The sequence below is a fragment of the Benincasa hispida genome, chromosome 4 (assembly GCF_009727055.1).
Source record: "Benincasa hispida cultivar B227 chromosome 4, ASM972705v1, whole genome shotgun sequence".
Taxonomy (NCBI): domain Eukaryota; kingdom Viridiplantae; phylum Streptophyta; class Magnoliopsida; order Cucurbitales; family Cucurbitaceae; genus Benincasa; species Benincasa hispida.
Window position 1 is genome coordinate 44,409,613 of NC_052352.1, and position 72,089 is coordinate 44,481,701.

General features: G+C 32.4%; 5 protein-coding genes across 6 annotated transcripts in view; 3 read left to right on the forward strand and 2 right to left on the reverse strand.

Annotated features, from left to right (window-relative positions):
* LOC120075558 (RNA-binding protein 2-like) overlaps positions 1-3,650 on the forward strand; it is a 39,447-nt gene extending 35,797 nt beyond the window's left edge. For both annotated transcript variants that reach the window (XM_039029047.1, XM_039029048.1), the window contains exons 8-10: positions 2,254-2,451; positions 2,902-2,971; positions 3,600-3,650. In XM_039029047.1, the coding sequence (XP_038884975.1) occupies positions 2,254-2,451; positions 2,902-2,971; positions 3,600-3,643 (312 nt within the window). In that variant the 3' untranslated portion in view covers positions 3,644-3,650. The remainder of the gene's footprint in view (positions 1-2,253; positions 2,452-2,901; positions 2,972-3,599) is intronic.
* Positions 3,651-13,947: 10,297 nt separating this feature from the next.
* LOC120075793 (protein MITOFERRINLIKE 1, chloroplastic) lies at positions 13,948-16,845 on the forward strand. Its single transcript, XM_039029467.1, has 2 exons — positions 13,948-15,319; positions 16,458-16,845. The coding sequence occupies exon 1, from the start codon at positions 14,118-14,120 to the stop codon at positions 15,300-15,302; it is 1,185 nt and encodes a 394-aa protein (XP_038885395.1). The 5' UTR covers positions 13,948-14,117; the 3' UTR covers positions 15,303-15,319; positions 16,458-16,845.
* Positions 16,458-20,675, forward strand: LOC120075792 (L-type lectin-domain containing receptor kinase S.6). Its single transcript, XM_039029466.1, has 2 exons — positions 16,458-16,538; positions 18,127-20,675. The coding sequence occupies exon 2, from the start codon at positions 18,259-18,261 to the stop codon at positions 20,341-20,343; it is 2,085 nt and encodes a 694-aa protein (XP_038885394.1). The 5' UTR covers positions 16,458-16,538; positions 18,127-18,258; the 3' UTR covers positions 20,344-20,675.
* A 10,388-nt stretch (positions 20,676-31,063) lies between these two features.
* On the reverse strand, positions 31,064-31,717 carry LOC120076216 (extensin-like). The gene has a single exon (XM_039029981.1). The coding sequence runs from the start codon at positions 31,715-31,717 to the stop codon at positions 31,064-31,066; it is 654 nt and encodes a 217-aa protein (XP_038885909.1).
* Positions 31,718-34,014: 2,297 nt separating this feature from the next.
* LOC120076217 (protein MKS1-like) lies at positions 34,015-34,521 on the reverse strand. The gene has a single exon (XM_039029982.1). The coding sequence runs from the start codon at positions 34,519-34,521 to the stop codon at positions 34,015-34,017; it is 507 nt and encodes a 168-aa protein (XP_038885910.1).
* Positions 34,522-72,089: the final 37,568 nt, after the last annotated feature.

Below are 72,089 nucleotides of genomic sequence, written 5' to 3' on the forward strand. Positions count from 1 at the left end.
TTGGTAACACTATCAGATGTGGCCCACTTAGTAGTTGTTACAATGAGTTGTAAAATGCTACAAACGAAGTGATCCTGTTTCATTCATATGGTGACATGAGAAGTGGGGGTGTCTTGTGCAATGATTTTGCGTAAGATCGGACCAAGAAATAAGTCACTCTTATTTTATAACATTGTTTACTGTTTAAGACTGACTATTTCATAACGATGACCTAGGTAACTTAACCTTAATCCTGAGCTAACTATAAACTTCTGTTTATTCGAGATTATCCTTAGATTTTCATAGGTGAGGGTTAATTCAACAATGTCGACTCAATAAACCTCCAATTTCATGGGTAAGACCAGGTAGATAGCTGGGGACATAGGGTGTAAGATGGAATTTACTCCTACCCGCTTTCAGAGATAGTAGAGAGGTTGTTCCCTTAAGTACTGATTCTGGGTCTTGAACAAGAGGCCTCACCCTTTCATTGGCCCGAAAGGAATTTTGTTTGTTGATTGATTAAAAAACAAATTGTTCATTAGAGGAACAGTGGAACTTAAGGAACAAGAGGTAATCTTGAGGGTAAAACAGTCTTTTAACCCAACTGTTGTTACGAACAACTTGTAAAGGCTTAACTTATTAATAATGGTTATATCAAGTGGACACAATATATCTACAGTGAGGGGAGTGCAACTACTGGACTTTAGTGGAGTGACCCGATAGTTAACAAATGAGAGTTAATTCGATGTAAAGAGTTCAGCCAATTGATCTCGGATCGTTGAAGCCCATGATCTATAGGTCCATTAGGTCCCCCTACTAGCTCACAAACGGACACTACAAGAATTTTAACCTTTAATGTCGGTTGGAAAAAGTGAAATCAGATATATAATATCGGTTTTTTTTTAAAAAAAAAAAACGGATTTTTAATGTCGGTTTTAAATCGACATTGTAGGTACACCTTTAATGTCGGTTTAAAATTGACACTAAAGATCTGATTTTTTTTTTAAAAAAAAAAAAAAAAAAAAAAAACAAAATCGATATTCTTCCCCCCATCCCCCATTTTTTCATTTCCCTCTTCACTCTCCCTACCATTTTCTTTTTCCTTTAATTCTCAGTCTTTCACTCACCCACAACCCACATGAAACCCCCAAGGTCTCCGTCGTCGACTCTTTATCTACGGCGTCCTCTCGTCCTCTCTATCTCCGTCGTCGACTCCTTCCAATGTGAAGCCCCAGGTCTCTATCGCCGACTCTCTATCTCCGACGTCCTCTCTATCTTTAAATCTGGATTCTGTTCGCGATCCGTCACCTTTGAGATCTTAGGGGTCTAAGAAGGTTGTTTGGGGGAGTGTTGTATGAAATCTTACTCAGCTCTATCCTGGAAGTCAGTTGCCGAAAAAGCTCGTTTCCAACATTTGTAAGGCATTACGGTTCATTGCCTCTCAAGTTTAGACTCTGATTATTAATGTGTTATTGTTAGTTTAGAGTTGTGTGAACTGAAGATGCTCAGGTTGCACAGGAGCATTTTGGATATATAAATAGAAAGAAAGAGCGCCAAGAGAAAATGTTCAAGTTGCACAGGAACCGGTAAGTAAAATCAGGGGAGAAATTTGATTTCAAGTTCTCCAACTTCAAAGTAACCCAGATATTTAATTTTAATTTTAGTTTTAATTTTAACGTTCTTTGTTCCGTTCTGGAGTGTGAATCATGAATATATATTTTCGTTCTTTGTTCTACTACTAATATTATATTTAGTAAAGGGTCTAAGTTTATTTGACTTCCCCTAATTTTTTGGGATTATCAATATACTTCGTGTGATATCTAGAGATGCCCCCTAGTTTTATGAAGTAAAATGGAAGAAAAGAGGAAAAAGTTGGAGGAAGAAGGAATGAGATTAAATGAAGATTCAATGAAATGTTTTATGGGTTGTGAATTTAGGGGTTGCAATTTTGTTATTAAATTTAGATATTTTGATTGAATTAATGGATTGAGAATTAGGATGAAGAGGAATGAAAGTTACTGATTTAGTCAACACAATTTATTTGTCTTTATTGTTGCCTTGGATTGGAACTTAGCCTTGAAATTGCGTTATTATTATGGTGATAACTCATAAGTGGACTTGGTCAGGGAGTTACCAGTTAGTCACTATTGATTGTTGTTTACTATAATATTCAATCCTGTCCCTCCATCTTTTTCCTGATTTATATGGAGATGTATATTTGTTTTACTTGATTTCACCATAAAGATTTTCTTTTTGGTACTTGTATGAAAACAGGTACCTAAAGGTTGGGACAAACTATTTGTATCTATCATCTCAGAACAAATTGGGAAGAGGATCGTCAGGTCAAGCAAAATATCAGTTCGTAATGGAAGTTGCCAGTGGACTGAGTCTCCATCAGAATCCATTTGGGTTTCACAAGATGAAGTTTCTAAGGAGTTTGAAGATAGTAGTTTCAAGCTTGTTGTGGCCATGGTACTGTTGTTTGTCCTTATTAGAGTCTATTTGAGTTTCACAAACATAATTCCTCATGTCAGACCTATGTTGTTTTCATGATTATCCTTTGTTTAGGAGTTGCTACTCTGTAAGTTGGCTTTTTACATTTCTGACCAACACTTTGCTATCACATTCTTTTTTAGATTTGTGTCTATTTTATCCCTAATTTTTCAAAAGTATATAATAGGTCATTGAAATTTTAATCTTGTATTTAATAGGTCCCTAAACTTTAAAAATGTCTAATAGATTCTTGAATATTCAATTTTGTATCTAATGAGTTCATGACATATTTGAAACTTTTGTAATAATTGATCCACATATATAATATTGAACTTTTATGTCTACCCTAGACTTTTAATGGTGTATCTAGTAGGCCTATGATTTTTTCTACCCTAAACTTTTAATGATGTTGTTTGTGTATTTTTTTAGGTGTTTGGAAGAGGTGGGAAGGAGATGGATTTCTTGCAACAACAAGGGATTCACGTAAAAATTGTTCTTGGTAAGTGCATTTTTGAATGCTTGCAGTTTTAAGCACAGTTTCTAAGTGTTTTCAAGTGACTAATGATATGGAAATTCCTGTTTGAGAAGATATAGTGTGCTTATTTCTCTTTAGACCATATTGGATTAGAATGGAACACCCGTTTATGACTCATGGGTATTATTTATTTGTAGTTTAGATTTGATTCAAGGTGATTGAGTTTGTAGGTTACACTATGGTAGTTTATGGGTTATTCATATACTATAATAGTTTTTGTGACAACTTTTGAGATTTGAAGTACATTGTGAGCTAAATTTTCTTATTGATTTATGTGTTCTTGAATATTCATTTTTTGGGAATTCTAATAGTTCTGTTGAGAACAAGTGGTTGTGAAATATTTTTGGGAGTACGTTTCTTTGAACAGGTTCAAGGTAAATTTTTGGTTTTGTTGTGGTAGCATCGTTATGCTGTCGAAAATTTTCCATCGTCTTTGTATCTCATATCTAGGTAACCAAGCTTCTCTTCTTCAAGATCTTGAAAAAGAAGATTCTCTCATTCATTCAACTATTGAGTTTTCTTGTTTTGTAGGTGCAACAAATGAGTAAAGATTTGGTATCACAACCTCTTTATGTTTTTTTTTTTCTTTTAGGGAACTTTAGATCCAACACATTCACTACAAGAATTTTGCCTTGAATGTACCATTTATGCACATTCCCAATAAACACGGTTAGTTGAATATGAATTCTGATCACATTTTCACTTTCAATCCTTTGTCTTAAACCTTTTTTGTTTGTGATCCTTTGAACAACAATGGTCAGACAAAGATGCCTATAACCAGACACTGCTGAAGCTGGGGGAGGGGGGTTTGTTCAAGAAGAATTATGAAGAGATCCATACTTACCAAGTGGAGAGAAACAGTAAACTCATAATGTTTTTATTACTTGTAATTTGTGTTTTTAAGGCCTAAATTATTGTACGGCCTTTTAAATTATAATTTTATAGTAGAATTTACGGATTAAATGTAATAGATTTATAATCCATACATGAATAATATGTCATAGCCACAACGTTCGATGATGATGTGTCATGTTATACTTTTTGATCGAAAAAATGGATTCGACAATAGAATTTTAAAAAAATGACAATAATTGATAAAATGGACAGATTTTGGGCTTCAATGTTGGTTTAAAGGGCTTCATTTGATTCTTGGGCTTCAATTGCAACCGACATTAAAGGGCTTTAATGTCGGTTGCAAATCTCATTAAAGGGCTTTAATGTTGGTTTCAACCGACATTAAAAACAATGTTATTAAAGCCCTTTAATATCGGTTTAAAACTGACACTAAAGACAACCGACATTAAAGAGATTTAATAACACTATTTAATGTCGGTTTAAAACTGACATTATAGCCCAAAATTCTTCTAGTGGAAATTAGTCTTAGAATAGCGTGATAAGTTAATTTGAATCGTTCAAATTTGAGTTAAGGGAATTAATAATTATATGTGAAATAATTACACGTTTAATTATGGAACTAAACGAAATCAGATAATCAATTAATATTTAAATATTAATTTCATGAATAAGGATTCATGGTGGTAGAATTGGTATTAAATTAATTTAATATTTGATATTAAATTAATAGAATTAATTAAATTATTTAATTAGTTATTAATTATTAATTTTATTAGAACAATTAGTTATTGTATTAATTTTTGTAAAATTAATAAAATTTTAGTTTTAGTTAAAAATCTAAAATTGAAAATCAGGTTTATTTTGAAAACTAGTTTTAAAATGAAAAAAAGAAAAAAGAAATTGAAAATTGAAAAAAATCTCAAATGTGAGCTTTTCCCACTTTCAAGCACATATCTTATTCACCAAATCCCACTACAAATTCGAAGGTGGAGCTGGCCATTGTAGGTACAATATGATTGCATGTTTTCATGGTACAAAAACTGAAGCTTCAAGGCTAAGAAAAGCTCATGTAAAACTATTGAATTCTCTAAAATTCTCAGGTCGAAGAAGATGTCTTCAACAGTGTGAAAACCAGTGACTTTTCTCCTTAATTCCCTTAATTCCAGCTTATTTTGAGTCCCACAACTTAATATAAGGCTCCTAGATGATAGTAGGGAAGCTCTAGTGGTGGTTCACGTCCAGAAGAAGGGAGAATTGCAGCTGAATTTTGAGTTTGAAGTAGATCTTCAAAGGTATGTTTGAAACCTTATTGTTATTTGATGAACATGCTTAATTTAAAGCTAAAATTAATGAGTTAGAACATTTTTTTATCCTGTTTTCTTTTGCTGTGTATTTCTCTAAACCAACAGTAAAGTGCTACAAATGATCTGATCTTGATCATTCATGTAGAGATATGTGAGCGGGGATATTCTATACAAAGGAGTTTTTATAATATTGGTCCACGAAATGTTTAGTCTCATTATATAACACCATTCATAATAGAGACTTATATTTCACCGAGATGACCATAGGTAACATGACCCGAGTCTTGAGTGAGTTGTGAACTCCTGCCTATGAAGGTTGTCATTTGATTTGTATAGATGAGAGTGGACAGATCACCGAGTCAATAAGCCTACCATTTTGGGAATTCGTCTGATTGGAGAGCTAAGAACACAACTATACAAGAAGAAATTCACTCCTTCCCCAACGTCGGTGTAAGTAGATAAATTGCTCCTTTAAGGTCTGATTTCAGGGCTTGAACAATGTGACACCACAACCTCTCCTGGCCCGAGAGGGGTTCGATCATAGTTTGACTATGATTTTTTATTCATTAGAGGGATCAGTGGTACTTAAGGAGTTAAATGTAACTATAGGAGTAAAATGGTAATTTTGGCCCAACTGTACTTATGAGCAATTTGTGAAGGGTCATCGTACTAGTGACTGATTATATCCAATGGACACGTAGTGCGAAGAGTGCAGCTGTTGGTCTTTAGTGAAGTGCCTAACGGATGGTGAATAATTTAATTAAAAATTTTAATTAATTAATCATGTATCGTTGGAGCTTCAAGTTACAGGTCCATGAAGTCCCCTCAGTAGCTCAACGGGAATTAATGAGAATCAGTTTTTGGATTAATTTGAATTGTTCAAATTAATTGAGGAAATTAATTATATATGATATAATCAATTTAATTTTGATTATATATGATATAATTACTATAATGTATTTGATACATTATAATATTAAGTTATATTTGAATATGATTCAAATATTAATCATATGAATTTGATTCATACAAATAAATTTAACATAAATAGGATTTATATTAAAAATCATTGGCGAGAGAGAATTGAAACTATAGATTATATTGTATTTGATACAATATAGAAACTATATGTTATATGTTATATTAAATATAACATATAGTTTAATATATATTATATGATAAAGTAATTATCATATATTTTATATATTAAATGATTTATTAAATAAATAATTTTTTTTTTCAATTTTGAGAGTTAATTGTAACTCCATCCCCTCTTTCTCTCAATTACGTGATAATGAGTGGTTAGTTTTTTATTTCTTTTTCCTTTTATGTGAAGACACATGAATGACAGTGAAGAAAAAATACAAAATATATATATATATATATATGTGAGATCCCCTTCTTCCTCCTCTCTTCTACTCTCTCTAAAAATCCCTCTCATCCAAAATAGTTAGAGCCTACGACTCATGGATTCTCATCCCAGAAAATACAGAGGTAACCATTGTGATAGTGCCAGGAATTTTTATCGAAGATTAGTCTTCAAAGGTAAGGGTTTCAAACCTTAATTTATTCTTCTATTTGTGTTTTTTTTTGCATGCTACAGATTCCGTTTTTTAAATGCATAATTTTTGTTCTTCTCTGAATTTTGTAAATTTTGAAAATTGGGATGATCTAAGTCTGCTCAAGGACCTTTAACCGGATTCTTTCACGATCATTTCCTTCTCTTGCTGAACAATGTACTCTGTTGGACTAACTTCTGGTTGGTCACGTTTCATCTGGAGATGCTTTTATAAGGAGACTAGGCTTGGCTTCAGCAGGTCGTGGTTTCTCCGACTTTTCCTCAAGGGCAGAAGCCTTACCCTTGCGCATAAGAATATTTTGAGCTTCCATTGCTCTACGCTTTGCAACAGGAACATATTCAACATAATTATCTTCTTCTTCCAAGCTCTTTTCGTCCTTCATTTGTACATCCATCATAGAATCGTCTCTCTGCGCCCAAAAATTATCAAAACACAATCTGAAATCCAATCCAACTTCGAAACTAACCCTACAAACCATCAGATTTCATGTTACATGCATATAATAACTTCAATTAACCAAACGTCAAAGCCCAAATGTAGAAACCAATTACAAACAAGAAAAAGCCTCTTAAATTAGATTCATCAATGATGTATTCCAATTAGGGACTCCGAAATATAACCCCATTTCAGTTCGAACCACCCGGAGACGGATTTAGAGACAAATAGACGAAGAGCTTCATTGACAGATAAATCAATAATAAGAATCCACGAAGATTATCAAAAGGGAAAATAAGCTAAAACTTAACGAATGTTTTACACGGGGAGAAGATCAGTTCTCTTGTTCTTCGTTGTCAGGATTCGAAAAAGAACCAAATGGAGAAAGTGATATGGATGATCAAGACCAAAGAAAAGTATCGAGACACAGAAGGAACTTGATCGGGAAGGGTCTCCGTCGAGAAAACCGGTGGCCGCCCTAGTCGAAGGAAACAAGCTACACAATTTTGGGGGGTCTTCAGAAGTTCTGACTATCACACTGTCCACCAGGAGGCGGTGGGCTATTCGTATAGATTTTTTTTTTTCTTTTTCTTTATAAAATAAAAATAAAGTTAAAATAACATTTTTTTTATCCTAAATTTTGAATTTTATTTCATTCTCTCACTTTTAATTGTTGAATTTCGGCATATATACTTTTAATAAATCTGTTACTTTTTTATTACTTTTATTATTAAAAAAAGACGTGTTTGGTTGGTTATTCCAATTATGTTTTGTGTTTCAAGCAAGTATGTATTTAATTAACAATTAAAATTATGTTTTTAAAAATTCTTTTCAAATTCTGTTAGCAAAACGGTTTAAATTTTGAAAACAACAAATTTTATTTATATATATATATATATATATATATATATATATATTAAATAAAGATACAAATGTTTAAAATATTGTGTGTCAATATTATAAACTCAAATCAGTTTTTTAAAATTAAAAATAAGTATAAATTATAACACTAAAATAAAAATTATACAAAAAAATTACTTAAAACCTATTTATAAATAAAATAATAATAATTTTTTGTCAATTAATAAAATAATTACAAAAGTTTTATTATTTATAAATATAATATTAAATACATTTTAAATAATTATTTAAAGTATAATATAATTTTTGAAAATAACTATCAATATTTAATAAAAATCGATTAAAAAATTAACTTAAAGAAACTATACTTTAGATTTATTGAAAGTAAAACAAACTAAAGTTTAAGAATTACAAATACATGAATCAATGATATTTTAATATGGCTTATTTTTGTATATAGCAAATGATAAACTCATTTACAAATATAGTGAAATGAAAAAAAAAATCCTCAACCCATTGAAATGGGCAAAATGGTCAACTTATATATATAACATACATTAAAAGATTTAAAAAATAATAATAATAACTTGTTGAAAACAAAAGATAAAGAAAAATAATAAAACAATTATATTATCAAATATAAATAATTCTCAATATAAAATTAAGAACAACAATAAAATTGTTTTTACCTTTCTAATGTTGCTCAAATTTTATATGTAATACTATTTTTTACTCGAACCATTTCATATAAAATGATGTCAATTCAAATCGATCTCAATTGTATTATTATGTAAATATTGTGTTGTTGTAAAATACTATTGTGAAAAAAGTTATATAATAGAAAATTCTATTAAATTTCAAATATAGTAAAAATAAACATTCAAAATTAAAATATTATAGAAAACATGCATATTGCAAAATTTAAAATTTACAACTTTAAAATATGCCTAATTAAATTTAAAAATTAAAATAATATATAATTTATTAGTGAGAGAGCGAGATTAGTGAGAGCGACGCTAAGAGTGAGCGAGACAGAAATAACGTGAAGTTGAGTTCATTTTTCATGAAGTTCATCTCGTAAAGTTACTTCATGAGACGAACTTCACAAGATGAAAGACAAATGATGTGAAGTTAACATGTTTATACCTCGTTATGACTCGTTGTGGAATTTTCTTGCTCACTCTTAGTGTCACTCTCATGAATCTCGCTCTCAAGGGTAAAATTGTAACATTTAGAAATTTATGGACTAAATTAAAACAAAACTCAAAACCTAAGAACTAAATGTATAAAATTTTGAAATTTAAAAACCTAATAGAAACTATAGTCAAAACCTATCGACCAAAAAGGTATTATTTTTTTAAAAAAATAACGGAAAAAAACAGCACTCATTTTATTTGAATGAAATTTGTATTTTGAATGGCTTTGAGAATTGATTTTACACCTCAATTTTTTCTTCTTTTTTTTAAAAAAAGGGAAAATATTGAGGGGTGGAAGGGGGATAAGTTTACCTCAATTTTTGGGTTCATGTGTTACTAAGGACATATTCGAGTGTGACTTTAAAATTGTCAAAATCACTTCTAATTTTGATAATTTTAAAATCACTCGAAAAGATAATTTTAATCATCATAATTAATTTAGTTTTCAATTTTAAACTTTTAAATACAATTTTCATATAATCAAAATTAATTTTAAATAATTAAAAACATGTTTCTGGGTGATTTTGAAAATGACAAAAGTCATTTTAGCCATTTTGAAATCACTCTCAAACATGTCCTAAGAAAAATAGGCCCAATTCAACAAAAATATTAAATATTTTAAAAATAAGAGAAACTATTTATATAAAATATCAAAATTTAATCAAGTCTATCATTGATATTATGTGATAGTTGTTAATAGAAGTTTATCCGTGTCTATCGATATTTCTTCTGTTATTTCCGTAAATAATTTGATTTTTTTTTTTTTATGTGTGAAAATTTTTCTAAAATAAGGCTACAACTAAATTTTAATTACCACTTACCAACTTTTCATTTAATATTTAACATGCCTACTTTTTTTTCCTTCCTTTTTCCTTTTCCTTCTTTAAATTTTTTTTTGGAAAAAGTCCAGCAAAGATTTATCTCTTTGCTAAAGATAAGGTTTTATGCTTAAATGTCTTTATTTTGAAACCACTGATTATGATTCTAATGTAAAATCTAGTTGTCATTGATTATTGTTATTATTATTTTTTACTTTAATAAAAGAGACAAATAAATATGAAATATTTAAACTTATATCTAATATCATTATAGGACATTTTATACTCATTTAGTTTTTCGTTTTTGTTTTTGAAAATTAAACTTATTTCTTTCTCATTTCTTACAATGATTTGCATTTTTCTTAATATAAATGTTGAAATGCCTTGAATCTGTTTGTTGACGCTTCGAACAATAAGTACAGGGGTCTCGCTGAAAACATTCTCCCTAATAATATTGTTCTCCCTCTGCCCGTGGACGTAGCTAACACACCGTTAGTGAACCACGCATATCTGTGTGTTGATCTTCTCTATCTCTACGTTCCTTTCTGTGTTCTTTAATTGTTGATTGCGTAACAATAATGGTTGAATTTTTAGTTAAATTTCAAAAGCAAATATAAGCTTTTAACAATTTATTTTTTTTTAGTTTTCAAATTTTGATTTAGTTTTTTAAACCATTGATAAAAATTTAGATAACAAATAAAGAAATTTGAAGCTAGTGTCTGTAGGCTTAACTTTAAAAAACTAAAACTCAAAACCAAATCGTTATCAAATAGGACAGTTTTTTTTTTTTTTTTTCAGTTTTTATATTTTAATTTGTATAGTCATATCATTAATAATGCATAATAGTATTTTATAGGTAGGGTTGTGCCCTTGAATTGATAGGTTCTTTCCTAACAAACCTACTAATATTGATTTTATGTTTATTTTGTAGGTGTGGTTGTGCCCTTGGCATTGACAGTTATTTCCTAACAAACCTTCTAAGCTTACCTAAATGTGAATTAGGTTCATTAATCAATGAAATATTTATAAAAAAAAGTTCTACCTTGTTAATGAAAATAATATTTAAATTTAATTAATAACTTGGCATTGTAAATTTTGATCAATTTGACATCACAATGCATTAAAAAAAAAAAGGAAAATATCAATTTGTACAACTAAATTTTTGGTTTGTATCAATTAAATCTCTCAACTAATAATTATATTAATTTATTCTTAAAATTTCACGAGTTTATCAATTTATACTATCAATTATTTGGGAAAATAATGTGTGAGACTTATAATTTTATCGATAAAATAAATCAATTTTAACTCTCAATTAAGATTTCATTTGAAATCGTGTATGCACCAATTCAAACCGTCCATATTATTAACTAACATTTGAAAAAAAAAATCTTAATAAGAGATAAATTGATTCACTATGATCATTTAGGAGTTTAACTAAAACAATTACAAGTCTTACACAATATCTTTTTTAACGGTACTTGAAGGATGGTATAACTTGATGAAAGTTTAAAGTTTAAATTGATAAAATTATTAGTTGCCATTTTTTATCAATATAATCTCAAAATTTAGCGATAGAAATCGATAAGGGCCTTTTATGCATGAAGAAGGAAAATTTTATATTTCATTAAATTTCATTAATAATGGGAGTGTTCATATTGGAGGTCGATCGAGGTCGGTGTCTATTCTGGTTCACCTTATGGTCTCTACGGTTCGTGCTTGTGCTACTTCTCGGCGGATTGACCTTCTTGGTCTTATCTAGTGTGTGTACGGATGTTTTTTCTTTTTGAACTTCACGGTGTTCTCTGTTTTGTTGTAGCCTCTAGTTTGTGGGGTTTGGGTTATTTTCTCTGTCTTTCACCTTGGGTTCTTATCATGTTGGCTTTGTTTTGGTCCCAGTGAATCCCTTTGTTATATAATAATATCTCCAATTCTAAAAAAAAAAATATTGAATATTAAAGTATTGAGTTAGATTTCCATATTTTCATACTTTTTCTTCTTAATTAGTCATTAGAGTTTCAATCTCTCATACTTTAAGCATTATCAAATTTAGTGCCTACTTCATTATACCACTATAAATATGAGGTGTGTAAATTTTTATAAACTCACCATTCACAATTGAGAATAAAACTGCTCTCTCTTTTACTCTTTCCATTTCTTTTGTGTTTTTATTGTTCTTTTTAATATTTTAATTTCATAACACATTAGTTTTTAATCATCTATACTATATTAAAGGTCCATATAAAGTAAGGGTATTAAAAAAATTCGATGACCCAAAAAACCGATCAACCCAACCCAATCCTACCATTTGGGTTGGGTTGGATTCAAATAAATGAAAACTTTATGAATTAGATTGGTTCATAGATTCACCTAAAATAACCTAAACTAATTTGGACTTATTATTGACTTTAATATATATATAAACGACAATTATATATATCTATTTTAGTTTGATTTAATCTCATTATTTTTTGGATAATTTATTCTCCTAAAAATAATTTTTTTAATACTTTGGCATTCAATTTTTCATTATATAAATTGGAATTGAAATATTAATCTTAATTCAATATATGAAATAATTAAATTAAATTTTTACGTATTAACGTTTTCGATTAACCTAAACCAACCCAATCCAACCCAAATGTTTCATAGTTGGATTGGGTTGATTTCATTTTTTAATAAATAGTTATTTGAGTTGAAGAAATATATAACCCAAACAATTGAGTTGAGTTTAAAAAGTTTTTAATCTAAACCTAACTCACGAACACCCTTAGTATATCAGGAGAACTTTACCCTTCTCATTATAAAAGGCTAAATTATATAAAATACCCATAAACTTTGTACTATGTGTCAAAAATATCTTAAACTTTCAAAAGTTTTAAAAATATCTTTAAACTTTCAAAATGAGTTAAAAAAATAGCCTTACCATTAGTTTTGGAACGCTTTAGTGTTTTGTATAAAAAAAATATCATTAAATTTTCAAAAATTAACAAAAACTCTTAAACTTAAAAAAGAAAAAAAAAGTTTTAAAAAATATCAATATCACTGTTAAGGAACAGAAAATGTTAATACTACACTTCTCTATCTTCCATCTTTTTTTTCTCCCCTTCCTTTTTCAATACTCTCTTACTCCACTTTTTGTTAACCCTTTGACATTTATTTATTAAAACAAACAAATAAATAAAACTACACATTTTAGTTAAGTTACGTGAACTATAACAAGAAGAAAGAGAGTAAAGAAAATACCAAGGGATTGTAGAATTTAAATATTTTAAAAAGTTGTACTTTAGTAATCGAGTGCATGTTAATAGTCAATTACATTTTTTTTATTTGACTATTTATAGTTTTGATATGTTGGGAGATTTTGGTTTTGGAATTTCGGGAGATTTTATGTTTTATTTTAAATTTGGAATTTTTATTTTGGTTGTGGAACAAATTGGTATAAGTTAAAAATTAAAAAATTAAGAAAAAAACGAGACAATTTATATGGAAAAAAAATTGAAAATATCTATTTAATTTGTTTTTCCATAATGAAAATATCAATATAATTTGTTTTAAAATTAGTTATACTCTTTTCGTACTTAAAAAATGGTTGTTTTTGAACTTAACAAAACTTCAAATAAATTAATCATCATATTAATATAAGATATTAATAGTTTCTATTAACATAGGAATATATTTTTGAATTTTGTAAGGTAAAAGAATATTTTTAAAACTTTTGAAAGTTTTACAATATTAAGATTCTATCTAAAGTAATGTCAAAATATTTTTGAAAAATTTAAAAATATTTTTTGAAAATTTTGAAAATTTAAAGATATTTTTGACACAACAATTTTTATGATTTAATCTTCAGAAAATTACAATATAATGATTAATGAAGGCATGATCCTCAAGGTCAAAGTGTCGCGAGGTTGTCACTCGGCCACCGCGGCATGGTTATTGACTCTCCTTCAAGAAAATGAAATTAATTAGTCCATACTTTATATATTCACCGATCTCCATTTTCCGATAAACCTCGATTCCCGGCGGCAGCAGAGTCAAAATCCGAGAGATTTACAGTGATGGAAACCAGGCTCTCCGCCGCTCTCGGCCTTCCCTCGCCGGATGCCGTTTGTTATCCTTCTCTTTTCGAATTCCCCACTCTTTTCTCCAACTTCGATTCACTTCTCGCCGGAAATAGAGCCCCCAAAGATCGGAGTCACTTCCACTGCCCTCCTCTTCCGTTTTCTTCATTATCCTTATCCACCGAGGAGCAAGTTCTCACTCCCAAATCCCCAAATTGGGTCAAACCCACCTCTAAAAGTTCCCCCAAAATCCAATCCCTTATGAAGAATTTGTCTGTCCTCGAACGAGCAGTCGTCGGCGCCGCTGGCGGCGCCATGGCCGGCGCCTTCACTTACGTGTGTCTTCTTCCACTTGACACCATTAAAACCAGGCTCCAGACAAAAGGGGCTTCGGAGATTTACAAGAACACATTCGACGCAGTCGTCAAAACCTTTCAATCCAGAGGGATTCTCGGGTTTTACAGAGGCGTTTCGGCAGTAATCGTCGGCTCGGCAGCTTCTTCAGCAGTTTATTTTGGAACCTGTGAGTTTGGTAAGTCGATTTTGTCGAAATTTGATTACCCTTCTCTGCTTATACCTCCAACTGCTGGGGCTATGGGAAATATCATCTCCTCCGCTGTAATGGTGCCGAAGGAGTTAATTACTCAGAGAATGCAGGTTGGGGCTAAAGGGAGGTCTTGGGAAGTTTTGATTCGGATTTTGGAGAAAGATGGTATAATGGGTCTTTATGCTGGTTATTTTGCTACATTGCTTAGGAACTTACCAGCTGGGGTTTTGAGTTACTCTTCGTTTGAGTATTTGAAAGCTGCTGTTCTAAGCAAGACGAAGAGTGACAAACTAGAACCCTTTCAAAGTGTTTGTTGTGGAGCATTGGCAGGTGCTATATCAGCTACTCTTACAACGCCTCTTGATGTGGTGAAGACACGGTTGATGACTCAGGTTCATGGGGAGGCTGCAAACAAAGTTTCAGCTGCAATGTACAGTGGTGTATCGGCTACAATTAAGCAAATACTGAAGGAAGAGGGGTGGATTGGATTAACCCGTGGGATGGGTCCTAGAGTTCTTCACAGTGCCTGCTTTGCAGCAATTGGCTACTTCGCTTTCGAGACTGCAAAACTTGTCATTTTGGATCATTATCTTAGACAGAAGGAGGCTTCGGAATTGGCTTCTGCTTCAACTTGATTGGCATTGTATCTCAGGTGACAACAAAAACGTCTTTACCCTTTTGGAGTGTCTACTATTTTATGTGTAGTTTGTAATGTTTTCATTTAGGATTAGAGGAACTGAAGATTGCTTATCTATGCTTGAAAACCTGATTTGACTAAGCATAGATAATATAATGACAGTCAATCAAGCTTCCATCTTTTATCATCTCTCTAAGCACTTGGAGCGGTTGTAGAAAGGATGATCCAATCCTTCATTTCTCCATCTTAAATGGGTCTTTAATGGCTTTAACTCAATCCCCTTGAAGACCAGCATTCCAGCATTTAGCAGTAAGCCACCACTTAGATTCAATAGGGTATACATCCTGATCCGGTTAGGAAACCTCCAGCTGAAACTTCTGCTTCTCACACTGTAATATCCTAAGACAAATGTGGTTGCTGTTTCTTAAACTAAAACCAGTTTTTGTGCTTTAAGATATGTTGCTAAGGCTCTGATTAGGCTCCAAAGGAACTGTTCCTTGTGAACCACCTGCCAATATGTATATATCTGATACTTTCTTGATATGATTTTGTGCCATAATCTTCTCTCGGATATCACTTATTTAGAATGACCTTTTTGCATTCCATACATGAATTAGAAATCCATAAGCTCTATGAAGTCAAACGTACACTCTAGGTTGAAATATCTTTAGTTATGTTAAGGGAAAAGGAAGGGAAACCTATTTGAAATCTCATGTGAAAGTAGTGGGGTAGAGAATTATATGGATTGACTATCTTCATGTTCTGAGTAAGAATCTTAGTGGTAGGTGTTATTTTCTTCATTTTAACTGTCTCTGATAGCCTGGATTTCTGGAGGAGTTTAAGTCACAAATATAAACTATTTCGGATAATGTCATAACAAAGTGTCTTATTTTACTTTCTGAGTCAACGAGCATAAAAGTAATTTACAATAACTTTGCTGCAGTAGACATAGAACTATACTAGAAGGATAGCGTTTTACAAGTGTAATGTTCCCAGGCAAGAAAACCATTGTATTGTGAGTAATGTTACTTGGTCATCAACATATTTGGACTCCAAATTTTCTGTTCTGCACAATGGAAGAATAGGTCATACTTGGTTCCATGTGTGCCAATTCACAATAGAAATGTAATCATTTACGTTCTTACAAGTGCAGGAACGAACATTTGAAGCCCTTCAGGAGAGTTGTGACTGCTAAGAAAGCTTTGAATTGACTTTCCGTAGGCAGTTACGTGAGGTAGGCGATAGATGTTTTTACAAGGTTTACTACCTACAGTGATGACTTTTTCCTCCCATGTATATGTTAAGTTAATTTTCCTTTTTCTACGTCGGCTTAATTCTACTTATATAATTGGTCGAGAGTTTCAACTTTGAATCTTGGCGGATAATAAATATTTTTGTGTATTCATTTGCTAGGAAGTTGCATTGATACAGAGAACAGTTTGGTTTACGGCAGAATGTGATTTATGTTGAATAATAGTATATTGTTCTCTCCCATGGAGTTCCAAGTTTAATAAACGTTTCTATGATTTGACCTTTTAAAATAATCTGATCAGATCTCAGATTGTGACTTTGTCTTGCAGTCACCCTTGCAGTTTTATATAACTATGATAAATAAATAAACGAAGAAAAACATGGTCTCTTTTCCTTGTATTTGACAGTGACTGAATGGCTTTAAGTTGATATATTACAATATATATTTGAGCTGAACTTTTAATATGAAAAATAGTTAGTGTATCTCGAACAACACGTATTTTCGTGAATTCCATCAAATTATTCAATTATAATTTGCTACATAATCAATTCTTCTTATTTCTTTTCGAAATATTTTAATTGAGTGGTAAGAAGAGGATACAGATTGATGGGACATTAGAAGCTTATTGCTTAGATTGATTAAGGTTTATTCAATTTATATTTTGGTTGTAAGAGTTATTTTAGGCTTTTTTTGATAATTGTCATATTTTTTGCTTTCCGTTTTTTAAATTATTTTTGTTTATTCAATTTTTTTTGGGTAAAATTTTAAGATTTCTTAAAAACACATTTGAATTTTAAGTTAAAAAGAAGGTTCTAAAACGGGTTAATTGGAACAATAGGGTAATTTTAAAAATAATTTAGATAAAAAGGGTACTTTTGAAAGAAATCAAGAAAAATGTGTAATTTTTTTGTTTTCAAGATTTGATATGGTTTTTTAAAAAGTTTTTAAAAAGTAGTAGATAAAGAAAAAGAATAAGTTTTAATTGTAAAAAATTTCGAAAAGGCCTTCATAATTCATTTAGTTTACATTTTTTTTTAAAAAAAAATTGTATAATAGTGTAATAATTTTTTAAACTATTTTTAAATATAAGAAAATGAACGAAAATATTTATAAATAATAACAAAATTTCTCTGTCGATCTATTTTTCTATTAATTATAAATATTTTCAATAGGTTTATGATGTAAAATTTTTAATGTCTAATGTTCAACGAAGTAACAAAGAATCAAGTACTTGAATTTTCTTTATAGTTAAACATGATTAAAAATCATGGTACCTCCATGATCATGGTATCACATAGTTGGAGAGATGTGATAGTAACCGTGACAAGTATCGTCTGATTGGTTACTATTTCATTTTTTAATATTTGAGAGTATTTTTAAAACAAGTGAAGTGTAGAATTAAAACTACAAAACTAAAAACAAAATGAAAAAAAGAAGAAATTTTGGAAAGTTAAAGAGGTATTTTGGATCATTAGCTTAAAATTAAAGGAAATAAAAGTTGTGTTGCTGAAAAATGTCTTGGTGAAGCTAACTACCATGCGATTTCCCGCTCTCTGTTTCTCTCTCACAGCCAAACGGCCAAACAGAGGAAGCTCAGCGGCGGCCGGCGGCCAGTTGTGGATTTCCACTCACTTCTTTCTATTCATCAAACCTTTACGTAAGCTTCGAATTCCAAACCCAATTCCTCTTTTCCCATTTTAGAATGTTGATGAACTTATCTTCTTCTCCGATCACCATCTTCTTCTTCTTCTTGATTCTCTCCCATTTCCCCTTTCTTTCTCTTTCTTTCTCCCCCAATCAAAACATTACCCTCTCCGGTGATGCCCATCTCAGAAACAACGCCATTTTTCTCACTCAAGAACTCAATTGCCTTCCCTTTTCTCCAAATTCCTCTTCCTCTTCTGGCTTCGGCACCGCCTTCTACATAAACCCAATTCGCTTTCTTGATTTCTCCTCCAATTCCACCGCTTCTTTCTCTTCTAGTTTCTCCCTCTCCATCCTCCCCACCCCACTCTGCCCTTTTGCCGACGGTATCGCTTTCCTCATCACCTCCGATCCCAAATCTTTCAGCCGCTCTAGTGGCTACATGGGCCTTCCCGAGTCCCCTCTTAATTCCCATTACTCGTTTGTCGCCATCGAATTCGATACCAATTTCAATCCGAATCTCGGTGACATTAATGACAACCATCTAGGTCTTGATGTCAATTCAGCTACCTCTTTGACCTCTGTGGATTTGGGATCCAGTGGCATTGTTCTCAAAAATGGCAGACAGATTACTGCTTGGATTGAGTATAGAGATGACTCGAAAACGATTCAGGTTTGGGTTGGTTATTCACAGACAAGGCCTGTAAATCCTCTTCTAGTTGCGCAGATTGATCTCTCTAAGAAATTTAAAGAATTTATGTATGTGGGATTCTCTGCTTCTAATGGACAGGGCTCTGCTCTTTATATTGTTGATCGATGGCGATTTCGAAGTTTTGGGTTGATTCCTTCTTTGAGTCCTGTTGATACCATTAATGAAGGAGATTGTTTTATGTGTTCGTCGGAGGATTCAAATTCTAATAGTAGTAGTTTTGTTGATGCTCGTAAACAAAGGAAGAAGACTGGAGAGCTGACTCTTGGATTGGGAGGTTTGGCTGCATTTATTTCTTCTATTACTGTAATTTTTGGTTTGGTTAGTTTTGTTTTGATAAAGAAGTTGAGAGGTAGAATTTGTAGAGGCAGAGCAATTCATAGAACTTGTCAAGTTGAGATGAACAAAGTTCCAACAAGATTGTCTCTTGGGGAAATAAAGTTAGCTACAATGGGGTTTAATCAAAATAGAGTTGTTGGGGAAGGTGGTTCTGCAACTGTTTACAAAGGATCTCTTGCATCAGGTGGAGAAGTTGCTGTTAAACGTTTCGAGCAAGGTACAGCGAACAACCGTTTGTGCAATCCTTTTACGACGGAGTTTGCAACGATGGCGGGATGCTTACGACACAAGAATTTGGTTCAGCTTCATGGATGGTGTTGTGAAGCAAATGAGTTGGTGCTTGTTTATGAGTATTTGGCTAATGGAAGCCTTGCCAAACTTCTTCACAAAACCTCCCCCAATTCACAATTTGTACTTCCTTGGAAGAAGAGGTTTTCCATAGTTCTTGGGGTTGCTTCTGCATTGACATATCTCCATGAAGAATGTGAGAGCCAAATTATCCATAGAGATGTCAAGACTTGCAACATTATGCTCGATGCAGATTTCAATGCGAAACTTGGGGATTTCGGTCTAGCAGAGGTGTATGAACACAGTTCAATCACAAGAGAAGCAACCATACCAGCAGGAACAATGGGATATCTTGCACCTGAATACGTTTATTCCGGTGTTCCCACCGTCAAAACCGATGTTTACAGCTTTGGTGTGGTGATGCTCGAAGTTGCATCGGGAATGAGACCTGTAAATGAAGAGGGGACCGTGCTAGTCGATTGGATTTGGGATCTATGGGAAGTGGGGAAGCTGATTGAAGCATCTGATTCAAGGTTGATGGGAAAGTACAATATAGTAGAAATGGAGAGAATGTTAATGGTAGGACTTTTTTGTGTACATCCAAATCATGAAAAGAGGCCAACTGTGAAAGAAGCAGCAAGAATTCTAAAAGGGGAAGCACCACTTCCTGTACTGCCATCAAGGAAACCAAGGGTCAGCATTAGGCCTGTTTTTCCTGATGAATCTGATGACATAGAAAATCCTTGTGCCGATTATCTCGCCTTCGACGAATTGGCTTGGATGACTCCCAAGAGTCAGTTTAGTTAGCTGAACCATAAACCGATTTTGTTCTCCTTTTCGATCAACGGCACGGGGCCATGGAGATTGCAAAGAATGACTTCAAATGTTGCAAATGAAGAAGCAGTCAGGTAAAAGGAATTGAAATCACAGAGGTTTGTTGTATAAGGTTTTTGTTTCTGTGGTCAAAGTTTAAGGATAATGTCTTAAAAAGGGAATTTGTTTGGTATTAGAATGTGTTACATTAAACAAGGCAATGATAGTTTCATGAATAAGAATTCAAAGGAGAATATGATGTTAGATTGCTGTTGTAGGCCCCAAAACTGAATTTATTGCTGAAATATTCTAACTGGTTGAGACTCTCCTAAAAACCACACCATTATAAATGGTCAAACTAAAGTACACATATGCCCTTCTCTTTCCTTCTCTCAATTGTGTCTTTCCATTATTTATTTATTTTCACATAAATAAAATTCATTTTATGAAAAATATATACATTCAAATTTATTTAAGTTTAGTTTCTATTTGGTTCATAGGTCTCAAAATATTATACACTTAATTCTTAGATTTTGAGTTTGGTTTTAATTTACACCAAATTTTAAAATGTTACAATTTTTTTTTTGTTTCAATTTGTTTTCTAAGTTTCAAGATTATGATTTTTTACTGAATACTCGCTTTCTATTTTCAATGTTAATGCTTATCGATTAATTTAAAATTTTTATAATTAATTATATTTCACTATTTTTTTCATCACTATTTAAATTAAGTTAATTTTACTTCCCAATTTTTTTTAACTAATTAATAAACATTAAGAGTAAATGATTGAAATTGAAGTGAGTATCTAATGGTCAAACTCAAGTACACCAATATCCTTCTCTCTCTTCCCTTTATTCTGTCTCCCTTTAGGGAAAAAAAAACTGACCATTTTTAAATATAAAAATATAAAACAAAATATGTACAAAATATAATAAAATTTTAAAACTATCAATGATAAACGTCTATCAGTATCTATTAGTGGGATTGTTAGACACTAATAGAAATCTATCGGGGTTTATTATTGGTAGTTATAAAATTTTGTTATATCTTGTAAATATTTTCAACAGTTTTACCATTGGAAATAATTTCCCTATTCAGGATTTCTTACAATGATTTGCATATTTTTTTTTTAAGTACAATGGTTGAATTTTTAGTCAAATTCTAAAAATAAAAACAAAATTTTAAAAGCTATAGCCCGTTTGGTAACCATTTTGTTTTTTGTTTTTGTTTTTGAATATTAAGCCTTGTGGGCACTACATTCACCTCCAAATTTTCTTTGTCATTTATTTTTCACCGATTGTTTAAAAAACTCAGTCAAATTTTGAGAACTAAAAAAAGTAACTTTCAAAAAGTTGTTTTTGTTTTTAGAATTTGACTAAGAATTCAACCACTGTACTTGAGAAAAATGCAAATCAATGTAAAAAATGTGAATGAAATCCTACTTTTTTTTAGTTTTCAAAATTTGACTTTTTTAAATTATTGGTAAAAATTAGGTAATAAAGTAAAAAAATTTAGAGGTGGAAGTAGTGTTTATAGATTTAATTTTCAAAACCAAAAACCAAATGATTACCAAACGAGACCTTAGTCTTTAGATTTGGTTTTAATTTACTTTCCCGCTCTCAAAATGTTAGAATTTTATTATTGAGATTTGAGTTTTATTTCAATTTGTTTTTTAAGTTTTAATATTTATATTTTGAACTTCGATTTTTCACTAAATACTTCATCTTTAGTGGTAATGTTTATGAATTAATTTAAAATAATTATAATTAATCAAGTTTCACTATTTTTCATCACCATTAAAATTAAATTAAGAAGTTCACTTCATAATTCTCGCAAATTAATTAATAGACCTCAATGGTCAATGATTGAGACTAAGGTGATTATTTAATGAAAAATTTAGATTAAAAATGTAAATCTTGAAATTTAGGGGAACAAATTGAAACAAAACTCAAATCTCAATGGTAAAATTGCAACATTTTGAAACCTATGGACTAAAAACTAGGAACTAAATTGAAAATTAAACTCAAAACTTAGGGGCGTTTGAGGCAAGAAGTTGGTTATTATAATCATAGGTTATTATAGTTGATGCTATTTTAATTTGAGAAAAAAATATTAAACACTACAGTAAAGAATAAATAAAATGATGAATATAAAATAGTAAAAACTATAGCAAAAAGTAAACACGGTAGTAAATAAGGTTTTGAAATAGTGTTGATTGTAGCTAATTGGGAACTACAAAATAGTATTTACTATAGAACAGATAAAAACCTGGTGGTCGAAAATATGTTTTTTCATTTTTTTTTAAAAAAAATATTTTTAAATTTAAATAATTTTGGGTAACCTTATGAAGGCGTCATGACTACGTCTCCATGACTTAGTTCTACAACTTGGGATTAAAAGTTAGAATTATTTTCTTGAAAAGTCATGGTTGTGTTTCAAGTCAACCATTGTTGCAATTTGGATGGAGACATCTTTTTTTCTTTCACCATTTTTTTGGGTTTTCTTATAATATAATATACAAAAAAAAAAAAAAAAAGGTTTTGAAAATATTTAACTACTCCCACTTTAAACCATACAAAAAAAAAAGGAAAAAAAAAAAAGAAAAAGGAGAGGCAAATCTAATTGTATCATTATGCTTAACTTTATAGACTTTGCATCATATAAACAAATATTAGAAATGTTTATGGTCTTATGGCTGTCTTTTTCAATTGCAATACTTTTCACCTTTTCACCTAAAATGGTTTTCCATTTTCTAGAAATAAAAACTTTGGATGTTTTTTAATCTTCCATGATGGTTGGTTGAAAACTTGACAAATTTAATTGAAGAACTAAGTACAAGTTTGAGAGTGATGGTTGAAATATTGATTTTATGAAAAGAGATTTAAGTACAATTAATTTTGTAATAATGAGTTTTCATATAAGTATATTGATGTTTGGTTTTTCAAGCTTTTAAAAATGATTTTCATACATTTAGATGCGATTTTGAATTATTATGTTTGGTCAAATTACTAAAAATGATATTTTATATTTGAAATATTATTTGAAAATGGCAAAAGGTTGTTAAGGACAAATTCGATATTTCAATAAAGGAATAAAATGAGGACAAGATGATCCCCACTAAAAACCACCTCTCAATTCATTCTTGAAAATAAAATTTAAATGATTTTAGATTTTATAAAATCAATTTCAATATTTGCCAAACACCAATATTCTTAAGAAAAGTGATTTTGGTCCTATCATCCAAACATAGCCTAATTAACTGTATGTTTGAGAGTGGTTTTGAAATGGTTAAAATGAATTTTGTCATGCTCAAAATTACTCAAAACCACACAGTTAACCACTCAAATTTAATTTAATATTTAACCACTTTTAAATGTAATTTTTAATTAATCAAAATTAGTTTTGAATGATTAAAAATATGTTTCATGGTGAAAATGACAAAAGTGATTTGTGAAAATTCATTTCCTTAATAAAATAACATGTAATTTTTTAAATTTGATATTGGTGGGTTATTTATTATTATTATTATTATTATTATGTAATTTTCAGTTTATATATATTTTTAAATGCTTGTGGATAAATTAAAATGTTTTTTTTTTGTATTCAAAGACTACTTTTGAAAACAAACCATAGTTTATGACATAAAGATGGCGCTCTTTTGACTTTTTTTTTTTTTTTTTTTTAATTTGTTTGGCCCTCTTTTTACAAATTTTTTTTCTGTTTCTATGTTATTTTTTTTTAAAAAAAATATTTTTTAAGGACATTATTATTTTTTCTTATCTAAACCCAATTTATTTATTTAACAAAAATAAAAATGATAAAGCATCGAATCAATTTTTTTTTTCTTTAGAATAAATCGAAATGAATCTAAAAATATTGATAATGACATTCTTTTGAAATCGCTTGAATTTGAAATTGTTCTATTCATAGTGTTTATTTACACAAATAATAATTTAATTAAACAATTACAGTTACCTCATACTCTTTTCATATCTCTAACCAACTAAAAACACTATCATTTAATAAAATATGAGTGCATAATGAACCCTTTTTTTAAAAAAATGAAAACAATTAAATTTTATCTTAAAAACCATTTAAATAGATCAAATAACAACCCATTAAAAACTAATAAGAAAAGTGAATCAATATTTTTAATTCAATGACAATATAAATAGTCAAATTAAACTTATTTCAATCAATATATATAAAGTATGTATTGTCAAGAAGATCGTTAAGTTCAAATCTCTCATTCTCTTATTATACTAAAAAGGTAGAAAATAATAATCAATATTACGACAAGGAAAAATGTAAAATTCTTTAAAATATCTCGTGAGACAATCATACACCTCATAAAAAAAAGAAATCAAGATCGAATACATTACGAAAGAATAAGATTACTCATCTATAATAGTTGTATTATTATTAGAACAACATTTGAGTACATCTTAATCGAGCTTTTACCCATCTATTCACAGTCTACTCAACCGAACCTTTACTACAAGAATTTCACACTTTAAAAAAAAAAAAGAATTGAGTAAGAAAATTAGTAGTAAAGAAAGAAAGAAAGAAAATTAAAGATGGGGATTAATTGTGAGGATTAGGAAATTTGGGTTTGTAGTAAAGAGGGGGCAGAGGATTCTTGAAAATGGGAGGAAGAGGATAAATTAAATCGGAATACAAAAAAGGATTAAAATTAGAACTTGGATTTGATGATAATGGAGTTGAGAGATTTGATAATAATGGAGTTGGAGGATTATTATTATTCATTCTGAAATTATTATAATTGGGAACAGAGGATTTAAGAACAGGGTCTGTTGCCGGTGCCGGCTCTTCCCAACCGCCGTAATCGTAAATACTCAGTTCTTCTTCTTCCGACGACGGTGTCACCGGCGGCAACGTAAAAGCGTTTGGAGAAACCGGCGGCAGAGAAATGGGGCTGGGTGACAGTATCCCCACAGGCACACATTCTTCCTGGCGATCGGAAAATGTAGAACTACAAGGGTGGTAGGAGATGGATCCGTCGCCGTCGCCGCCGGTGAGGAATTGTTGGACCATGTATCCAAAATCTGAGGAATCATCAACTTCTTCCACTTCAATCGTCTCTGTTGGCGGCGGCCGGGCTTTGGGGGCCCTCGGCGGCTGTGGCGGCTTCTTCATCTTTCGCTTTCGGGACTTTGGTGAACTCATCGTGTTCATATTTCTTTCTTTCAACATTTAACTTCTTCTATCTTTCAAATTGTTTATATATATATATATACACACATTGTACATTCTCCATAACTCCTTAGGGGCTATTTTGGGCCTAACATGAGATATATATCCTTACATCCTATACTATTTCAGTGTTTGAAGGCTCATTATCGATTTTTAATTGTTTGTAGGCCAATTTTCGGGAGTGTTTCGTATCATCAACATTTTTCTTCCGTGTATCGTATATCATATTATATCAGTATTTAAACATACTTATCATACTCGATAATACTCGATCAGAACTCTCTAAACATCAGAACTCGCATTCCTATATCATGTCACATATCAAACAGCCTCTTAGTAATAATAATTAGGAGTGCAACAAAAAATCTAAAGATCGAAAAACCAAATCAATTCAAATCGATCCACTGGTTTGATTTTGTTTTTAATATAAAATTGGACATGTTAATTTATATTTAGATAAAACAAAAAAGTATTAATTCGTATTGGATTTTAGTTAAAAAAAAACAATCAAAACTGAACAAAACCAATGATATATATACTCTTAAAAATAAACTCTAACATTAGATTTCTTTTAATGTTTTAATTATTATATTGCATATATATTTATTATTTAGGAAAAATAGATAAATTATTATAAAGTGTTTATGTTCTTTTTTTTTTTATTTAGCAAGTGCCGATAAAAAAAAAAGGTCAAATTCAATATATGGAGAAAACAATGAACCCAATTTTAAGTTTAAATTAACAAATCGAACCAATTCAAAATAAAATTGGAAATAAAAATTAAATTTTAGAAGAAAAGAAGAAAATGTATAAAATTGAGAACCAAACCAAACCAAATAAAAACTAATTCGTTGGTTTTTTCTTTATTGGACATCGGTTTGAATTTCTTTAAATTTACAAAATCGAACCGACTATCACCTTTGATAATATATTTTTTTTTTTGGAAAAAATACATTTTTTTTATTTAAGTTTTGAATTTAGATTTTATTTGGTGTTTTAAAAATGTTAAATACGCATTTAAGAAGACAAGATAATAATAACTTATTTGGAGAAGCAGGTAAATTAACTCAAAAAACTATTTTAAGGTTTTTCTAAAAATTGATGGTTAGCAAATTTTATTAATTTTTTCTCATACGACAATAATAATTTAAATTATGCGAAAGGTTACATTTTATGGATGTTAAAAACCAATTAATTTGAATCAAGATCGGTATCTAATCAATTCCTTTTTTGTTTTGTTTTTTAGCATTTAAGAAGACATGATTGTTTATTAATTAGTACTTATTTGAGAACATTTATAAATATAATTAAAAAAAGAACTATTTGGAGTTTTTTCTTCCAAAAAAAAAGAAGTAGATAACTAATTTGATAATAGCTTATGTACATTTAATTTTTTCAAACATGAACAAGATTATACATATGAATAATTCATTGTTTTGTTTTTAATTAAATAATTATTTACTACTATCTTATTTAAAAGTACATAAAAACATAATTTAACAATTCATTTTAATGAATATTTATATTATTTTAAAATTATATTTCACTATTATTGTACTCATTTCAGTTGAATTTACTGTTTACTGTTAATATTTTGAAGAAGTAAAAAAAATATCATTCAAAGTAAATTTAAAAGAATTGAATATTGGTTCATTTGCTTCAAATTGTTAAAACTTTTTATTGGAAAAACTAAAAACAAAAAATAATAAATGAATCTATAAAATTTTCCTATGACATGTTTCATATTAAAAAAAAAATTCAAGATACATTGTTATTAAAGTTATTGATAATTTAGTTTTACTCAAAACCATTTAAAATTATAAATAAAGATATCTTACTTCAATTTGATATCATGTCTAATATTTACAAAAGTTATATTCGTTCAACCTTTTATATTTCATTTTATGAAATAATTATGCTTCAAATATTTTTAGCTGTATTCAACACAATTCATATTCATTATAAATTAGTTAAATAAAAAATATATATAATTCCAATTATCATATATTTTACTACTAAAGATTTTAAATCACGTACATCGCACGTATCTCCGAGTAATAAATAACTAAAAGTGAGCATAGGAATGAAAATCTTAAAGCTTATGATTAAATTACGTAGAAATCGTGGTTGGTGGAAATTTGATTCTTCCAACCATATATTTGTCAAAACAAACAAATAATTCAGTAACATAAGTGATAGAAATTTAGACTCGTAAAAGATTAGGGTGAATATCAAGAAGATATATNTATATATGCTTTTACCTTTATGGATTAAATAATACTTAAAACATTTATCGATCCCAATTTATTTTTCAAATAGAAAAATTTTCGAGTATTATGATAATATGAAAAAATTTTCATACTACATCTATTGTACTGATGATAAGTATATAGAGAAGACTTAACTTTCCCTTTAAAATGGAAAAAAAAAAATATTTACTACTACTATAGTATATACTCCTTCTATTCATTATTTGATATGTCGTTAAATGATTTATTAATTTATTAATTATTTATTCGGTGTATTCCATACAATTCTTAAATATTACTATTGTACCAAAGAATAGTATATTTTTGCCATATCAGATATGATACTCTCTCATGTTGACCTGCATGAATATTTTCAAATAATTTTGGAAAAATTACCTTTTTGGTCATCAAGTTTGAAAAATATGTGTTTGGTCTCTTAGTTAAAAAAAAAAAGTACCTTTTTAGTCTCTATGCATACTCATTCGGATTTTGAGTTTTCAAAATGTACCTTTTTAATCTTTGAGTTTTTAAAAATAGGTTTAAAAAGTCCCTCAAATGACTTTATACTATTGTTTTTGAATAATTATATTACATGTTAAATTAGAAGAATAATTTTTAAAAACCACATCCTCTCTAAAATTATTTTTTTTCTAATTTCAAATATTATATAATTTTTTTAAAAAAATCAAACAAAAAATACTTCAGGATATTTTAAACTTATTTATTTATTTTTTATAAATTTGGAGACTAAAAAGATACACTTTAAAAATTCAGGACCAAATACACATATAATTTTCTATATAATTTTCTCTATAATTTTTTTTAGCAAAAAGGTTAAGAAGAATAGGTATTATTGTTGGGGTTTCTTTTCACCATTTTTTTTTTTTTTTTTGGGTTTATCTCTTCATAAGATAAACAAAAAGAGGGTTTGAATACATTAACTACTCCCACTTGAGACCATGTACCAAAAAGGGGGGCAAGTCTCATTGAATCATTCTACTTTTTATTTTATTTTTATTTTTATTTTATTTATTCTATTATATTATATGGTACATTGTATCCTTATACTTGACATTATAGACTTTGTATCATAAAGAAATATTAAAAACATGGATATGATTTTATGGGTGTAATTTTCAAGTGAAATATTCTTCAATATGATTTTCATATAAACTTTTCAAAAATCATCTTCTAGAATAACACTTGGTTGTTTAATAATCTTCCAATAAAGGGTTGGTGAAACCTTGAGGACTAATGATTTGTGGAATTCATTTCTTTTTTAATAAATTAATTGAGGCTGTTCCACATATACCTAGCTAAGAAATTATTAATATATTTTTAAAAAAATATATTTTCAGGAAATTAATATATTTTTTTTCTTAAGTAAGACCTATTGTTTATTTAACAAGAACAAAAAAAAAAAAAGGAACAAAAATGAATAGAATTGTAATATATAGAAATCAGTATAAATCAATGATGATGACATTTTATTTTGAAATAAATACTTGCATAAAAAATTTAGCCAAAGAAAAAAAGGAAAAGAAATAATAACTAGACGCATTTACATTTACCCCACGGAGATAGAACCATTATAGACAATCAATTTTAATATATTTTATTCAAGTACTATATTAACTTATTTGAAAATATCAAATAGCAACTCATCAAAATTATAAGCAATAATGAACCAATTAACTACAATAATAACTCGAAAGTTTGCTCTTTTTTTAGTAGGTTGGTTTGCAGCTCAAAATATTTGATTGAAGTATGTCGGGAGGACTTGGGCGATTTGGGGTGACAAGAATAAATCTATTATTTCAAAACTGATTCTTTCTATTCATCATCGATGTGATTAGATTTTAGACTATTTGATTCGTATTAAAACTAAACACTTTGACCATAATAGTTTTCAATTCATTGTCATTCCATCAGACAACTTTGGCAATAGGTCAATCCACATACTTCTTGTTGATGTTGCTTGCTCCTCTAATATGAATGTAATTAGGTTTGGTGGGGTCATTGCTACGATGCAGGGAACTATTCTGCCACTCTAAGTGGGCATCATGCATCGTTTTCAAGTGTTAGCTATTTACAAAGGCCTCAGGTTGGTTTTTAGAATGGAGCTTAATGATATTATAGTCCTTTCTGACTCTTTGTCTATCATTCAAATCCATACCTGAAAGTGGCTAATCAGGTTGCAGATATATTCAGGGCATCCTTCCTTCCTATTCGTCGTTGATGCTCATTGGTTGGCTCGTGAGGGCCTATCGGGGTTAAGTCTATTACGACTTAATTCTTTCTCATCTAATATATCAATTTTGTATTCTAGTGATGTGTCTTTTGTTAGTTAATTTTCTCATATAAAAAACTATTCCAATTTTTTTTTTTTTTTTCAAAAGAGTTGTAACATTTATTTTTTCAATCAAAGGAGCCATTGTTATTGAAAATATTACACAATAATAAATTATATATGATAGAAAAAGAAAGAACAAAAATCTAAAATTCTTTCGAATAGCTTGTGATAAGTCAAACACAAACATAATAATAATGGAAGAAAATAAGATTGAATACAAATTTTCCAAGAAAATGAGATTTAAAAAGAGTTGTTAAAGTCCTATTTATTAGATTTAGTTTAGATTTATTTAAGATTTACTATAGATTTTATTCTTTTGTCGTATCTTCTAAAATAAGGAAATGTTTGTTGTATGCACTTCACATTTTGATAGAATTATCAAAATTCGAAAATTAAGTTAAAGATAATCATTTCGTTTTTCTTTTTTAAATTAAGCTTCCTACTTCCAAATTTCTTTCCTTATCTACTTTTTATCAATGATTTAAAAAATCAAATAAAAATTCTTTTTGAAATTTAGAATTTGATTAAGAATTCAACCAGCTGATAATCAAAAACCTTATTAATTTAGGTCTAAATTTAGAATTAAGCTTATAGAAACTCTTTTCACATCCAAAGTTAAAGAAAAACATAATTTTTTAAAAAAATTTAAATTTGAAATAAATTTAATTTAAAAAAATCTAAAACCAGTGAAATAATTACCAAACAAAACTTAAATTTTAATTTTGATACAACTCTCTCCAAATTTAAGGGTATATAGGAATATATATTTTTTGGTATTATTATCTTATATGAAAAATGGTGAAATGTAACAACAAAAGAATATCGTCAAAGAATCTTTTCTACAAATTTCCAAATTTCACAGTAACAGAAAAGGAAAAAAAAGAAAGAAAAAATGGAATTAATTGTTGTGGGGAAAATGATTGGGTGGGAAGAACAAAGGAGGCAGAGGGGTGTTGAAACTGGGCGGAATTTCCGTATTCAACGTACGAAATGGAGACGGAGGAACTCTGAAATTGGGAGCGGGTGGCACCGGCGCCGGCAGAAGCGGAGGCGGAGGCAGAAGTGGCGGTGAATCAACAACAGGGTAGGACGATAATGCCGCCGGCTCTGCCCATTCTTCTAGTAAATCAAAAATGCAGAGTTCTTGGTCGGACGAGGATGGTGGCAGCGGCAGCGGCAGCGGCGGCGGAGGAGACGGTGACGGAGTAAAGGCATCGGGATAAACGAGGAGGGGAAGAGAAGTGGGGGTTGGGGAGAGAATTCCCTGTGGGCGGTCGTCCGGGGGCTGAGGATCGTGGTCGTTAGAAGTACAAGGGTATTGGGGTGGCGGACGATTGGGGTCGCCGGTGAGGAGTTGGACGATGTACTTGAAGTCTTGGGGGGTTTCTACTTTGATGATCTTCGGCTCATTTTCGTACCTTACGACAGGCGACGGCGCCGCCGTCTTCGCCGTCTTCGGCGGCCGTGGCGGCTTCTTGATCTTTCGAGAATTGTTGGAGATTTGGCGTAGTTCTTTTCGTCCCTCCCCCGGAGGGGAACCCGAAGAACTCATTATTAATGTTTTGCCCCTTCTATTGATTTCTTTCACAAATTTAGCCCCCTTTTCTTTTTTATAACCTCTTTAATTTCACAAAACCTTTATTTTCTTCTTAATTATTATATCATCATATAACTTTCAATAACTACAATTTTCAACTTGAACATACTTCAACTATTACCGCTATATTTTTCTTGGTTCGATTTTTTTACCTCTATTCTACTAAAACTCTCATGGTTCAAAAAGCTCTTGATCACAGAATCATTGTACCCGTACAAATAAAATGTTAAAATACCATGTTCGTCAATGGGAGTACTTAAGACTCATATAGCCGTAGTGACTAATGATACCAAAATTATTTTACAATGGAAAGGTTGATACATAATGAAAGCTTTTTTTCTTTAAAAAAAGATTTATTGGACATTTGAAAGTATAATTAAAGATTAAAATTGAAGTCCTAATTTATAGAGACCATAATGGTATTTTAACTAAAAAAACCTCCAAACTACATATTCGGATTTCATAAAATGGCCATAAAACCTTACTAATTTTTAGTACATATGAGTTCTTTTTCACATGAAAATAAAATAACTCAACGGTAATTGATATGTATTTTTTTCATGAAGTCAAGATTCAAATCTCTCCTACTTCTTCGTTGTATCTATCTATCTATATTGAATCACACATACGTATTAAAATGTTGGTATGCTAATGATTTACCAAATTCATCAAATTTAATGTATTTAACTTTATATATTTTGTTATTCTTTTAATATTTAAAGATGGTAAGAATTTAATTGCTACATACTAAAAAACAGGTTGTTGCTAAATTGAAAATATAAAGACCAATTTGTTATAAAAAAAATGTTTGAAGACTAAATTATTTCTCTAATCAAAATTCGAAGAAAGAAGAATAACGGTAGAATAGAATATACAATATACATTTTTTTTTTTTAATAAAAACAGAAAAAAGTACATTTAAATGTAGTTATTTTGAATTTGGCACATGTTATGTGTGCAGGTTCAACTAATTTGTTATTTTTAAGATTTTTAAAACGATTGCTCTAAATAATATATTCAAGATGTTAAGCAAGCATCCATTAAATTGACTCTTAAAATTTAATCATGGTTTCGAAAAGTTTATTATTAGATCTAGATATTAATTAACACGCATAAAGCTAAGCTGGGCTTTATATAGATAAAACTAATCAATGGCAAAAATAATTAATAAGCATAAATTTATAAATAAAAAGGAATAATTAATAAATAAATAAATTATAACTTTTATGAGCTATTTGGCAAAATGTTTTTTCCTTTCTGTTTCATAATTTAAGGTGAAATTTAAATATAAATAATATGAACCCTTTTTAAGATTTGGATTACAAATAAGAGTTGATACGTTTTTTTTATCTTTAAAAAACTACAAGTGGTAGGAATGCTTTCCAAATAAAATAAAAATAATTTCCCAAAGGCCAAAAGTAGATAATCTTCATTAATTCTTACAACTCATCTAATTCATAAAAAGAAAACCAATTGGTTCATAGAATATTTATAAGAAAAAAAAAAGAAAAGAAAAAAGAGGCTTTTTATTACAAATAAATGTAATAAAATGTTTAGTCCCGTTTAATAATTATTTGATTTTTTTTTTGTTTTTAAAAATTAAGCATATTTCATCCACATATGTGTATCTTTCCTAAATATAATGATTGAATTATTAGTTAAATTCAAAAAACAAAAACATTTTTTTGAAAGTACTTTTTTTAGTTCTCAAAATTTGGTTTAGTTTTTTAATTTTTTATAATAAAAATAAAAGACAAAATGATTACGAGACATTAATATTTTAGATTGGTTGGGTAATGTCTCAAACAAAAAATAAAACAGAGAGAGAAGAAATAAAAGTCAAATATTGTCCCTCTCTCTCTAAAACACAAATCAAATGGTCAAATACTTAAAAGAAAAGATGTTAAAAGGCATTATTATTAGAATCTATATAGAATAACTGGAAAATTTCAATGAAGAAAATTTTCATTAATGTGACAAAAAATGGGCACCAAAAAAAATGAAACTCCCAAGTATATAATAATGTCCCATCTAAAAGTAGCCACCGAATAAGAAAAAGAGGAAGAAAAAATAAAATAAAATAAAATACGAGGACTTACACAGGATAGCAGAGGGGAAGATCATGATGAAGCCATTAAAGAAGGATCCAATTCCAAGTTGTAGATTGAAGAATCCAACAGATGGGTAATTTTTTTTTCATTTAATGTCAGCCCAATAATAATAATGATGATGATGAAATGATTGACAAAAAGTTAATGGAAATCAGGGAAGTTTTGTTGGAAGAAATCTAGAGATGAAGAAAAATGATTGGTAGCTATAGGGCTAAAGTCTTGGAAAAATTGTGTAAAAGGACTAGGATCAGTCGCGGCCGCTGCCATGGCGGCCTGTGGCGGTGGAGTGAAAATATTCGACGAAATCGGCGGCAGCAACCCCGGCGTTGGTGATAATATCCCATGACCGACTCTCTCAACTCCTTGATCTATACTATTCGTATTCATCGACATCGACATCGACGTAGGATGATCAAGGGCATCATTAGACGAGGAGGGTCGGAGGCCGGTGAGGCGTTGAACCAAGTCCTTGAACTCGGTAGGTTCGGTGTGGATGATCTTGGGAGAGACGGTGTAAATGATGACAGGCCGATGCGGTGGCGGGTGCGGCGGGGGGAGCGGTGGCTTTTTGATCTTGTGGGAGTCTTTGGTGATCTTGAGGGCGGCGGGGCGGGGGCCTTGGAGGTGAACTTCTTTTCTTTCAGGCATAATTGGTAATTAGATTATTAGTTGTTGAAGAAAGAAAAAAAAGAGACATGAGAGTTGAAAGCTATATTAAGGTAGAAAATTAAATTATGAGAAGTTGAGTATATAATATATATACCCATATATATATATGTGTGTGTGTGTGTTAAGGGTTTCTTGGTGGTTTAGAAGTTTGAAATTGTCTATATAAAAGAACCCATTCTTTCAGTGTTGAAAGTGTCCAACCTAAGTCTTCAAAACCGTATATAATTATTACGTGGATGTTCTTTCCATGCTGACCTGGTATATATGTTTTCCAAATTATTCAATAATCTATATATTTATTTATCTCTTCCCTTCATGTATTTTTTTTAAGAGTGTTCATGAATTCAATCGAGTTTGGTTGAATTTTTTTTTAGATCCAGTGGATTTGTAAATTTCTTTTAACTTAAATAATACTTATTATATAGAACCAAACTCAACCCAACATTCAGATTACTTGATTCAATCATTTAAATTGATTTTCTAAAAATAAATAAAAAGTTATTTAATTATTTTCATTTGTTTATTAAAATTTGTCACTCAATTTCAATTTATCAAGAAAATTTTCTTGTAAAATAAATAATCCAAAAAATCAGGAAATTAAATAAAATTAAAATAAATATAGGTATATTTCCTATAAGTTTTTTTCTTGCTTTTATCATTTGTCAATTGAAATATAGTTTAAGTGTCTAAGTATTTTGTATCCACGTTTTTAAGATTATTATGGATGAAGTAGTGGTCTAATAAATAAAGAAATTTTACTATACCTGTAAATATTTTGATTTATTTTTCTATATTATAAGTAATCTACTTTTTATTTATTTTTTTATTTTTTTGAGAAAGTAAGTAGTCTTTTTTTTTCAAACGCCACAAATAGTATTGATTATGGTCAATTTTGGGCATAGGTTAATTATTGTTGATGGAATGATCTTTGCTATATATACAAATATACTGATATTGAGTTTTTGTACGTTGGATTCAAATAAATTCGTATGATTTTGTGACTTTTCTTCTACTTTCTTAATTAAAAAAAAAAAAAAAATCCACGGAATAACATCTTCCTTTTTAATTTTTTTGATTAAGTAAGAAATTTAATGTCTATTTCCTTTTTCCCCTAAAAAAAAACTTGATATTTCTATTGATATTGATATTGATAGTTAACTCCTGACAAAAGAAAAAGGAAAAAGGGCAAAAACCATCCTTAAAATATGGTGGTAGTTGCATTAATACCTTTAAACTTTCAATAGCAACAATTAGCCTCTAAACTTCTAAAAGTGTTAAAATTGGACCTTCAAGCTTACAATAATTATAAAATTGGACTCTCAAACTTATACAATTATATAAGTTTAAGGATTCAATTTTAACATTTTGATAAAGTTGAGGGTTCAATTTTTAAATTTGAAAATTTAAGAGTATAATTGTAATTACTTTCCTACTTTATAGGTGATTTTTGCAATTTGTCTAAGAAAAAAAAGAAAAGACTAAAGCAAATTATTCACAAAAATGTTAGTGAATAATAAAGTAAAGTAAACATTGTGGATTTTATTGCTTAATATATATTTTTTGAATTGCTTTGAATTTGTCACATGAGTGTATGTAAGTTTCAACAACGCCAATTTGTTGTTTTTGTGGTGTTATAAATATAAGGATATATACTAATTCATGATTTGGTATCCCTAATTGAAGGTTAATTAAGTTACAAGTTTAACTTTTAAATTTAATTTGTTTAAGATTCTAATATATTTTAAAATCTTGTGCTTAATAAATGTCTAAATGTTAATGAATCTGTTTGAGTTCTTAAATTTTTAAGTTTGTGTTTTTATGATTTATTAGATATTTTTTATATTTTACGAATTTATTGGATATAAAATTGAAAATCCATGGTCTTATTTGGATACTAATTTTAATGTCTAATAATATATCAATTAATTTTTTGATTTTCTTAATATATTGGAGATATATTAATCACAAAATAAAAAATTTATAGACCTATTAAACGCTTTTAAAGTTTAAAATTTAGCCATAGACATTAATCTCATACAAAACTTATAACTAAATTTGAATTGGCTAAGCGAGTAAAGCTTAACTGACATACAATATGTGTTAATGATAAAAAGATTTGTTCGAATTTTACAACTAAAAGAAATAATTATTAAATAGGAATTTAATCATAATTATCAGGTTAAGATATTCAATTTTGTAGCCCATTGGGCTTTGACTTTTCTAATTTAGCTTCGTTTTTTATGTTAAAAATGTCCATTATTAGACTAAAGCGAAAGTTGGGTCTAATACATATAAGCAAATAAATGACAATGATCATTGATAATAAAAAATAAATTATATATATCAACCGTCAAATAATTTTTTTTTCCATTAAAACTAAATTTCAATAGAATTAATACAAACACTTCTACAGGTTGGAATTATAAATAAAAGTTGATACTGTCTTTCTCCTTTAAAAAGTTTACAAGCTGTAACTACTTTCCAAAAATAAACAAATAAAATTAAAATTAGAACAATGACCTAAAACTAATCTTCAATTTAAAAATTCAATATAGGAAACACTCTCTTTCAATTAGGAGTGAGCATTGGTCGGTCAGAATCAATTTTTTGATCAAATTGCTATCGAACCAACTATAATTGCTTTAGTAAATGTTCAAACTGACCTCGTCCGTCGATGAGTAAAAGTTGATCAGTAGTTTGACTGATTTTATTCTTTAATTTTTTTTGGAATTTTCCGATTTCGAATTTTTCAAAATCAACATCGATTTGATCAATCAGTTCAGTTTGTTGATTTATCATGCTCACCCTATTTTCAATAAATAAAAAGTGGTCAACTTAAATAATCTCTCAATTTTTTTTAAAAATAAAATACTTAATATCGATGAATTTGTAAAATTTATCGAACGAAATAGAAAAAGAGGAAATATAAAAGTCAAACGTCTCTCTCTTAACACATGGAATTGTCAAATACTAAAAAAAAAATAAAAAAAATAAAAAAAGAGGATAAAAGTTAATTGTCAAAATGGATGAATTTAATATAGTAAGTAACACGTTCAGACATTATTTGTCCACTTTATTAATTTCGACTAATTTATTTTATTACACGGTTTATTGGGAATTCCATTAGAAGTTGTCAAACAAGTTCTCGACTTAATTTCAATTTTAATCATTTTTGACATGGTTTAGAAAATGGTCATTAAGAAATTCAAATGAATCTATATGAATTTATATATTTAATTTTAGTATTTTGTTCATTTTATTTTTCTACATGAAATTTAAAAGATTATTAATTCCGATTACTTATAAAATATAGATGTCTTCAATATGCTTTAAGATTGAATAGAGGTCACAAAAATATTTTCGATCTATCATGTTCATCTCTAAATTGAACGTTAAATAGATGTTATTAAATTAGGTTTCATTAGATAATATATTTATTTGATTTTTGAAAATATAAAAACTTATAAATATTTCTGTTATTTTTATTAAAATTTTGTTTTGGTTTTTGAAAACAGTACAATTTTCAAAAAAACAAAATACAAGATATTGCTACGAAAGATTTCCTTTCCCTCCGTTATATTTCAAAAGAAAATCAACCAACTAAACGGAAGACGTACAAAGTTTGCAATATTTAATTAATTTAATTAATTGTTAATAAAGTAACGGGCATATATTTAATTAATAAAAATCTAATAATATTACATTCCTCACGTTTTTTTTCCAAGTGTCTTCTCAAGAAAAAAAAATGTCTAAATTGCAATCTTCCATGTTCTCTTCTAGTATAGCTTTAAACCGACCTTTTTTTAATCTCTCATTTATGTTTCTTCCTAAAATATTTTCTAAAAAAACTTTTTTCTTTTTATATCAATAAGTATTTGGATTAATTTACACATACCTCGATCTTGATTATATTATAAATTAATGGTCATTTTATTAATATATAATGAAAATAGGATCGAGTTTGAAGATATTTATGCTAAATAATGTAAATACTTGAAAGTTTTAATTATCAAGCATGATAGCGAGAAAGAGATTTAAAATTGTATTACATTCTAAATTACTTATATAATTTCATTAGTTAAATATATAGATTTTATGATTGAGCACTTATATTATAAAAGTAAAAAATCGAACCATCAACTTTTGAGACGATAATATGTCTTTTATATACCAAATATATGGATTCATCGCTATTAATCAAATATTTTAATTTCAAGTCTTTTAAAATCCTTATCATAGATATACTCTCCAGGCACCATTTTCTACTGCCACATATCTCAACTAAAAGAAAATTTGAAATTTCTTATTGGTTAATGTTAGAGTTTGGGGTTGGTGATATTTTTAAGGTTGTTATGAAAGATGTCCTTTGGAATGTTATTTGATCTGTCGTTTGAATTGTCCTTTAGATTATCCCTCAATTTCCTAATCATGCATAATATATTTTCCTTATTTGAAAAATACTTTATCTTCAAGGATTCTTTCCTTTTGAGTAATGAAAGTGTATATTCTATTTTGCTCTTTCTTTATATGTTATGCATATGTATGGTTGTTTTGCTGAATTTTTAGGGTTAAACATTTGAAGAAGATTGCGCCGCTTTGTGAGGTTATTCAGAATGAAGTCTTTCATGTATGTCAATCATGAAGTAATTGCCATCGTTGTCGATTTTGAGGTGGTCTCTTGATCTCTTCAAATCATTCTACTGCATCTTGACAAGGGATTCTCATAGAGAAAGCCTAAGTTATTCAAGTGAAGGAGACTTCATTTGAAGGTAGAAAGATAAACATTCTTGTTAAGAGGGAGTCCCATAGTTAGGGGAGCTTAAGTGATCATTCACAAACATTCTCACACTTAGGGGAGTCTAAGTAGTGATCATTCACTATGTTAGGCTATTTGTGTGTCACTGTAATTGCCGTCTTTTTATAGATAAGTACCATGTTTTAATAACTTGACTTTATAATAGTGAACTTATCTTTCTTGAGCATACTGCCGCTTGGACGTAGATGATATTGCACTGAATTGGATTACCAAACTCTACATTCTATTCGTGTTTTAATTTTTCTATGTTGATCTTTGATAGGGGTGTTTGTGGGTTGGGTTGGGTTGGATTGAAGAACTTTAGACCCAACCCAATTGTTCGGGTTGTAAATTTCTTCAACCTAAATAACTCTCATTAAAAGATGAAACCAATCCAACCCAATCATGAAATATTTGGGTTGGGTTGGTTTGGGTTACTCGGGTCATTTATTAATTTTTTTTTTATAACAGAAAGTAAAATGTTAATACGTAAAAATTTAATTTAATATTTTACATATGAATTAAGATTAACAACTCAATTTCAATTTCTATAATGTATAATTCTTTTTCTAAGTGCAAATATATATATATATATATGTGTGTGTGTGTGTGTGTGTGTATGTATATATATATATTTTAAGAGTTGTTGAAGAATAAATTATACAAAAAACTGACAAAATTAAAGAAAACTAAAATAAATATATGTATCTAATTGTACATAAGCAATATATATATATATATTATATTTTAAAGTTAGTAATAAGTTCGGGTTGGTTTGAGTTATTTTAGGTGACCTATAAACCAACTCAACCTATAAAATTTTCATTTATTTGAACCCAACCCAACCCAAAAGAGTTCATAACCTAACCCAAACCGAGGTTTGGGTTAGGTTGATTGGTTTTTTTGGGTCATCGGGTTTTTTTGAACACCCCTAATGTTTGATGTTCTTGAAATTGTTATAACATCGTGTTTAACAAATTTATTGTGTGTTAGATATCATTTATTTCGGTTAACATGAGTATAAATCAACTTACATAAAGTTTGTACTATTGACTTTAATATTAAAGATTCGATATTCTACCTTACATACTACTTAAAAAAAATAATAATTAAGCTTCTCTCTCCCTCATGGTCTCATTTAATATCTTTAGAGATAGGGAGATGAAATCAACTTAGATGAGTTTAATATAATTATAGAGGGAGAGTGAAATCGAAGCTTGTTGATGGTGATGATAAAGCTAAGTTGAAATTAGAAGCAATAAATAGAAAATGTGTTGAATAAAATAAAGATAAGAGAGGAAAAGGGAAAAATTCAAAGGTGGGGATTATGAAGACCTTTATGTAATAAGATTGAGTCTTTGCGCGTGACCAGACTTTGACAATTTTTAGAAACCCTTGGGGCCACCATGCAAATGCAATAACTTATAATAAATATTCCTATTTAATGTTCCAAATCAAAACACCATTAAAAACATCTTCCCTTTTGGAAAAGCTGTATATCAATAACTTGCTGTCTCTATAAACATTTTTAGTTTAGTACAAAATTTATAATATGCTGTGTGACCTAGTCGTTTTGACCGCTTTGAGCTTAGGGAATATTTGGGATTCACAAAGTAAGGAATTAATCCTATAAATTTGAGTCAAATTAGAGTACTTAACTCCACCCATGTCCTTATTAATTTTCAAAAATTTTAATTTAGGCTCTCTTTGTCATTTAGTTGCCATCATAAAAATAATACTAAAATTATTGAGTATACTATAAATCTATTAATTTGAATTTTGGCCCAGTACTAGTTTAATATGTGTTAAATGATAAGTTTGTATAGAGTTAGTATCTATTTAATATTTGTATTTTAAAAATGGTTTTAATGAGTTATATTTTTTAATAGACCGAAGACATTAAAAAGTAAGACAACTAAAATAAAAACTATCTATAAAATGGAATAAAAACGATTTTTTTTTTTAGTACAAATAAAAACGGTTGATATATATAAAGAAAAAAACAATAAGGGCATAAGAACTTTTCTGTAATCAACATAACATTTCTTTTTTCCCCTTTTCTCGATAATAAAAAGCAATGTTAGTTTGAAATTATGGGAATTTCCTGGCTTGGTCAACAATTTTTAATTATTTATTTATAACTTACCTAAAAAGAGTTCCTTTCCAACTTTTAGGTTATATTCTTTTAGGTGAAGTAATTTGAAAAGTTTTGTTTTAGTTCTAACAAACATGTTGGAGATAGATTTGATTAAAGTTATAATTAACTTTATTCAACTATGCTATATTTGAATTGACTTGAGACTTATTCCTGGGTAGAAATACACAAAAACAAAATATGTATTCTTATTATTGAATAACAAAAGGTAACATTGTAACTTGGTTGAGTCAGCTTAGTTTTACCAATTTACAAATATACTGTTCACACGAAGTCTTGGAGAAACGTATTTTATAGAGTTAAACTTGTATTTATTTTGACTTGTGTGGATGTGGTTCAATCTCTAGTATTTAATGAAAAATACTCCTAAAGAGTTTTCTTAGACTTAGAATTTTGTTGGTTTTATTGTTAATTTATGTTCGTTGATGCTCTTTTATGTTTAATTTGTAGGCACTGTGCATTTAACCGGAATGGGCTACTTTGAGTGTGAAATGATAAAATATCCCTAAGGAAGGTCAAAGTTTGACCTAGGGCAAGTAAAGGTGTTAAAATTGGTGAATTAGGGCAAAAGTAGACGTGGGAAGCATCATCCACGGCGCTCAATAAGGTAGCACTACGACACTACGTTAATTTTTTGCATGATAGACATTTTTCTAGTCAGCGCTACAATGCTACTTAGGGTGTCATAGCACCACTGCCATTTTCTAAAATATTTCATTTTGACATCGAATTTTTTAGAGGCTGTTTTGAGAGGTTTGCTTAGGATTTTTTTAGGGCCTTTATCGGGAGCCAAACTCTGGGCAGAGACGACGAATTCGAGCTTTAGAGAAGTTAAAGAACGAGAAGATCGTTGGAGAGTGATTATGAGTTTGAGTACAACAGTAAAGAGCCCAACTTGCTTCTCTTTCCCTCTTCTCTCTTTTATTTTCTCTGTATTTGGAACGTTATGAACTTTCCTTAGATGTATTGCAGCCATGAGTGACTGAGTTCGTAGTCCTTGGGGTTTTTGAGGTAATTTTAGATTGTCGCAAACTTTGTTAATTGCTTCTTAGATTTGATGAATGCATAAACTATTCTTTTCATGCTTGTGTTTAAAGCTTTTAAACAATTGACCACTGTTTGAATGTCTTGCTTGAGAGAGAGAGGGTGTTAAGTTAGATCTAGCATGATAAACTGCTAATCAATTTTGTATGAAAGTGATAGGAGATCATTAATAGAGATAAAAAAAATGAAGGATTTTATTGGTGCTTCTAATTACATAATTGCATGATAATGAATTAATGGTTAGGAGTTAAAAAGGGTTGAGCTCGAGAGAGGATATCTGGATATAAGACTTTTAGGTCTATAATTGGCATTTAATCAATCTAAGGGATAAATAATTAATTTAGTTAATCCATAACCAAGTCATGTCCCTAAGACATGTTTTTATTTGGCTTTACCCAGTCATTATCATTTATTTGCTTTCTAGGATTAAATTAGATTAGTTCCATCGCAGTTCGGTTCTTTAGATAAAAATAGAACGATCTCGCGAATAGCTAAAAGAATTGAAAACTAATTTTCTAAATAACGGTACTCGGCCAAGGCTGTTTTAAACTATATTATTATTTGACGCGTGCACTTGTATATAACTTAACCATTTGATTATCTCTGTTGAATGCAAAAGTTTGATTTGAGGAAGTGAAAAACATGAATGTTCTTGAAGCTGATGTCTTAGAATGTTTGTATCTTCCAATAACTTTTATCTTCAAGTGTGAATATGTTGGGTTTTATGTCTTAAACTCGCAGTTTGTAAAAGCTAAACATATTCTATAGTCAATAAACTTATTATTGATTCTATAAATTGCATACGTTAAAGTTTAAATCCAATAAACTAAGATCTATGGCTATTACACGAATACTTGAACTTTATGTAGAGACATAAAGATGGATCAAGTTCGAGTAAATAGTCAAACGATCAATAGTACATGACTAAGGTTGGGTACCTTATTCTGGTAATACTATTGGATGTGGCCTACTCTGTAGCAGTTACAATTGTGGGGGCGTCCTATGCAATGAATTTGCATAAGATCGAATCAAGAAATAAGTCACTTTTACTTTATAACGCTGTTTACTATTTAAGACTGACTATTTCACTTAGATGATCTAGGTAACTCGATCTTAATCCTGAGCTAACTATGAACTCCTGTTTATTTGGGATTATCCTTAGATTTGCATATGTGAGGGTTGGCTCAACAGCGCCGGCTCAATAAGCCTCCCATTTCAGGGTAAGATCGGGTAGATAATTGGGGACATAGAGTGCAAGACGGAATTCATGCCTACTCGATTTCTTAAGTACTGAATCCAGGTCTTGAATGAGGGGTCCCACCCTCTCATTGGTTTGAAAGGGATACGATTTAGTGATTGGATCATAAACCAATTGTTCATTAGAAGATCAGTTGGAACTTAAGGACCAAGACATAATATCGAGGATAAAACAACACATTGACCCAGTCGGTAAACAACTTGTGAAGGGTTGACTTGCTAGTTATGGTTATATCGTGTGGACACAAATATATCTACAGTGAGGAGAGTGTAACTATCGAGCTATAGTGGTATGACTTGATAGTTAACGAATACTGATTAAGTCAATTAATCTTAATCGTTGGAGCTCATGATCCGTAGATCCATAAGGTCTCTCTATTAGCTCATAAAAACATGAACACCTTGAATTATTAAATTGAATGAATTTGAAATAATTTCAATTTGAAATTGTTCAAATTAAAATTAGGGTTTTGAGTTTGAATTAGTTCAAAATCAAATTAAGATTTGTTTAATTATATTCGATATAATTAACGTTTAATTTATTGAAATTAAACGAAATTAGAGAGTGTATAATATTTAAATATTGATTTAAATATTAATTACATGAATTAGAATCATGTTTTAAATTAAATGTGTGATTAATTTGATATTTGATATTAAATTAATTAATTAACTAACTATGTTTAATTAATTCAAAAACAAATTAAATTTCAATTTTAAAATTCAATTTAAGAGATCGGATTTTTAATTTTAGATTTGATTAATTGAGAATTAATTAAATAAAAATTAGAATAATTTTAGAATTAATTAAAAGGAAAAGAAATTGGAAATTGGAAAAACATGAAAATGGGTTTTCTCACTTTCATCTTGAAGCATGAGGTGCAACTCATACATCTTCACACAAATCCACTCATCAATTGAAGTAACTGCTGGCCAATTCCATTATTGAGGTTACCTGCATGTAGCTGAGTAATGAAAACATATCAAATTGACTGAGATGAGGTTAATGAATTGAAAATTCAAGGCAGAAACTGAGTTTCTGCTTTAACTTCTTCTTCCTCTTCAAACCCACAAAAAACTTCACCAAATTCACTCAAATCTGAATTCCGCCACTCAAATTCAAGGTTCAGAATAGTAGAGAAGATCTAATGATGGTTTACAGACTTATTTGGAGTAAAGAGCAGCTTGGATTTGGAGATTTCATCACAAAAGGTATATAACTTGAAACCCACTTGAATATGCATGCTTTAGAACTCAAATTAAATGTAATTAGAGTGCTTATTGATTTTGTTTGCTTCCCTTGCATGTTTGTGTATTCCATCAATTGATATCAGAGTGTGATTTAAGCACTCAATTAGTGTGAATTTGAGTTTTGGTGGGTGAATTTCTGAAAAATGCATGTTTGGACTGATATGGCTGGTTTTATCAATTTTGGCATTAGATTCCTCTTTGATTTCCATGTTAAATTTGTAATTGGCTCTTGTTTGATGAACTTATATGTGTGCCCTAGAGTCTTTAATTTATTTGGAGTCATTAGAGTCCGAATTAGGGTGTAATTTGGAGATTGAAGCAAGCAAGGTCGAGGAAGATTTTCTGGAAACGAAGCTACTGTCTCGCAGCGTCGCGACACCACGAGGAGAGCATTGCAACGTTGGGATGAAGCATTGTGATGCTATTCATCCCAGCCCAAAAACGCGTGTGCTCTTTAGACCGATTCGTGCGAGATGGTTTCGGTTTGACCGGTTCACTCCTCCTCTGGTCCGGTTCAACCCTATTTGGACCAGTTCAACATATTTTGATGCTCTAGAGGTCCGGTTCAAACATTCTGGTTGATTCGAGTTTTTCTACACCAATTTCAAGAGTTTTTAATCCAATGTTGTAATAAATTAATTTTTATGCTTGCTTAGGATGCCAAAGTTGAACCATATAAGTATTTTTTAAAATAATTATGCATGTGATGTATATTGCATTTAAATTAACATGTTTGTGCATATCGTATGCCATTTAGATTTAAAATCCCACCATAGGAAGCATGTTACATGCATTGAGTATATGTTATAAATTATTATAATGTATAGAATGCATGTTTGGGGTTTTGTTTTTAATATAATTGTTATATTAAATTTGAATGCCTTTGATGCATGTTGTGGATGTATAAGCATGTCTAAGTTTTATAAGTTGTTATCAAATTGGATTAGACATTAAAATCTATAACAAATATAAGCTGCATGCTCACGTAGGTTAAACACTTGTTTTAATAGTTAAAATAAGTCGCTATCTTATAGATCACGGTTACAAACTCAACCGGTATATAATTGTCACACCCCCTCTCAGACTACTCTCTTAACCTAGGAAAGGACATGACTGCAACAGTTATCAATCCTTTTATGACACTTACTGCCTACTAATTCTAGTGGAAATAATCTGATACCAACATGCAATCTCATACACAGCGGCTGCCTCTATGGCCAAAATAAACATTAACTATTAAACACCAAACATTTACAGCGATTACATTACAAGTCTCATAAGTCCCGACACCCAATATCTTAGTCCCTACATGAGCAACTATAACATGTGTACACCTATTTACAGTAACCATTTAGCTGACGGGTTACAACTCTTGTCTTTTAGTGGCAGAGCAGATGCAGAGCTACCTTTTGAGGATTTGACTGTTACCTGGGGAAAAGAAAAACATTTGAAAAATGGGGTGAGCTTGCTAGCCCATTGAGTGACTTAAGAAAGAAAACTGATTCTCATGCATAAGTCTCAATAAAGAGATCATACTAATTCAACTTGACAATGGGTATTTTGATTATATATGATATAATCGGTATGATGTATGAGATACATCTAGTAGAGGATTGATGTAAATGAGATTTACATTAAGTACCATGGAATAGAAAAAGAACTATGGTTTATATGTTTCATGAGATGAAATATTAAAACTATAGGTTATCAATATAGTATGATAAGTTGGTTATCATTTATTTATTTATAATAATATTAATTATTGGATAATTAATTCTTTTTCTTTAATAACCAAATTAGTGGGTGGTTATTGAATTCATGGTAATCGTGAGTTTAAAAAGGAAAGTGGTTTTCCTATTTTGAAAAAGGAGTTTTACAAACGTTAAAAAGTTTTTTGAGTTTTCTCTCTCACACAAAAGAAACTTACAGGGGTCGTTAAGTAAATACCGATTTACTAAACGACGGCTTGGGTGAGCTAAACGATTCATATAGTGGTGAGCTAAACAATTGTTGCAGTATTTTACTAAAATGATCGCTTGCCCTAAGTAAATGATCATGTAGAGTCTGTAGGCGACAGACCGAGCTAAATGATGAGCTAAACGATCACATAGCTTTTTTCTAGACGATCTCTTAGCTTTATCTAAACGATTGGAACATCGACCTATACGATAGGTCTTCGCCATCTCTCACTTGTTCAATCATGTACGCGATCGGTGTTTCCTTCTCCATCTGCTCTCATACCAAGTCCGAACAGAGCCACCCTCTGAATTCTCACACCAGAATACCAAGTAGCCTTGTTGGTGGTTGTTAGACTGAACTTGACACCGTCGAGGTTTTCTGGAGGCCATTTGTGCCGTTGCGGAGGAGTTCGTGACCGAGGCGATCGCTGAGGACGAGTGCGGTGTTCATGATGTTACTGAGGAATTTGTGGTCGAGGCGATCGTGAGCATGAAGTGTTTGTATGGTGTTCCGGTCGTGTAGATCGAGCGTTCGAGGTTATTGTTGTTCGAGCAGTCACACATCAGAGCGTGGAGACGCATCTGCAAATGTTCGTACAGTTTTTCCTTTGAGCATTGTAGTTATTCATGTTGTAATTTCTCTATATGAATTGCATAACCGTATGTTTAAGACGACTGTAAATATATTGTTCGTTCATGATTGTGATTTAGAATTATCTTTCTTCCGCTGCTCATGGAAATCTCGCATCCAATTTCCTTCAGACTTAGGGTTGTTTTTATTAGCCAAAAAGAACCTAAGTATAATCTTACCCAATTTATAATAGAACACTTCAGTGGGAGATTAATAACCTATGCGATACGTTAATTTTAGCTCTCACATCCCTAAGAGTTAACAATCAAGATTTAAGCGGTACTTTGTGTCTGTTGGGATTGGTGTCCTAATTCTCCCGGAGTCTCGTTGTTTTGTAAAGATACACATTGTTTAATGAATATAATTAATGTTATTTAATTCTGGCATTTACTCATATCCAATAAACAAAGCTCCTTGGTTGTCTTATGTGAACTTAAGCATGTAAATATGATATACAAGTGGATCATGCCTTAAGTGATAAACTAAATAGGTCTGTAGTATAAGGATTAAGGTGGGATACCTGATCTTGGTGACACTACGGATACGGCTGGCTTTGTAGAGGTTTGCAAGTGTTGTAAACTACTACAGATGGTAGGTCTTGACCATTCATATGGAGACGTGGAGTGGGGGTGTCCTATACAAAGAGTTTATATAAGACCTGAACCAAGAGATGACTAGACTCTGTATATAACGCCGTTGATACTAGAGACTTACATCTCACCTAAACGACCATAGGTGACACGACCTCAATCCTGAATGTTTTAGGGTTTTCTGCCTTTGAGGGCGGTCTTTTGATTAGTATGGGTGAGAATGGCCAGATTGCCAACTCAACATGCCAACCTTTTTGGGGACTTGCCTGATTTGGGAGCTGGGAACTCAATCCACAATATGGAATTCCCTCTTTTCCCGAAGCAGGGATAAGTAGGGAGATTGCTTCTTTAAGGGCTTATTCCGGGGCTTGAACATAGTGGCCACAACTTCTCTTTAGAAGAGAAGACTCAGTCATAGTAGGACTATGACTTATGTTCATTAAAGGGATCAGTGGTACTTAAGGAGACAGATGTATCTATAGGGGCATAACGGTTATTGGCCCAGCTGTACTTACGAGCGATCTGTGAAGGGTTGTTGCGCTACTGATTGGTTAAGATGGACACATAATATATCTGTAGTAAGGAAAGTTCAGCTGTCCGTCTTTAGTAGAGTGCCTAGTAGTTAACAGATGGTGGATCCCATGACTAAAGAATTTAGTCAGTTATTCACTTACCGTTGGAGCTTTGAGCTATAGGTCCATGAGATCCCTCTGATAGCTCAATGGATTCAGTTGAGGATCAGTTTTTGGTATTGATTTGAATTGTTCAAATTGACAAAAGGTATTTTAGTTATATATGATATAATCGGTTTGATGTATGAGATACATCTAGTGGAGGATTGATGTAAATGAGATTTACATTAGGTACCATGGAATAGAAAAAGAACTATGGTTTATATGTTTTATGAGATGAAATATTAAAACTATAGGTTATAAATATAGTATGATAAGTTGGTTATCATTTATGTTTATAATAATATTGATTATTGGATAATTGATAATTTTTCTTTTAAATAACCAAAGTAGTGGGTGGTTATTGGATCATGGTAACCGTTGAGTTTTAAAAGGAAATTGGTTTTCCTATTTTGAAAAGGAAGTTTTTTACAAAATGTTTGAAAAGGTTTTTTGAGTTTTCTCTCACGCAAAAGAAACACACGAAGTCGTCAAGTAAATTTGGATTTACTAAACGACGGCTGGGCGAGCTAAGCTATCGTGCAGTATTTACTAACGATTGCATAGTTTTGCTAGACGATTTCTGGCCCAAGGTAAACGATCGTGTAGTGTATGTAGGTGACAGACCGAGCTAAATGATAGACTAAATGATCGCATAGCTTTATCTAAACGATTGGGCATCGACCTATACAATAGGTCTCTGCCATCTTCCACTTGCCCAGTCGTGTACGCGATCGTTGTTTCCTCCTTCGTTTACCTCACACCAAGTTTGAACAGAGTCCACCCTCTGGATTCTTACACTGAGAATACCAAGATTGCCTTGTTGGTGGTGTCAAACTCAACTCAACACCGTCGAGATTTTCTGGAAGCCGTTCGTGGTGCTGTGGAGGTCGTTCGTGTTGCAGAGGAGTTCGTGACCGCGAAGATCGTTGAGGACGAGTGCGAAGTGTTCGTACGGTGTTGCGGTCGTGTAGATTGGGCATTTGTGGTCGCTGTTGTTCAAGCGTTCGTGTGCAACGGAGCGTGGAAACGTTTCTGCTATTGTTCATAGAGTTTGATCTCTTTATGCATTTGTAATTTTCATGCTATAATTTCTGTATTTGGATTGTATAACCGTTTGTTTAGAAATCGACTGTAAATATATGTTCAATTATGATTGTAATTTGGAATAGTTTTGTTCCGCTGCTCATGGAAATCTCACTTCTGATTTCCTTCAATTGGTATCAGAGCTAGGTTATCTGATTGTCCAAATTACATATCTGAATCAAACGCATTTTTCAGTCGCGGTGAGTTTCTGTATTTGTGGTTAACCGTTTTCTGCATTTGTGGGTGAATATGATGAATGTTTTGGGTTTAAATTGCCTTTTTGTTAAAGCTTTTGGTATTACAAAATGTTAATTGTAAGGGCCCTTGTGTTTTTGGGCGAAATTAACAATGTAATCAAGTCTGTAAATAGAAAAGTTTGAGTTCGTCGATTTGTTCGTGATGAAGCTTTGACGCATGGTGATGCAGTTTCAATGAAGAAGAAGACCAAGCGTTAGTTGGATCGTGTAGCCTCAGGTAAACGATCATTGGGATTTTACTAAGCGATCGCTTAGATATTTTTTTCTAGACGATCGTGTATTATTTTCTAATCGATCATTTAGCTAATGCTAAGCAATGGGGTAAATCGTTTACCATATCGGGTAGCGTTGGTTGCGCGATCGTGTAGGCGCTAGAGGTAGGCAATATTAGTGGGAGCATGCGATGCTTGTCGTTTAGTAGAAGGCATGCGCTAGATGATCGCGTAGTTAGCAAGCTTCATCGCTTAATTACTACCTATGCGATCGCGCATATGCGATACGGAGGCGCTAACTAAGCAATTGCTTAGGCGATGGTGCTTCGCGGCATCGTAGTCGCTTAGACGATCGCGAAAGGTGGGTGTTGTGTGAAGCATGCTAAGCGATCATGTACTTCAGGCTTCATCGCTTAGTAAAAGTACACGATCGTGTAGTACTAACTAAACGATCGTTTGGTTTTTTCTAGACGATCGTATAGTAAATGCTAAACGATCGTTTAACTCTGGAGCGCTAGTAAGCGATAGAACGATGTGTTTGTTTTATCGTGTAGACGATCGGGGGGTGCTTAGTACATGATGGTATGAGAAGCGATGCTTTGCCGAGCAGTTGAAGACCTGGTTCGCCTATTTGAACTGAAGACTCCTTGTCTTTGTAATAGTTAGCTTTTCTTTTGTGTTTTTAAGGAAATTTTTACCCGGTTCATCAACTTTTATTACTTATACATATGATGTATGGTACTTATATGTCAAAGTGTTTGTCATATAGTTAAAAATCCACCTTAGATTGTTCAACTATTCATGCATCATTTGAAATCCACCTTATTGTTATAATATTGCATGAAAAAATTATTTGAAAGCATGTGGATGCATCATGAAATATAAGAGTTATATTTTGCATGCAGTGAGCCTTATCATGCATCATCCTTTTATTATAAGTGTTATAGTCTAAAGGTGAATGGAAGCATGTTTTGCTTGTTTCATTGTTGTTTTATATAAGTGTTATATAAAAGAAGTAGCAATGAATGGACAATGCATTGAGCATGACACTTAGGCTATTTATAATCGTTATGAATGCCTTGCATGTGTTAACTTAGCATTGTGGTTGTTTCCGTTTGTAAGTGTTATAAATGAAATTAGACCTACAATCAATAATTCAGAGTTGCATGCAGACTTAGGGTGAACTCAAGTTTTTTAAAAGGGTTTTAAAAATTGGATTGAGCTAGACCTAAGTTCAAGTGGTTCTAAAGAGTTTAGTAACCTAGATTAATCTTTTGAAATCAGTTTAATAGGATTAAATTGGTTGGAATAAAAGATTAAATTTGTTGTAAACCTATCTATAAGGGACATTTTGTCTAAGGCGGGTTCTGACTAGGTTAGGGTTCTTAAATTGATGGAAACGTAATACCCCTACCTGAAAACCTACCTAGCAAGGTGAATTAGATAGATTTTCAACAAGCATACGATGTTTTGGTCAGAGATTTCGTTAAAGAGTTTAATGGATGATGATCAACTATCCAAGATAAATGTTACTCTTGAGAAAACCTAAAAGTCACTTAGTTAAAATCCTTAGCCGTATTTTTTCTAAGTAAGTTAAACCCTAGGTTATAAAATACTCAGTGGAAGGAAGAGGCGTATCAGATATGTCTATGATTCCACTCACGTTTCTCCCTATATGTTCACACCATGAGATTGATACTTGGCCTCGAGATGCCCAGGATGCATCCCCCTTTGGATGGTGTTTGCATGAGTCAATATCAAGGTGGATGGAGAGAGTATTTATAGTAAGTGGGTGAAGGGTGTGTGTCAACATGTTCTATGGTCTCTGTCATTGGTTCACACTATGAGATCATTCTGTATGCCCTCGTGTTACCTTCAGAGCATCCCCCTTCAGATGGGTTTTGTGCAGTTGGTCAATATCAAGATGAACTCCAGAAATAGATAGGGTCGCTTTAGGTTTTGCCCCAATCGGATTTTTTCCCTTCGGATTGGCCTTTTGGGATGGATCTTTAGGGCTTAAAATGGTGGTCACACTTACGGGAGATTGTTAAGTAAGTTAATGATCTCTTGGCCAAATCAATGATGACTTTTCGTTATAGGAACAAGAATTGTTCTGGTATTAATGATTGGTTGAGAACTTCTCAATTCAGAGGAGAGATAACTGACCTCCCTTCGGCGACTTTTGTCATAAACTTTTGAAGCGTCATTGCGAAACTAGATGTCACACGGGGTTCATGTTAGTTTTGCTAAAACCTTATTGGATGTTGTTTTGTTTTACAATGGGTATTTTTTTAAAACCTAACGTAGGTCAATGTGTTTTTCTTTTCAGCAACTCGTTAGTATTTCCATTTAACGCTTTTAAAAATGATCGATTACTTACAGTGGAAAGAATCGTGTAAAAGAAATTTTGTGGCAAACAACCTCAATCCCACTACTCTCCAAAAGAGGAGACAAGACAATAAATATGATTTATTGGTCATCTAGACATGTCTGGTAGAGAATGATGATTCTGCCTGGATCCTCGATTCAAGTGCTACCAATCATGTGAGTTCTTCTTACCAAGGATTTAGTTCCTGGCAAACGTTGCCACAAGGAGAGATGACTGTTCGAGTCGATACTGGTGAGGTTGTTTCAACTGTTGCTATAGGCAGGCTGAAGTTATTTGTTGACAAGAAATGCTATCTGTTACTGGATAATATTTTTATAGTTCCTCATATTAAGAGGAACTTAATCTCAGTTTCTTGTCTCATTGAACAAAGCTACACCGTCTCCTTTTCTGAGAATAAAGTGTTTATTTTAAAAAAATGGAATGGAGATTGGTTATACTTCAATGGAAAATAACTTATATAGACTAAGGCCGTTAGTCATAAAAGCCTTGTTTAACATTGAAATGTCCAGTACGACAACAACAGCTAAAAGACCAAAGGTTTCTCCGAAGGAAAACGCCCAACTTTGGCATCTTAGGTTAGGTCACATCAACCTCAATAGGATTGAGAAGTTGGTGAAAAGTGGACTTCAAAAGAGTTTAGAAGAAAACTCGTTGCCGGTATGTGAATCATGCCTCGAAGGCAAGATGACCAAACGGCCTTTTACTGGAAAAGGTTACAGAGCCAAGGAAGCCTTGGAGATTATACATTCAGACCTCTATTGTTCGATAAATGTTAGAGCTCGAGGTGGTTTTGAATATTTCATCTCTTTCATAGATTATTATTCAAGGTTTGGGTATCTCTTCCTAATGCAATGTAAGTCTGAAGTCTTTGACAAGTTCAAGGAATATAAGGCTGAAGTTGAAAACTTGTTAGGTAAGAAGATAAAAACACTTTGATCTGATCGTGGTGGAGAGTATATGAACCTCCAATTCCAGAACTATATGATAGAACATGAGATTGCATCCCAACTTTTGACCCCTGATACACCTCAGCAGAATGGTGTATCAGAAAGGAGAAACAAGACCTTGTTGGACATGGTTCGGTCTATGATGAGTTATGCTCATCTTCCAGACTCGTTTTAGGGTTATGTAGTGCAGACTGCATGTTATATCTTGAACAACGTTCCCTCGAAAAGTGTTTCTGAAATACCTTTTGAGTTATGGAGAGGCCGTAAAGGTAGTTTATACCATTTCAGGATTTGGGGCTATCCGACACATGTGTTAGCGTCTAACCCAAAGAAGTTGGAACCGGGTGAGAACCAAGTGTTTTTTTCCATTAGTGCTATCTTTTTTGAAGAAGATCACATGAGAGATCATAAGCCACGAAGTAAGCTCGTTTTACGTGAGATCTCTAGTGAGACTGAGACTGCTGAAGGTTCAACAAGAGTTGTTGAACAAGCTGATAGATCAACAAGAGTTGTTGAGGTCGGAACGTCTTGTCAACCAGCTCAAGGGTTGAGACTGGCTCGATGTAATGGGAGGGTTATGAACCCACCAGATCACTACATGGGTTTGATTGAAGCCCAAAACATCATTACGAATGATGGGGTCGAGGATCCATTGTTTTTTTAAGAAAGCAATGGAGGATGTTGACAAAGATGAATGGGTTAAAGCCATGAACCAGGAAACGGAGTCTATGTACTTCAATAACGTCTGGGAGCTTGTTGATCCACCTGATGGGGGTAAGACCTATTGGGTGTAAGTGGATCTATAAGCGAAAGAGAGGTGTAGATGGATAGGTGCAAACCTTTAAGGCTAGACTTGTGGCAAAGGGTTATACCCAGGTTGAGGGAGTTGACTATGAGGAAACTTTCTCACCTGTTGTCATGCTGAAGTCTATCAGGATTCTCTTGTCCATAATCACATTTTATGATTATGAAATATGGCAAATGGACGTTAAGACTGCCTTTCTTAATGGTAATCTTGAGGAGACCATCTATATGAATCAACTAGAGAGGTTTATAGTTCCAGATCAAGAGGAAAGAGTTTGCAAGCTTAATAAGTTCATTTATGGGCTGAAACAAACATCTAGATCTTGGAACATCAGATTTGACACTACTGTCAAGTCGTTTGACTTTGACCAAAACATTGATGAGTCTTGTGTTTACAAGAAGATCATAAAAAACTCAGTAGTTTTCCTGGTACTGTATGCGGATGATATCCTACTCATTGGGAATGATGTAGAGTATCTGACTGACAATAAGAGTTGGCTAGCTGCCCAGTTCCAAATGAAAGATTTGGGCGAGGCACAATATGTTCTCGGGATCCAGATCATTCGGGATTGAATGAAAAAATGGTTAGCTCTGTCTCAGGCATCGTACATTGATCAAATGTTGATCAGGTATAGGATGTAGGATTCCAAGAGGGGCTTGTTACCCTTCAGGCATGAAATCATTTTGTCTAAGGATCAATGTCCTAAGACACCTAAAGTGGTTGAGGAAATGAGACGGATTCCCTATGCTTCTGCTGTAGGAAGCTTGATGTATGCAATGTTGTGTACTAGACCCAACATTTGCTATGCAGTAGGGATTCAACATTTGTTATGCAGTAGGGATTGTTAGTCGGTATCAGTCCAATCCAGGATTTGATCAATGGATGACTGTCAAGACGATCCTCAAGTATCTTTGGAGAACGAGGGACTCTATACATATGTATGGAGATAAGGATCTGATCTTTACAAGATACAATGTTGCTGATCCCTTTACAAAGGCCCTCACGACTAACGTGTTCGAGGGTCACTTGGAGAGTCTGGGTCTGTGGGACATGCGACATCTTGTCTAGGGCAAGTGGGAGATGATACTGGGGTATGCCTTATTTTATTGTATATTGTACATTTTTATATTGTATTGTACATTAGTCTCCCGAGTCATTAGGAAAAGTGGGGGATTGTTGGGATTAGTGTCCTAATTCTCCTAGAGTCTCATTGTTTTGTAAAGATACACATTGTTTAATGAATAAAATAAATGTTATTTAATTCTAGCATTTACTCATATCCAATAAACAAAGCTCCTTGGTTATCTTATGTGAACTTAAGCATGTATATGTGATATACAAGTGGATCATGCCTTAAGTGATAACCTAAGTAGGTCTGTAGTATAAGGATTAAGGTGGGATTCCTGATCCTGGTGACACTACGGATACGACCCGCTTTGTAGAGGCTTGCAAGTGTTAAAACTACTACAGCTGGTAGGTCTTGACCATTCATGTGGAGTCGTGGAGCGAGGGTGTCCTATACAAAAAGTTTGTATAAAACTTGGACCATGAGATGACTAGACTCTGTATATAACGCCGTTGATACTAAAGACTTACATCTCACTTAAACGACCATAGGTGACATGACCTCAATCCTGAGTGTTTTGGGAACTCCTGCCTTTGAGGGCGGTCCTTTGATTAGTATGGGTGAGAGTGGCCAGATTTCTAACTCAACATGTCAACTTTTTTGGGGACTTGCCTGATCTGGGAGTTGGGAACTCAATCCATAACATGGAATTCACTCATTTCTCGAAGCAAGGATAAGTAAATAGATTGCTCCCTTAAGGGCTGATTCCGAGGCTTGAACATAGTGGCCACAGCTTCTCTTTGGAAGAGAAGACTCAATCATAGTAGGACTATGACTTATGTTCATTAGAGGGATCGGTGGTACTTAAGAAGACAGATGTAACTACAGGGGCATAACGGTTATTGGCCTAGCTGTACTTACGAGCGATCTGTGAAGGTTGTTTGCACTGCTGATTGGTTTAAGGATGGACACATAATATATCTGTAGTAAGGAGAGTTTAGTTTGGTCTTTTAGTAGGGCTCGCTGACAGTTAACTGATGGTGGATCTTGTGACTAAAGAGATTTAGTAGTATTCACTTGACCATTGAGCTTTGAGCTACCTAGGGTTATGAGGATGGCCCCCTATAGCTCAATGGATTCAGTTGAGTATCATTTTCTTGTGTTTGATTTGAATTGTCAAGATTGACAAAAAGGTATTTTATAGTTATATATGATATAATCGAGTTTGATGTATGAGATACAGTCTATGGAGGATTTGATGTAACTGAGATTTACATTAGGTACCACTGGAATAGAAAAGACTATGGTTTATATGCTTTTATGAGATGAAATAATGAAAACTATAGGTTTAAATATAGTATGATAAGTTGGTTATCATTTATGTCTTTATAATAATCCATTGATATTGGATAATTGATAATCTTTTCTTTTAAAATAACCAAAGTAGGTGGGTGGTTATTGATCATGGTAACCGTGGTTTAAAAGGAAATTGGTTTTCTCCTATTTTGAAAAGGAATTTTCTAACAAAATGTTTGAAAAGGTTTTGAGTTTTTCTCTCGCGCAAAATAAACTCACGAAGTCGTCAAGTAAATTCGGATTTACTAAACGGCGACTGGGCGAGCTAAACGATCGTGCAGATCAGAGTTAAACGATCGTGCAGTATTTACTAAACGATCGCATAGTTTTGCTAGACGATCTCTGGCCCAAGGTAAACGATCGTGTAATGTCTGTAGGTGACAGACTGAGCTAAATGATAGACTAAACGATTGCATAGCTTTATCTAAACGATTGGGCATCGACCTATACGATAGGTTTCTGCCATCTCCCACTTACCTAGTCGTGTACGCGATCGTTGTTTCCTCCTTCGTTTGCCTCACACCAAGTCCGTACAGAGCCCACCCTTTGGATTCTCACACTGAGAATACCAAGGTTACCTTGTTGGTAGTGTTAGACTCAAGTCGACACCGTCAAGGTTTTCTAGAGGCTGTTCGTGGTGCTGTGGAGGCCGTTCGTGTTGTGGAGGAGTTCGTGACCGAGGAGATCGTTGAGGATGAGCGCGAAGTGTTCGTGTTGTGTTCGTTCGGTGTTGTCGTCGTGTAGATCGGCCGTTCATGGTCGCTGTTGTTCGAGCATTCATGCGCAACGGAGCATGGAGACGTTTCTGCTATTGTGCGTAGTGTTTTTTCTCTATATGCATTTTTATTGTTCATGCTATAATTTCTGTATTTGGATTGTATAACCGTTTGTTTAGAAGTCGACTATAAATATCTGTTAATTTATGATAGTAATTTGGAATAGTCTTGTTCTGCTACTCATGGAAATCTCGCTTTCGATATCCTTGAGTGTCATCCTGTGAGTGATCTCCATTCAAAAAGTATTTGCATAAATCTAGATTCCGGTGAATAAGGGGAAGTCGTTCAAACATAAATAAAATATACGATATAGAGATTTCAACCTCCACGTCCCCACATAGTTCACACTGTGAGATTCATATGACTCTTCGTGTCACCCTGGGAGTGGCCTCCATTCAGAAAGTGTTTTATGAGTCAATACCAAGGTGAACGGGGGAATTAGTTCATAGTAAGTGGGTGAAGGATATGTGTCAACACATCTTGAGGTCTCTTCCATTAGTTTGGACCATGAGATTTCTATGTTGTGCCTATTAGTGTGCTTTAGGCAGCCTTTGCTAGTCGTTTAACAATGGCTATCCCCTCGGAGGGTTGTAACATAGGATTCGGAACAACACAAAACTCCAAAAATGGATAGGATTTCTTAGATCCATTCCAAACCTTGACTTTCCATTTCAGTAGCATAGTTGGGGCCGATCTCTGACGTCTGAAAACAAAAGGTTACACTTACAGAATTACTAAAGTGTTAGTAATTTTTGACTGAAAACGGAAACTAACCGACTATAGGAATAAACTTATTATGGAGATAGTGTTTAGTAAAAATTGTTTGTTTTGGTGAAGAAGTATCTGACTACCCATTGATAGCATGTATTCTGACTCACTATAGTATCGTTGCAAATAGATAATGGTTATGGGTACATTATTACTTGTTTTGCTAAAACTTGACTTTGGGTTTAGTTGCAATTTGCTAATTAGAATTTGTTTAAATTTTTCAGCATGTCAAATTCTTCTAGAATACTCGCTTCCGAATTAGTTAACGGTAAAATCGAATCAACATACAAATTACTAGTGGTTAATGGTTCTAAAAGGGTTTTAATAGAGGATTGTCCTCGATCTTCTCTTTCGTCTAAAGTTTGAAATATATAGATGAGAATGCAAAACTCGAATAACAGGATAAATATGATTTACTTGTTATCAAAGCATGTTTAGTGGAAAACGATAAAACCTGGATAATCGATTCAAGTATCGCTAATCATGTCTGTACTTTCTCACAGGAAACAAGTTCTTAGAGACAGTTGACATAAGGCGAAACAATCTTTAAGGTAGGGACCGGGGAGGTTGTTTTAGCTAAAGCAATGGGAGATATGAAGTTATTTCTAGGGGATAAATACATTTATCTTAGAAATGTTTATTACATTCCTTCTATGAAAAGAAATCTAATATCTATCTCTTTTTTGCTAGAACTAAATTATAGAGTTTCTTTTGAAAATGATGAAATGTTCATCAATTCAAGAAATAACAAAATTTGTTCTGCAAAATTAGAAAATAACTTGTATATGTTAAAACTAACTGAGGCTAGAGCCGTTTTGAACATAGAGATGTTTAAAACTCCTAAGACTTATAAGAAAAGGAAAATTTCTCCAAATGCCTATCTTTGGCACTTGAGACTGGGTCACATAAATCTCAACAGGATTGAGAGACTGGTTATGAACGGTTATCTAAATAAGTTAGAAGACAGTTCATTGCCGCCTTGTGAATCCTTTCTTGAGGGTAAAATGACTAAGAGATCTTTTTCTGGAAAAGGTCTTAGAGCCAAAGAACCCTTAGAGCTTGTACATTCTGACCTTTGTGGTTCGATGAATGTTAGAGCTAGAGGAGGGTATAAATACTTCATTAGCTTCATTGATGACTATTTAAGGTATGGGCATATTTACCTAATGCACCAAAAGTCTGAAACATTTGAAAAGTTCAAAGAATATAAGGCTGAGGTTGAGAATCAATTAGGTAAAAAGCTTAAGTCACTTAGATCAGATCGAGGTGATGAGTATATAAACTTGAAATTCCAAAACTATTTGATAGAATATGGAGTCCAGTCTCGACTCACAACCCTTGGCATATCTCAGCAAAACGATGTGGTAGAAAGGAGAAACAGAACCTTGTTGGACATGGTTAGTTCCATGATGAGTTATGTTTAGTTACCAAGTTTTTTTTTTGGTTATGCAGTTTAGACTATAGTATATATTTTGAACATGGTTCCCTCAAAAAGTGTTTTTGAAATACCTTACGAGCTCTAGAGAGGATGTAAAGGAAATTTACGTCACTTCAGAATTTGGGGTTTCCCGGCACATGTGTTGGTGCAAAATCTTAAAAAGTTGGATGTCGTTCAAAAGTATGCCTATTTTTAGGCTACTCAAAAGAAACGAAAGGTGGTTTCTTTTACGATCCTCAGGAAGAAAAGATATTTGTATCGAAAAATGCAACCTTCCTAGAGGAAGACCACATGAAGAATCATCAACCTTGCAGTAAGCTAGTAATAGAGAAAATGTCCAGAGAAACGATGAATGCATCAACCAGAGTTGTTGATAGAGCAGGTCCATCAACAAGAGTTGTTAATGAAACTGGTACTTCACATCCTTCTCAAGAGTTGAGAATGCCTTGTGTAGTGGGAGGGTTGTGCAACAACCTGACTAGTACATGGGTTTAACTAAAACTCAAGTCATCATACCAGATGATGGCTTAGAGGATCAATTGTCTTTCAAACAAGCAATGAATGATGTAGATAAAAATCAATGGATTAAAGCCATGAACCTTTAAATGGAATCTATGTATTTCAATTCTATCTGGGATCTTGTAGATAAACCTAAAGGGGTAAACCCTATCGGTTGCAAATGGATCTACAAGAAAAAATGAGACCAAGCTGGTAAGGTACAAACCTACAAAGCTAGACTTGTGGCAAAAGGGTTTATCCAAAGAAAGGGGGTAGACTATGAAGAAACATTCTCTCCAGTTACCATGATAAAGTCAATTAGAATACTCTGATCCATAGCTATATTTTATGATTATGAAATATGGCAAATGGATGTCAAGACAACCTTTCTGAATGGCTTCTTGAAAAGAGTATCTATATGTCTCAACCAGAAGAGTTTATTGAACAAGGTCAAGAGCAAAAGGTTTTCAAACTTCGGTTGAAACAAGCATCTAGGTCCTAGAATATAATATTTGATACTACGATCAAATCTTATGGCTTTGAACAAAATCTTGACGAAACTTGTGTTTACAAGAAAATCGTTAACAAAACTGTTGCTTTTTTGGTGTTGTATGTTGAGGATATTCTACTCATAGGAAATGACGTAGAATTTCTAGCTGACGTTAAGAGATGGTTGGCTTCGCAATTCCAAATGAAATATTTAGAAGAGGCACAGTATGTTCTTGGGATCAAAATAGTTTGGAAACGCAAGAACATAACTTTAGCACTATCTCAAGCATCCTATATAGACAAGATGTTGTCTAGATATAAAATGCAAAATTCTAAGAAAGGAACGTTGCCTTTCAGATATAGAATTCATCTGTCGAAGGAACAAAGTCCTAAGACATTTCAAGAGGTTGAGGATATGAAACGAATTCCATATGCATCAGCGGTAGGGAGCTTGATGTATTTCATGTTATGTACACGTCTCGATATATGCTATGTAGTTGAAATAGTTAGAAGATTTCAGTCCAATCCTAGATATGATCATTGGACTGCTGATGACGGGCAGCAATGCACGTCATCTTAGGCCTTTTATTTAGAATTATGAGGGTTGTTAAGTAAAATATGCGGCGATTATGTTAGGAATTCATGAGAAAATGAGTTTGCGTCGATCGACATTAAGAATCTCGGCTAACCCACTATTATGCATTATACGTTCAATGTCTATTTTTGTAGAAACCGCAGAAAGCGATCGCATACGCTGAAGCCAGGCTATCGCAAAGACGACCACATGTAAAGATCTCTCCATCGTAGAGGCGAACACATACGTTCGATGGATGAATGTTGCGGCCATTAACGCATGCATCCATCGCATTGAAGTTGCGACTGTCGAGCGAATGTGGTCATTGCATAGATGTTGTGGCCATCAATCGTATACGCCCATCGCATGGAAGTTGCGGCCGTAAAGAGAATGTGGTCATCGCAGAGAGATTGTGGCTACAGAATAATAACCATAATAGAGGGATGAACGCAAGGTTGGTGGAATAGAACATGAACATATACCTTGGGAGAATCAAAAGATGATGTTGACATTTCACCTACCACGCCGTTAGCAACAGAGATTCAGAAAAGGACCATCACGCTACGAATTTCAGAATTAGAGCAGGTCCATTAATGTTGTCGGCGATCAAGCTCATAAATTGAAACCATTGAGCAGAATTTCAAGGAATCCAAGTTTCTACCTTCGGGTGGATCCTTGTGATCCAGACTAAATGGTGCGAAGATAGCTTGAAAGTTGTTCATCTCCTTCATCCATTCCGAGTGACGACCGGAGCCTTCGCCAGAGTTAGAGCTCGAGAGAGTCTACTCCACCGCCCATCCATGGCACCACCGGCAGCCTTGACACACATCTGCTAGAAGCAAGACATTGCTTTCAGCTGGTCCTTCCACTTCTCTTCGTTCTTTTGTATTGTATTACATTATGGCTTAAGGAATTAATACATTTTGTGATCAATGCATTTCTATACTTTCCTTCGACTTCATCTCCATCTTCATTTACTTAGCATCCTTAACTTTCATTGCATCACTTAGTGAGATTGTTAGAGTATCGCATACTTAATCATGCGACATAGGAATATGAAGCATGTAGCAAACCACCAGGAGGTGTGCATTGCGTGAGTGTTGTGAGAAAATTTTATTTACTTAGTGGGAAGCTATAGCAATGCTTATCTATAGGCAGGCGCAACACTTGTCTATGAGTAGAATCAACAACAACTAACTGCCCGGGAGGGTAAGTGGTTGGTCGCATTAAGCAATATAAGCAAGCGTTCACTAGAGATAGGAATAATCTTACGTTAGCCAAGTTTATGCGATTACCTTGTCTTATGAGCACATCATTCATCATTTAGGCATACTTGGGAGAGTAATCTAAAAACCAAATCTAAGTCTCGAGAGAGCGGATTGGATCGCATAAGTAAGAATGGGGAACTTAGGAATAAACTCCGTTTGCTATTACACACCGTATGCACCCTACGGATAGGATATTGCATGCGTCCAGAAGTAGGATACGGTGGTATGTGTTCATCACGCTTATGTGTGAGAGCACGCGAGCGGATTATGGAGGCTTTAAAAACTTGGTGACGAAAAATTAGTGAACGCAATTATGCGATGCATGTCTTAGATTATGCGTTTATACCCATGCGTCGGTGGTCATGCGTTGGAATGAAAAATATGTGTTGATCTCTTATGCAATGACCATGTGTTCCTGTCACAAGTTTTCTTGCGCTTTCGCCAAGTATAATGCGAACACAAGTTTCTCGGGTGATCCGAGGTTGAACTCAGGGACTTGTAGCTAAATGCTATGTGGTGATGTGTTTGCGGCGAATGAATAAAAGAATGATGGTGGTTGTAAACTATAAACTCCTACTTCTAACTAACAGATAAAGCAGTGGAAGTATGTATAAGAGGTAAAGACATGGAAACTGTTGACACGTAGTAAAATACATGGACAAATAGATAAAATGATGAGGATGTCTTCATTGCAACATTGAGCTTGACCGCAAGGGCAACTCTAGCCAACGCAAGCTATGCGATCATGCTACACACACTTGTGCCTAATTCTAGGATGCATGCCATGTATATGCGATAGTGTCGAGAAGCCTATTTCTAAGCCTCCATAACCCGCTCACGTGTTGTCACACATAAGCATGATGACCACATACCACCATATCCTACTTCTGGATGCATGCAATATCTTATCCGTAGGGTGCATACGCTGTGTGATAACAAACGAAGCTTATTCTTAAGTTCCCCATTCTTGCTTATGCGATCCAATCCGCTCTCCCGAGACAGATTTGGTTTTTTTAGACTACTCTCCCAAGTATGCCTAAATGATGAATGATGCGCTCATAAGACAAGGTAATCGCATAAACCTGGCTGACTTAAGATTATTCCTATAGTGAACACTTCTTACATTGCTTAATGTGACCAACCACTTATCCTCCTAGGCAGATAGTTGTTGCTGATTTTACTCAGAGACAAGCATTGCGTCCGCTTATAGACAAGCGTTGCTACAGCTTCACACTAAACAAATAAGGTTTTCTCACAACACTCATACAACGCACACCTTCTGGTCGTTTGCTACATGCTTCATATTCCTATGTCGCATGATTAAGTGTGCAATACTCTAACCGTCTCACTAAGTAATACAATCAAAGTAAAGGATGCTAAGTAAATGAAGAAGGAGATGGAGTCGAAGGAAAATATAGAAATGCATTGATCATAAAATGTATTAATTCCTTAAGCCATAATGTAGTACAATACAAGAGAACGAATAGAAATGGAAGGACCAGCTAGAAGTAATGTCTTACTTCCAGCAGATGTGTGTCAAGGTTACCGGTGGTGCCATGAATGGGCGGTGGAGCAGACTCTCTCGAACTCTAACTCCGACAAAGGCTCTGGTCGTCACTAGGAATGGATGAAGAAGATGAATAACTCTCAAGCTATCTTCACACGCTTTAGTCAGGATCAAAAGAATCCACCCGAAGGTAGAAAATGGGATTCCCTGAAATTCTGCTCAACGACTTTAATTTATAGAGCTTGATCGCCGACAACATTAATGAACCTGCTCTAATTCTAACATTCGCGACTGAAGGATCTCATACCTAGAGTTCTATGAGCACGTTCAGATCGCTCTAATCTCACCGTGACCGAAATACAAATTATATACATTCAACACATACAGTTATGCATATAAATCTAATTATTGGCATGCTCAGAATACAGTAATTAACAAGGAAAGGGTTCATACCAGGTGAAGACATTCTTCAAACGTCTGAACCCTAAGCAGCGGAAACCTCCCACAGATTTACCAGCACCCGACGAGTATGTCGACTGCAACAACACAATCAGAACGTACATGAATACTGCAGCGAGGACGACACCACCACAAGAGAAACCCGGGTATTCTCGGAGTTAAAAACCCAAAGAGTGGGCTTTGGTGAATTTGATAGAGGACGGAGGCAACACATCATGTAGACGATAAGCAAGTGGGAGATGAAACTCTGCTATCGTATAGCAGAGCTACACGATTGTGTATGAAAGACTGGACGATCGTTTAGTAAAAATGTATATGATCGTTTAGAGAAAACGTGAGGTAGATGATAATTTAGACGGATGAGCTTCTATCGTATAGGTTCTCGCGATCGCTTTCACGGATTCTTTTGGGTGCGAATGATAATATGAATGCACGATTGTTCAAAAATGAAAATGATTTTCATTGTTTTAATCTTCCGGTTACCATAACCATCGCAACCCACTTCCCACGTCCGAACGTGGATAAATTCGTTAATTATCAAATAATTAATCAATTAATTAATTTAATAAATATAATCATATTATATTTATATCCTATAGTTTGATATCATATATCTACTATAGTATTTTCTCCTCTACTTGATATAAATCATATTTATATCTAATTTTCTCCAAAATAATGTATCTCATGCACTAAGCCAATTATATCGTATATAATTAACTAGTCCAATTATATCATATATAATTGAACTTCCTCTTGTCAATTTTAACATTTCAAATTAACCCAAACACTGGTTCTCAACTTTACCTAAGCTACCTAGGTGACCTAATGGATCTGTGGCTTAAAGCTCCAACGGTACGTGAATAGCTGACTAAACTCTTTAGCAATGAGATCCACCATCCATTAATTTTCAGTGATTCCACTAAAGACCAACAGCTGAACTCTTCTTACCACAAATATATTTCTGTGTCCATCAAATATAACCAATCATGAGTACGTATAGCTGGGCCAATTTACCGTTTTGCCCCTGTAGTTACATCTCACTCCTTAAGTACCACTGATTCCTCTAATGAACAATACAACATAGTCCAACTATTGTGTGAATACCTCTCGGGCCAAAAGAAGGTGTGTGGTGCCACATCGTTCAAGCCCCAGATCAGCCCTTAAGGGAAGCCATCTATCTACTTACCCCTGCCTCTCGGGAAGGAGTGAATTCATCTTGTGTAGCTGAGTTCCCAGCTTCCCAAATCAGACGAATCCCTAAAATGGTAGGTTTGAATCGGTGAACTGGCCACTCAACACCCATACAAAATCAAAGGACCGCCTTCAATGGCAGGAGTTCCCAACTCACTCAGGATTGAGGTCATGTTACCTATGGTCATCCTAGTGAAGTGAAGTCTCTGTTATGAATGGTGTTATATAACGAGACATTAACACTTCGTGGTCAGGTCTTATACAAACTCTTTGTATAGGACGCTCCCGCTCGCATGTCCCCAACACGAATGATCAGGATCAGACCATCTGTGACAAGTGACAACACTTGTGACCATTCCACAAAGCGGGCTGCATGCGTGGCATTACCAGGATAAGGTTTCCTTACTATATCCATATACTACAGACTATTTTGGTTATCACTCAAGACATGATCCACTTGTATGTCACCACATACATGCTTGAGTCACATAAAGATAACTAGAGATTTTAAGTTTATTGGTTTGTGGTAAAGCAAATAACAAACAACTGAGTAAAATACTAAAATGTGAAGTAAATATCATATATTAATAACACAAGCATTCATACATACAGTTTACAAACTACAGGATATGAGACTTTAAAGCATCAACCCCAACAGCGGCATAATGGTCCTTTTCTGAATCTCTACTGTTAACGGCGTGGTAGGTAAAATGTCAACATCATCTTTTGATTCTCCCAAGGTATGCGTTCATGCTTCCATTCCACCAACCTTGTGTTCATCCCTCTATTATGGTTATTATTCTGTAGCCGTAATCTCTCTACGATGACCGTATTTGCTTGACGGTCGTAACTTCCATGTGATGGATGCATGCGGTTGATGGCTGCAACATCTATGCGATGACCGCATTCCCTCGACAGCCGCAACTTCAATGCGATGGACGCATGTGTTAATGGTCATAACATCCATGCGTCGAACATATGTGTTCGCCTCTACGATGGAGAGATCCTCGCATGCGGTTATCTTTGCGATAGCCTGGCTTCCGCGCATGCGATCGCTTTCTGCGATTGCTAAAAAAATAGACAATTGAACGCATAATAACGCATAATAGTGGGTTAGTTGAGATTCTTAATGCCGATTGACGCAAACTCGTTTTCTCATGAATTCCTAACATAATCGCTGCATATTTTACTTAACAACCCTCATAATTCTAAATAAAAGGCCTAAGATGATGTGCATTTCTGCCCGTCATCAACTGCTGTTAAGAACATTCTCAAGTATCTTCAGAGAACGAGAAGTTATATGCTCGTGTATGGTGCTAAGGATCTTATCCTTACTGGATACACTGATTTTGACTTCCAAACCGATATAGATTCAAGGAAATCAATTTTGGGATCAATATTCACTCTGAATGGAGAAGTAGTTGTATGGAGAAGTATCAAGCAAAGTTATATTGCAAACTCCACAATGGAAGCCGAGTATAGAGCTGCAAGTGAAATAGCAAAAGAAGCAGCATGGCTTAGAAAATTCCTGACTGACCTAGAAATAGTTCCTAATATGCAACTACCTGTCACCCTGTGTTGTGACAATAGTGGAGCAGTTGCAAATTCAAAGGAACCTCGAAGCCATAAACGAGGAAAGCACATCGAGTGGAAGTACCATCTCATTAGGGAGATTGTACACAGAGGAAACGTGATTGTCATGCAGATAGCTTCACAAGATAACTTAGCTGATCCATTTACGAAGGCCTTCTCGGCTAAAGTGTTCGAGGGTCACCTAGTAGGATTAGATCTACGAGATATATATCATTAGGGCAAGTGGGAGAATATATGGGTATTTAATGCCCTATTTTATTGTATTTATACTTTTTATTCTCTCAGTGTAACTCAACATTGTATATATTTGTATATATTGATCCACTGAAGTTTTAGTCCAAGTGGGAGTATTGTTGGGTTTTATGTCCTAAAACTCATAGTTTATAAAAGTTAAACATATTCTATAGTTAATAAACTTATTATTGATTCTATAAATTGCATACGTAAAATTCTAAATCCATTAAACTAAGATCCATGGTTATTACATGAAGACTTGTACTTTATCTAGAGACATAAAGATGGATCAATTTCGAGTAAATAGTCAAAACGGTCTATAGTACATGATTAAGGTTAGGTACCTTATTCTGGTAACACTATTGGATGCAGCCTACTCTGTAGCTGTTACAAGTTGTTGTAAAGATACTACAAACGAAGTGATCCAAATTCGTTTATGTATTGACATGAGGAGTGAGGGCGTCCTATACAATGAGTTTGAATAAGATCGGACCAAGAAATAAATTACTCTTACTTTATAACGTTGTTTACTGTTTAAGACTGACTATTTCACTTAGATGACCTAGGTAACTCAATCTTAATCCTGAGCTAACTATGAACTCCTGTTTATTCAGGATTATCCTTAGATTTGCATAAATAATGGTTGGCTCAACATCGCCGGCTCAATAAGCCTCCCATTTCAGGGGTAAGACAGGGTAAATAGTTGGGGACGTAGGGTACAAGACGGAATTCATGCCTACCCGATTTAGGGATAGGAGAAAGGTTATTCTCTTAAGTACTGAATCTAGGTCTTGAACAAGGGACCACCCTAGCACTGGCCCAAGAGGGATCCGATTTAGTGATTTGATCATAAACCAATTGTTAATTAGAGGATCAGTTGGAACTTAAAGAAATTGAACTTAAAGAACTAATCTATTTATAGAGTTTTTAGATGGGCTTTGTGGACTTGAGCTTGATTAGCCCATGGACCTGGTCATTGAGCCGAATTAACTTGATCTTGGACTTGGTGGACCTTTGGGTCAAATTAAACGTATCTTTTTTTTACTCAATTGGATATGTGCCCAAATATTAATACCAAATTAAACTAGAATATTTTATTTGATTCAACGGTCATGACGAAAACACGTGGCATCATAGGGATTTGCAAACTTAGGTCTTCAATTTTAATTTCGGACATATATCAACTTTTAATTAGTCTCAAATTTAATCATTCGTAATTTCTTCATTAATTTAAGAAATGATGTGACAATCTGTGATTGGTTAAAATTCTCAATCTAACACATACATGAAAATACATGCACAAAACGCAAACTCAACACCATATTTCGAGTGTTAATTTGTGCATATAATCTCAATTTTATATTTTTCTCTTCCCTTCGGCCTTGTAACCACATTTCTTTCACTAGGGTCATATTTATACAAATTTTGAGATTGCTAATTACTTAGGGTTAAAACACAATAGGAAGATCACACACAACTTTTGGTGATTATTTATACCTCAGGATATAAGGCTTATAAGTTTAATTAATATATGTTTTATGATTGTTTCTGAAGATGAGATTTGAAATATCCTAATGGTTATTGCTTTTAGTTTCATTCATATAAGGACTATTTGATAATTGGTCCGACATCAATATTAAAGATGCGATGATGGATAAAATTTTTGTAATTGAAAGTCCGTTTGAGTGTTGTATATATTATTTCTTGAATGTTTCTCTTCTTTTCTCTTCAATCTAGCTCCTAAACACGTTATTAATCATTTGAAAATATGGGGTTTAGGGTGTAATTTCTATAATGTGTTTGTGAAAATTTGATGCAATTTTAATTTGGTTTTCAAAATAAAAAACAAACTTAAGAAATATTGATTTTTTAAAAAACTCATAATTAGTTACATAATGATTCAATGTATCTAAACGGATGAAATACTTATTCTTATTTATATGAGACATATGCATGGAATATAAAATCATATGAAAAAGTGACCTCTGTTCGTTTAAATGTACATCTAAAAAATTATAACCACTCGACAAAGGACAATATAAAAATTTATGAAAAAGATAAGGACAAAAAAGACATATAAAGATTCTTCCTCCATAAGCCGTTTTAATATATATTAGAGATTAAGATTATGGCTTGAGGTTGAGCCTTCTTAATCTCATTAAAAAAAAAAAAAAAAAAAGGTTTAACCCTAGTAACAACAACGTTATAAAAGAGGTTAATCTTTTACTTTTGGGCCAATTCAACAAATTTGAGTTTTATATATATATATATATATATAATTAAACTTTTCAATTACTTTCTCTCTCCCATCTCATCTTTTGTTTCTTCTCCATCTCCATGTTCTATTTCACTCTCTCTCTTCCTCTCTTACTTTTGAAAATGAATATGTGTGGAATTCAAATAAGATTCTTCAAATTTCATCAATAGAAACACCAACGGCTGTTACTAATTGTCTTCTTCTTCCAATTTCAAGCCAAAAAAACCATTTCAACAAGAACACACGAAACTCAGATGGCAAATAATGGATCCTCTGCTTCGGTGTATAGTTTTTATTGGTCCAAAATTTATGAATTAGCAGCGTATCAAGTGTATATGAACACACAAAACTTGTTCATATTCCATGATTTTGAATTCTAATTCTTAAAATTGGTGATATAAATGAGCTTAAAAGTGTATCAAATGTATATGAACACACAAAACTATTTCATGTTCTGTGATTTTGAATTCTTAAAACTGGGGATATAAATGAGCTAAAAGAATTCTCTCTTCTTCTCTCTTGTTCCCTCCTGTCTCTCGATTCCCAAATCCCCGAGATAAACTAAAAAAAAAACCCAAATTATATTGGGAAAAAAAATATAAATGAGTTAAATCCTCATTCTCCATAGTTATGAACCTGGAAAAGAAATTATATTATTATTTTCTATTGTCAGAAAAGAAGAAAATGGTAATGGGTTTGTTCTTATATTGTTAAATTTTGCAGTTAATCAAATCACAATACCATTCGTGGACTCCAAAGCAGTAGGTGGAAGTGGCGGCAACCATGGGTGAATAGAGGGGAGAAGACAGAGGGAGAGGGCTGCGGCGCCTTGTGGGTGTGGTAGTGGATCGACTCTTTGAGCTTGACGCCCATGGGCTCGGAGTTATGGAGACTCATCGTCTTTCTTTCTGGGTTTGATGGGTTTTTTGTTTTGATAATGGAGGCAGAACAAACAGAACCAGGGAAGAAGAGATGAGAGAGAATGGAAAAGACTAAAATACACACTTTTTCCCAACTCATTCTGCCATCTCATATATCTACTCAACTTTTTATTTTAATTTAATGTTCCTATTTTTAAAAACTCACTACTAAAATCGTTAATTTCAAACCTCATATATCAAATATACCTATTCTACCAAATTCATACATCAAAAATTTATTTTTCCGAGAATGTAAATATATATTGCATATACCATAGTTTTTTTTTTTGTTGGTGTGATACATCATATATATTGCTCGATTTATAATACGATATATTGTTTAAATTATTTTGTTCATGTATTTATCAAATAAACTTTGGTTTATTTCTAAAAAATTCAGTCATATATTGGCTTTTTAGCTATTAATCTTAAATTAATTAATTAATTAATATTTTGATTATAAAAGACCTACTTTTATTCATTAATAATTTGAGTATTTTAAAGTGTCTATTGCGTAGAGCTCGGAATAACGATTCCAAGAAAATTCAAACCACTTAAATTGGAGTTCAAACGAAGAAGATATGATCGAAACAAATCTTGAAAAATCAATGATATGACATAAGTTTTTCATCAAAGTGGACAAATTGAAATGTGTCATTTCCATGGAGAAGTGACACATGGTGGACTTTTGATTTTTGGATTGATTTTAAAAAGAAAACGAATTTAACAAGAAAATGAACATTTTATGTTTGTGTCTAAGAGTTAGTTCTGTACACATTGAGGACATTTGTTTTTTTTTTTTTTTTTTTTGTTAGTTTTTAAAAGAAATTATTTTAAAAGATACCTATTATTATATTATTTTTTTTGCTTGTGGCTAACATTGAGTTTAAATCTTCACCATTCAATTTTCTTTTACCAACATCCAATGGTCCAAATCAAATTTGGTTTTCACCTCTCATCTCTTTTTAAACTCTTCGACTTCTCCAAAATTGAAACAACAATTTCACATCTTTTTACAATCCATCATAATTTATTAGCCATCATTGTTGCTCTCTCTCAAAATTTTAATTTTCTTTTTTTTTTTCATCTTCTTCTTGAGAGA

Coding starts and splice junctions, on each gene's coding strand:
- LOC120075793 (XM_039029467.1), top strand. CDS start 14,118: ATGGAAACCAGGCTCTCCGCCGCTCTCGGCCTTCCCTCGCCGGATGCC.
- LOC120075792 (XM_039029466.1), top strand. CDS start 18,259: ATGTTGATGAACTTATCTTCTTCTCCGATCACCATCTTCTTCTTCTTC.
- LOC120076216 (XM_039029981.1), bottom strand. CDS start 31,717: ATGAGTTCTTCGGGTTCCCCTCCGGGGGAGGGACGAAAAGAACTACGC.
- LOC120076217 (XM_039029982.1), bottom strand. CDS start 34,521: ATGCCTGAAAGAAAAGAAGTTCACCTCCAAGGCCCCCGCCCCGCCGCC.